The sequence below is a fragment of the Trachypithecus francoisi genome, unplaced genomic scaffold (assembly GCF_009764315.1).
Source record: "Trachypithecus francoisi isolate TF-2019V2 unplaced genomic scaffold, Tfra_2.0 Lachesis_group0, whole genome shotgun sequence".
NCBI lineage: Eukaryota > Metazoa > Chordata > Mammalia > Primates > Cercopithecidae > Trachypithecus > Trachypithecus francoisi.
This window is the reverse complement of record NW_022681453.1, coordinates 66,561,032-66,630,415: the sequence shown is the minus strand read 5'-3', so window position 1 is coordinate 66,630,415 and position 69,384 is coordinate 66,561,032. Positions and strand designations below refer to the sequence as shown.

Sequence of the window (69,384 nt, the reverse complement as noted above, 5' to 3'; positions counted from 1 at the left end):
AACGTGCTCAGGTTGGACCGGGCACAGTGGCTCACCCTTGTAATCCCAGGACTTTGGGAGGCTTAGGTGGGTGGATCATGAGATCAAGAAATAGAGACCATCATGACCAACATGGCGAAACTCTGTCTCTATTAAAAATACAAAAGTTAACTGGGCATCGTAGCATGTGCCTGTAGTCCCAGCTACTGGGGAGGCTGAGGCAGGAGAATCGCTTGAACCCGGGAGGCGGAGATTGCAGTGAGCCAAGATCGTGCCACTGCACTCCAGCCTGGCTACAGAGCGAGAATCCATCTTCAAAAAAAAAAATTGCTCAAGTCGGGTGTGGTGGCATGCACCTGTAGCTACTTGGGAGGCTGAGGCAGGAGGATTGCTTGAGCACAGGAGTTCGAGGTTGCAGTGAGCTATGATTGCACTACTGCACTCCAGCCTGAGTGAGAGAGCAAGATCCTGTCTCTTAAGAGAAAAAAAAAAAAAAAAGATGTTCTAAAGTGAGCTTGTCCAACCCACGTCATGACCCACTGGCACCCAGGATGGCTTTGAATGCAGCCCAACACAAATTCGTAAACTTTCTTAAAACATGAGTTGTTTTTTTTTTTCCTCATCAGCCATCATTAGAATTAGTGCATTTTATGTGCGGCCCAAGACAATTCTTCTACCAATGTGGCCAGGGAAGCCAAAAGATTGGACACCCCTGCTCTAAAGTCTCCCTCTGGGCTCTGCACTCTGTCTATCACCCCATTAGTGCCACTTGACAATCCTCTGTCCCAAATAATAATAACAGTTAACATATATTAAATGCTTACCATAGTCTAGATAGTGTTCCAAAGACTTTATAAATAAAACTTATTTAACATTTTTAACAATCTCATGAGGTAAATATTATTGCTATCCCCTCTTTACAGAAGACTGAGTGTAGAAAGATGAAGTTACTTGCGCAAGGCCACATGACCAGTTAGTAGAGAAGTGAGGATGTGATCCAGGCTGTTTGCTTCCAGGGCCAATGCTCTTTCTTAACCCCTACACTTTACTAACATATGCTCAGAATTCCTTCCCTCAGCTATTCTGACCCCTTGAAGCAGATACGTAAGGGAGAGTTGAAACACTGGTTGTTTTTAAATAGCCATTACTAACTCTTACTGCCTCAGAATGGAGAAGCTATCCTATCCATCTGCCTTCAGCCCCTAGCACATAAACAGTCAATAAGTGAACTAAAAGATCTCCACTGGCTGACTAGTATTAGTACTCTGGAGCTCTTAGGTAACAAGAACAACTAGAGACAACTCTACTGGCTCAGTAATAAGAATTCTTTTCTGAGCAATGCAAAAACATAGACACACACACATCGGTAGCTCTTTACACATAGCAGTTGATCAAAGATACTTGAAACTCCATAATTAGGGTGATTAGATTTACTTTAACCTGATTTTGGGGTGGAAAGTCTAAATACATCACACATTTAAAAATTAATCTAATAAGCGACATACAAAACCTATGCAAAGAGAATGACACTCATGCACTGCCATAATGATGTTTTTGTCAATGACAGATCACATATACAACGAGGTCCCATAAAATTATAATGCAGCTGAAAAATTCCTATCACCTAGTGACATCGTAGCCATAGTAAAAATTTAATGCAATGCATTACTCACATGCTTTTGGTGATGCTGGTGTAAACAAACCTACCTTGCCACCAGTCATATAAAAATATAGTGCATACAATTATGTGTAGTACATAACACTTGATAATGATAATAAACAACTGTTATTGGCTTATGTATTTACTGTACTACACTTTTTATCATTATTTTAGAATGTACTCCTTGCACTTTTTTTTTTAACTTAACTATAAAACAGACTCTGGCAAATCCTTCAGGGGGTATTCTAGAAGAAGGCATTGTTATCGTAGGAGATAACTCTACGTGTGTTATTGTTTCTGAAGACCTCCCAGTGAGATAAGATGTGGAGGTTGAAAATAGTAATATTCAGCCAGGCGTGGTGGCTCACGCCTGTAATCCTAGCATTTTGGGAGGTCAAAGAGGGTGGATCAGCTGAGATCGGGAGTTCGAGGCCAGCCTGACCAACATGGAGAAACCCTGTCTCTATTAAAAATATAAAAACTAGCTCGGCATGGTGGACCTTGCCTGTAATCCCAGCCACTCAGGAGGCTGAGGCAGGAGAATCGCTTGAACCCGGGAGGCCGAGGTTGTGGTGAGCCAAGATCGTGCCATTGCACTCCAGCCTGGGCAACAAGAGCAAAACTCCGCCTCAAAAAAAAAAAAAAAAAAGAAAGAAAAGAGTAATATTGATCATCCTGACCCTGTGTAGGCCTAGGCTAATCTCTGTGTTTGTATCTTCATTTTTAATAAAAATCTTAAAAAGTAAAAAAATTAAAAATTAAAAATAGAAAAAAGCTTCTAGAATAAGGATATAAAGGAAAAATATTTTTGTACAGCTGTGCAATGTTTCTGTTTTAAGCTAAATGTTATTATAAGAGTCAAAAAAATTTTAAAATTTAAAAGTTTATAAAGTAAAATATTACAGTAAGCTGAGGCTAATTTATTGTTGAAGAAAGAAAAATTTTTAAATAAATGTAGTATAGCCTAAGTGTACAGTGTTTATAAAGTCTACAGGAGAGCACAGTGAGTCTCAGGACTTCACATTCACTCACCACTCACTCACTGACTCACCCAGAGCAGCTTGTAGTACTGCAAGCTCCATTTATCACACCATTTAAAAATCTTTCATACTGATTACCTTTCTATATGATTTTTATTTTCTTTTTTTATTTTTTTAGGAGACACAGTTTCACTCTATTACTCAGGCTGGAGTGCAGTGGCATGATTGTGGCTCACTGCAACCTCAAGTTCCTGGGTAAAAGAGATCCTTCTGCTTCAGCCTTCTGAGTACCTTGGACCATAGGCACATGCCACCATGCCTGGCAGATTTTCGTCTTTCTTTCTTTTTCTTTTCTTTTCTTTTTTTTTTGCAGAGATAGGGTCTTGCTATATTGCCCAGGTTGGTCTTGAACTCCTGGGCTCAAGTGATCCTCCTGCCTTGGTATCCCAGAGTGCCTGTTCTATGTTTACACAGATACACAAATACTCACCATTGTGTTATGATTGCCTACTGTCCTGTATTCACTATGGTAACATGCTATACAGGTTAGCAGCCTAGGAGCAACAGGCTATACCATACAGACTAGGTGTGTAGTAGGCTGTACAATCTAGGTTTGTGTAAGTATAGTCTATGATGTTTGCACACTGACAACATTGTCTAATGGCATATTTCTCAGAAGGTGTCCCCATTGTTCAGTAACATGTGACTCTACAATAATTCACTGTCCAAAATAAAAGACTTGAATAGATAAACATATCCTGTTGCTGGTTAGGTATACTTCATGTTAAAGAGAACATAACAATAAATAAAAATAAATAGGAAAAAATATCAAGTAATGTGTGCAGTGATTCTTGATCTTGCCTGCATATTAGAGTCTCTTAATTTATAAATTAACACCAAAATATCCAAGGTGGGGTACTACTGCAGATCAATTAAAAAATAATCTCTGGAAAATAGTCCAGGTGATTCTGATGTCAGCCAGGGTTGAGTGCTAGTGTGATATAAAGAGAAAAGGTTTAATGGAAATATTAGCTCTAATTGAATTAAAAATATATCTTAAAGTATAAAATGTATTACAAAATATTCCACTGAGCCAGGCCAGGCGTGATGGCTCAGACCTGTAATCCCAGCACTTTGGGAGGCCAAGGTGGGCAGATCACTTGAGGTCAGGAGTTAGAGACCAGCCTGGACAATATGGTGAAACCCCATCCTACTAAAAGTACAAAAATTAGATGGGTGTGGTGGCACCTGCTTGTAATCCCAGCTACTCAGGAGGCTGAGGCAGGAACCTCCCCTGAACCCAGGAGGCAGAGGTTGGAGTGAGCTAAGATTGTGCCACTGCACTCCAGCCTGGGTGACAGAGCAAGGTTTTTCCCCCCAAGGAAAAAAATAAATGTGAGCCAAATTTGTTTAAGCCAGATAGAATAAAAGCAATGTAAAAAAATATTTTTATTTACTAAATGCTGTTGAAATACTGCATTTTATTTTGGAATACAATCAACAATTTGGATACAAATTTCATATATACCATAATGAATTACAAATTGGTTAAAAAGTGAAAAATTGGAATAATTTAAAATCAACTTTAATGCAGAAGATGATTTAAAAAAAAAAAAAGCTTATTCTAAAGGATTAGGAGGTGGTGTTTGAATTAGCCTTATTCTCCACTTGTTGGGATTCTCAGAGAAACGAGAAAAAGATAGACCTGAAACTTGATAAACTGCTGATGGAAAGAGTGTTTGGAAGTTTCTTGGCCATTAACAGCTGTTAAAGGAACGAGTTTCCCCTCAAAAAAAACGGTCTTCCCTCAGCAGTACTCTTGCAACCAAAGGAAAAAATTACATCTCCGAAATATTTTCCCCACCAAATTTGAAATGGAATCTGGAAGCAAGAATTTGTACTCTATTGCAAATATTATTTTGCCTGACCCCAAAGGGAGAGACAGAGAATGCACTCTTGCCTTGCAGAGTTGAGAGACTCAATCCCTACTCTAGCAGGCACTCCTAGAATTTTCTGCCACAGACTGTGTTTTTGGCACAGTGTGTGGCCACTGGTATTGGGCCAAGTGAAGATTCAGAGGGTATGACCGTGCCCAGGGCTGTGGGCAGGGCTTATTCTGTTCTTTCTGGGAAACAGATTTCCTCCCCTACCTGAGGGAGAGAATCAATCATTATCTGTCTAGTTTCTCATTTGGTGAGTTCCAGAGACTCATCCTGGGCCCTGGAGGCTCAGAGGCTTACCTTGTTGGACTTGAAGTTCAGACGCAGTGACGAGTTTCACCCAAGGAGCTATCCAAGCCCATCCCTGCTGCTCTAAACAATATGAGAAGTATTTCATGAGAAAAATAATGTGCTAACGTCGGTGGATTATTTAACAGGGAGATACTGCTTGGATACTGGCTTACTGGGAATGTTTTAGATAGGCTCTTTTGGTTCAAGAGAATTTATTTTATGTCACAGGGATTCTTTATAAAGAGGCATTTGCTTAGAAATCTAGAAAATGCCAAGCAGCCAGGCTTCCTAGAGGAAAGGGGCTCACACAACTGGGTCTCACAGCCAGAATCAGAATCCAGGCAGCTCTAAGAACCTGAGGAGCTGTGGTAATGGGTTTTTGTTCTAGGGCTCCATCATTAATGGGTCTCAGCTGTTCCCTAAGCAGCTGTCTGTACTTCTCTTTGTGTCTACTTTTCTGCCAGCTTCAACTGGCGTTCTTTCTTCTACTCTATATAACTCCTCTCTACCTCATGGTGTACATCCTTACCGCTTCTGCTTTCTCAGAACATTGAGCTTCCATGGCCCCTGTTGTGCCTCATCACCCCTCTCCTTCAGGCCTCACTTCCTGCTCACTACATAATTCTCTCAGTATTTCTCAGTTCAAAGCTGTGAAAAATTTGATTGCCCAGATCCTCTTTTTGCCCCAAGACATGTCACAGGACACTGGACAACTTAAGGTTTAGCAGTTCTTGGGTGAGCTGCCCAACCTTAGTCTAATCAACCTAGTGTAAAATGGCTCATCTGGGGGTGCTTTTTCAGTAGGAGCTGTGGGTCAGTCTTCCTTAGAAAGAGCTCTGATGTGGCAGGCATCTAATCCACATGACAAATGGATGACTGGATGGATAGGTAGATAAAAAGCTGAAAGGCAGATTAGATAGATAGATAGATAGATAGATAGATAGATAGATAGACAGATAGATAGAGTTAGACAGCCAGATAGAGATACATAGACTGACCAGCATATCTGTCCTTAGAGAAGTAGGGAGAGATTAATTAGGGGAAGAGATTTAGTGTGGGTTGAACAATTGAGCAAGGCGGGAACAGCATTCACATGTTGAAATATTTATTTTATTTTAATTATTGTTTTTGAGATGGGGTCTCACTGTATTGCCCAGGCTAGAGTTCAGTGATGTGATCATTGCCTCACTGCAACCTCTGCCTCCTGGGCTCAAGTGATCCTCCCACCTCAGCCTCCAGAGTAGCTGGGACCACAGGCACACACCACCACGCCTGGCTAATGTTTTTGTATTGTTGGTAGAGATGGGGCTTCACCATGTTGCCCAGGCTGGTCTTAAACTCCCGAGCTCAAGCAACCTGCCTGCCTTGGCCTCCCAAAGTGTTGGGATTATAGGTGTGAGCCACCGCACCTAACCAACATGTTGCAATATGTTAGAGATCTGATCCCCACCCTTAGGAACCAAGTAATGGACAGGTCCTGGTTGGGCTAGCTATTAATGCTAAGTTTCATTTTAGAGAAACAAGAGATTTCTCCCAAATTCTTCCACACGATTCTGGCTATTTCTTCATGTAGGGCTTAGTATTCTCCAGAATTTTCCTATAGAATCTGCCAAGGTTCTTCTCCCAAATGAGGCAGTCATGGAAAGTACTTAGAATGGAGCCTAATTTGTGGTAAGCACTTGGCAAATCAGCAATTATTATTATAATCTTCATTAATTGAACAAATATATGAGCAGTGTATCACTTATGGGCTACATTTGACTGCATGTAATAGAATCCCAAATATAGAGGTTTAACCAAATAGGTTAAACCTCTATATTTGGGTTAACCACCCCTGTTACATCCCCAAATGAACAGATGACAACATCTCACATACTATCTCACCACCTTCATATAATAACAAGTTTGAAGGCAGGTAGCCCAGGGCTGGAATGACAACACACAATTCCTTCTCCTTCTTTCTGTTCAGCCGTCCTTAACATGGTTTTTGTCGTCTTTCATCTTTGTCACCACATAGGCAAATAGCCCTAATCCTTGTCACTTCTAGCCACCCTAACCACATTCCAGGTAGAAAGAAGGAGGAAAAGAGGAGGAAGGGACAGTTCTCTTTGCACTGTAAATGTTTCTCAAAAATGCCCTAGCCTATCTCATTGGCCAGGATTGTCTGACTGATACTTGGAGCTGCAGGAGAAGCTGGGCACAATGCTACCCTTAAACAAAACCAGGATTCTCTTGGTAAGGAAGAGAAAAATGGATATAGGGTAGGAAACTAGCAGTGTCTCATCCAGCTCAGACACTGAGAAGCACAGTGCCAGCCCTCAAAAACAGGTGGAGGAAAGAGATAAGCAAGAAATTGTAACAGTGTAATAAAGATCATGATAGAGGTGTTATTGTGGATGTGCATAAAAGGGACACGTAACTTGTACTTGAGAGGTCAGGAAAGCCTTGCTGAAGGAAATGATAGCTGAGACCTGAAGCACGGGTAGGAGTTGGCCAGGGAAGTGTGAGAATGCACAGATGTTCAGAGGTGAGACTGGGTCTTTTCTTGGAGCACAAAGAAGTTTAGTGGGGAACAGAGTGCATCATAGCGAGCAGTGAGGTTGGAGGTGAGCAGGAGACAGAGGATGGACTTCCTAAGCCACTTTAAGGAATCTGTACCTGTCTTCAAGGCACTGAGAAGCCACTGGGGGTGCATTTTTTTTTTTTTTTTTGAGACAGAGTCTCAAATCTGTTAAAAACCTGTCACCCAGGCTAGAGTGCAGTGGGCGCAATCTCGGCTCACTGCAACCTCCGCCTTCTGGGTTTAAGCGATTCTCCTGCCTCAGCCTCCTGAGTAGCTTGGATTACAGGCGCCTCCCACCACGCCCGGCTAATTTTTGTTTTTTAAGTAGAGATGGGGTTTCACCATGTTGGCCAGACTGGTCTTGAACTCCTGACCTCAAGTGATCCACCCATCTCGGCTTCCCAAAGTGCTGGGATTACAGGTGTGAGCCACTGCGCCTGGCCAGCCACTGGGGGCTTTTAAGCAGGAGAAATTTTTCTTGCTGGTTTTAAAAACTGGAGTGGGAAAATCATTCAATCATAGCAATTATCTTTAAGTGCCAGTAGATTACCTATCCCTTCTTAATGCACCAGGAGATATACAAATGCACCTCAGGCAAGTCCTCTCCCCTTGGACAGGGGTGCCCCCAGCTGGCCATTGCCTTCAGAAGCTGGAAGTCATGTTTGTCTAAACCTCTTGTTAACGTTTTGAATTTCCTTCCCAACGTAATTCTATGGGCTAAAATCAGGCTTGTCCTGGAAATGCTACCCCAAGGAGGCATCACTTTCTATCTTCTTTATTCTTCAATGTTTATGCTCAATAATAAAGATTCTTTTTTAAGGGTCAATCAAGTTCATCAAGGGTATTCTACAAGGCTAAATACACACAGAAATCATGAGTAACCTAAATAATCTCTAACATGTTTGATTAGATCACCTAACTCTAGATAGAATGTTCATTTTTCTTGGTTTCAAAAGGGCTCACACATTTGATTAATCTCCCAGTTTACAAGATTACAAGTTTATCACTCCTGGACACTGGCACATTAGCAGTGACTACTATAGCAGCACTGGGTACATTATCACTACATTTCCCAAACTAGTATCTTCAGTGTACAACTTATTATTAAAACAGGATGTTGCTCTGCCACCATGGCTGGAAGGCAGTGGCACAATCATAGTTCACTGGAGCCTCAACTTCCTGGGCTCAAGAGATCTTCCCGTCTCAGCTTCATGAGCAGCTGAGACTACAGACAAGCACCATTTCAAAAAATTTTTTAAGAGACTGGGTCTCACCATATTGCCTGGGCTGGTCTTGAACTCCCGGGCTCTTGATCCTCACGCCTCAGCCTCCCAAAGTACTGGGATTGCAGACATGAGCCACCACACCTAGTCCAGAGTACTACTGATAAAAGAATGACATATTAGAAAACACCCTTTTTATTACTGCACTTCCTTGGTACATTTCAGTCTTAAGTTAAAGCAACTTTTCAAAGACAAGGGCATTATATTTTCCAGGCAGCTGAAAACAGTCATTTGCAACCCACTCTCCACCCCATTCCTGATTTCCTTCTCTATTTTTTTTCCATAGAACTTTATCACATTTTAGCATACCATATAACTTACTGCTGTCTTCCTTCACCAAATATAAGCTCTTTAAAACCAGGTATTTTTGCTTTGCTGAGTGATGTAACAATAGTGGTTAATAGTGCCTAGGAAGGCATTCAAATATTTGTTAAAAGAATTTGCAAATGTATCATCATAGGTGTTTCTTCATATGGCTGTCTGTTCTGCCAAGGAAGGGCCAAACTCACCTGTGAACTTTCGCACCTTCTACTTCTTTTCTGTGTGTGTGAGTTGCTGAATCCTACCTATCTTTCAGGCAACAAAAGCGAATCAACAAATTGTTCTAAGGCAGTAATTACACACAGGACACTTCTTCAGCAGGCAACTCACCTTTCAAAAGCAATGTCATCCATCTTCCTTCATTAGTTGAGATTTTAAATGCCATTCATCACACCAAACCTATTCATTTATACTATCACTCCACACTGCCACCATTGCACATTTTTCAAATGTTACACTGGAATGATTCAGGCACTTTACTAACATAATTGGATTAGCTAGATGGTATTTTGGCCGACCTGAAATTCTGGAAAGACTGTTAATGAATCCTTTCCAAGGATCTGAATTCCCTCCTGAGCAGCAGAATCAGGGAGATCTTCGTCTTTCTATTCTTGTATCCATCTTTCAACTCACTTATCTACCCAAAAATTACTTACTCAACTTTATATAAGCCATTTTTCACTGCAGACCTCTAGGAAATTTTTGTTGAGACTAAACTAAAATCTCCACAAAAAGTGTCTGACCTACAGTAAGTGCTCAAAAAGTTTTGTTCAAAGAATGGTGGGCACTTTATATCTTTATCACTCATTTCTAAATGCATAATCTGATGGTGGTCAATGTACACAGGCCTACCAGAGACCTAGCTGGCTAATCTAACTGGGCCAGAGCCAGGTGGCTTGTTTAAATCACTATGGTGGGCAGAGTCCTAAATTGGCTCAAGATATCCCTCAGACCATGAATACATGACTTGGTGTCTGTCGTTTTAAAAAACCTGGCAAGAGATTTGCAGATGTAATTATGATTCTCATCAGTTGACTTTGAGTTAAGCAAAAAGATGTGGTAGGTCTAATCACACAAGCCCTTTAAAATCATTTTATCTGGTTTGTAGCATAAAGGGAAGTCAGACAGATTCCAAGTATGAGAAGAACTGGATGCATCATTGCCAGCTTAAAGATGGAAGGAATCATGTGTCAAGAAATGTGGGTAGCTTCCTGGAGCTGAGAGTGGCACCTGACAGTCAGCAAAGAAATGGGGACCTCAGGCCCATGATGCAACGATCCGGCAACTCAATGAGCTTAGCAGCAGACTCTTCCCCTAGAGACTCCAGAACAAAGCCCAGCCTGGCACTCAACTTGGTTTCAGCTTTAAGACCCTAAACAAAAAAAAGGTCAGTCAAATCTGCCCATCTGGCCTACAGAACTGTAAAATACTGTTTGTGATAATTTGTAAAGCAGCAATAGAAAACTAATAACATAACCATTCCATACTAGAAAGTGGTTTTTTTTGCAAGGACCAAATCCTGCAATTACAGCAGGTTTGTTACTAACTCATTTGCTCTCATGCAAGCTCTTCCCTGCTTTTCCCTTTCCTGAATTTCTGCTTTCCTTTTCCATGACCATGGAAATACTGTCCAGGAAAGAATTCCACCAAAAATTAGTTTTTACATCTGAAAACAAGATCAGTTAAGGTACTAAAAGAAAACTTCTTCGGACAGTGTCCAGCTTATAACACCGCCCTTTTATAATCAACCCACAAAGATAAATCAAGGAATAAACTTATCAATAACCAAAAAGGTCCACATCCATGCCAATACATTTATAAAAATAAAAAAGTACAATACAAATCAGATATTGAAAGTGCATGCAAATTCTCTTATGAGAACTGTCGTACAACCTGACAGGATACTAAAAAATGAAAACTAAAATTTCAATAAATAAATAAAAAGAGAACTGTCTCAACATAGAAAACAATCAAATAAATATGTACACTGAGTCAGAAAATTATTTTAATAGTTACAAAACTTTTTTTTTTTTTTTTTTACAGAATCAGTATAAAATAGCAGTTGATTTCTCCATAATTATCAGAATTATTTATATTTGAGGTCTTGGCTAAGTGGGGCTGAAATCAACAAAAGGTCTTGGACTGTTGGCTCAGAAATCATCCTAGGAAGCCCGCCCTGTTGATATCTGTCATGCTTAGCTCTTATGAGATGACCCAGTCCTTAAAAAAAAAAGAATCTCTCTTTATTCATTCTTTGGAGGCTTGAAGTGAATTCGGCAGCGTTCATTAAACACCTAAAATATTGAAACAGAAATAAAAGTCATTGAGTTATCCTGTATAAATCAGGCCTGGAACTAAATTCAATTTAGTATGCTTCAAAAGGTTATTACCATTTTTGTCCTAAGTCAACAGATTTAGGAAACAGAAGAGTTTCCTCACTAGTTCAAACTGACTTATGAGGTGCTGAATGCACAGAAGGCCTTGACATGTATTTACAAGACAATTCTAATATTTTAATAAAATTTAAGTTACTTAGGGAAAAAATCATCAAGAGCCAGGTAATTTAGTTACTAGCAAACATTTCAACTTCACATTCTGGACATTTTTTAAACTACACAAAAATATCTAAAATAAGTTTAAATAAAGAATGCTCAATAACTAAATGTCCACATGGCACTATGTTAAATAAAAATTTGGTATGGTTATTCAATGGAATACAAGCAAGGTTAAAAATAATTTATGTTCTGATTTAAAAAGATCTCCAAGATTATTAAGGGAAAAAAACAAAGTGTGAATAGTACACTTTCACTTCTGTAACAAAGGTAGAAAAATATACACACACACAAAATCAGAAAAGGTGTATCTGAAAGCATATACCATTTTTCAGAGAGAGGGGAAAGAAGGAGGTGGCTGAAGGAAAGGGACAGAAGGTAGAATTTTTGCTGTATATTACTATTTAAAAAATTTTTTTAAATATTTTTAATATTAAAAAAATTTAAATCACATGTCAAAACTTTTAAGTGTCCAATGAAATTGAAAAGAATTTCTTCTCAGAATGTACCCCTATACATCATTAATGTAAAGAACAAATCACTTTTCAGGTTAAAAAAAAAACAAACTACCTATGTTGGCTGCCATTGACTATTATAAAAATAAAAGAAAAATCAAAACACAGAGGTTGTGAGGTATTGTTATTATTTTATTTCTTTTTATTTATTTATTTTTGAGATGGAGTTTCACTCTTGTTGCCCAGGCTGGAGTGCAATGGCATGATCTCGGCTCAATGCAACCTCCACCTCCTGGGTTCAAGCAATTCTCCCACCTCAGCCTCCCGAGTAGCTGGGACTACAGGTACCTGCCACCACACCCGGCTAATTTTCTGTATTTTTAGTAGAGACAGGGTTTCACCCTGTTGGTTAGGCTGGTCTCGAACTCCTGACCTCAAGAGATCCACTCGCCTCGGCCTCCCAAAGTGCTTGGATTGCAGGCGTGAGCTACTGCGTCTGGCCTACTATTCAATTTCTTAAGCTGAGTGGTAGATACATGAATGTTCATTTCATTAATATTCATTAAATTCTACGTGTCACATATCTTTGGCATATGCATCTCACAATTAAAACAAAACATGCAGAAATTATATAGACTCTTTCTAGCCTTTTTACGATTCATCTCACTCATTTCCAGCCCTGACATTTCCCTGAAATTCCCAATCAGACAAGAGGGAGGCTTCAATTTAGTGGCCTGGACACACTGGTTGGGGTGATATATACAACTTGGCTGAGCCTCTCCAAATCCTTTTCCCAAATGATTTCCTGTCCACTTCTGCTGGCCCACTGCACCAGAGCACGATGGCTACATTTTCCTCTTTTTAAAACAAGTATGGGCCTCATCTTCTGTGGAGTTGTCAGACCATATTTTCTTTAAAACTAATATTAAATCCAAAGTAGTTCACTCTTCCCACCACATTTTACATACATCATAAACTTCTGCACTTGTTGTTTCAAGCCAGATGTTTCACTGTACCCCTTCCCCATCCAATCCCAAGAGTAAATATGATTTCTCCAGAGAGTAAAAATGGGAAAATATTGCCAAATCCTCTCAAGTGACAGACACCTTATCATGTTGGTGGAAAGGGCAGGAATAGGAAACCTTGGCAAAGAGGATAAGATAGAGAAATGTGATAAAGCAAAGAAAGTCAATTTGTATTTTGCAATTTGTTCATGTCTCAGCAAGCTGGTACATTCTGGTTTTGGTTCAGCTAACCTCTCTTATAAGCATACAGTTTAACAACAACATTCCAGTAGTTAAATTCAAATGATAAAACAGAATTTTCAGTACATTTTCTCAGATTTAATAGATTTTTGCCCTTTGTAAATCTTTTAGAGTTTTAGAGAGGGGTAAATGGATACACTTTTTCAGAAAACTAAAGTCAGAGTTTTATGAATTTTTACTATATGTAAGTTTCTGGGATCTGGTCCCCTAATCTTGTTCCTAACAAGAACTATGCAATGATAATAAGGAGCTTGTAAATCTATGAGCAATCAAAAGCCTTATTATCAGATACCAGTAAAACTACATATAATAACAAGTTTTATGATCAGATAAGTTAGAAGAGAAGCAACTGTATAGGTTACCTAATGATAGGAAAACTTACGGAAAGTAACTGAGCTCAAAAAGGCTAATTTTAACAAATAGCCTCCTTGAAGGTTCTGAGTAGTAACTCTAAATGTTAACTATGCCTGTAATTAGTGTTAGGAGACATAGAGAATGCCTCTAATGCTGTTATGATGGCAGCTCATTTAGTTCTATCATATGCTTATAAAGCTAATTTTGTTTTGTTTTGGTTTTTTTTTGGAGATGGAGTCTCACTCTGTTGCCCAGGCTGGAGTGCAATGGCTTGATCTAAACTCACTCCAACCTCTGCCTCCCGGGTTTGAGCAATTCTCCTGCCTCAGCCCCCCAAGTAGCTGGGATTATAGGTGTGAGCCACCACGCCTGGCTAATTTTCATATTTTTAGTAGACACAGGGTTTCACCATGTTGGCCAGGCTGGTCTTGAACTCCTGATTTCAGGTCATCCACCCGCCTTGGCCTCCCAAAGTGTTGGGATTACAGGCATGAGCCGCCTCGCCTGGCCCAGTAAAGCTAATTGTTATAAAATGGCTCTAATTAGATGCTAACTGAATCCTGCTCTCCCTCCCCCACCCCCCAAAAGGTTACAACCCTCAACTGTAAATGTAAACCAGTGATCTCTACTCTCCTTACAGCCTCAAGGCACTCTTTACTCCCCTCCCTTGGTTTCCCTTTGTTAGTTCAGTTTCCCTGCTACTTCTTTCCAAACACCAATGTTATTTTGTACCTTCCAGCTCCTGTCATTTACCACTTCTTCAACATTCAGTTCTGACTGCATCCATTTCAACTGCAAGAAAAAAAAAATTGAAGTTATAAAATTTAAAGAGCAAGAAAAAAATTGAAGTTATAAAATTTAAAGAGCTAAAACCACACTCATGTTTACCCAACAAAACCTGCTGCTGCTCTAGTATTTTTGTCTGTTAATGGCAGAGTTTGGAAGCTTCTTTGACACAATCAACTTTCCCCATATCTAATCAATTGCTAATCTCAAACTTTGCTGCATATTCTAATCACCTTGAGAGCTTTAAAAAAAAATCCCAAGGCCAGTCAGTTCACAGAAGACATACAAAATGCCAGTCTTACTAATGTATAAAGAAATGCAAATTAAGCCATAATATGACAAAATGAGTAAGTCTGATAAAACCTAACATTAGTGAAGGTATGAGAAAAGATATACTCCTATATATTCTTAGTAAGAGTATAAATTGTTACAACTTCTATGGAGGGCAATTTGTCAAGACTCACAGGAAATGTACATTCTCATGTCCTTGAACCCAATGATTCCAGTTCTAGAGACTGATCATACAACTACAGATTTGCAAAGATAGCACAGAGGAAAAAAAGGACAAGGAAGTGTAAACCTGATTTGAATAGAGAATTAAGAAAAAAAGAACCTCAGGGAGGAAAGAGAATATAGGTGGACGTGATCTAGAAAGGCATGCGCTTCCTCACACCTTAACCATACAGTCAGAGGTCTCAGGCTAAAAATGCCAAGTCTTTAGCTTTCTTTATAATTGCCAACCTAATTACTCTGAGAGAAAAGTAGCCAATTCCATTGCCAGGCCCTGAGAGCAGGGCTCACAATACTCCCAGTAACATTTTGTTAGAGGACTTGAAGGGGAAAAAGCTGGCTAGTTCCAGGCAGAAGGCTTGAAAATATTCAGGAAAATGAGAAGAAAAAAGCATGAACTATAGGTTGATGCCACCTAAGAGTTTAACACCAGGATGACTTCCTCAGGCCAAAGTGAAGAACCCAGACCAGATTTGGGAATAAAATGCCAGAGAGCTCAACAAGATCTGGGCAAGCATGAATCTGACACCCAGGCCAAAGACCCTGGCCAACTAGGAGCGCAGTTCAGGCAGGAGGTTTGAGACATTCGTGGCAACACTGATAAGAACGCAACTTGGTACAGGTCCAATGGCTCCTTGTAAACTCCCGTCTTAGATTCAGAACTGGTGTCAAAGCGTAGGGCTGTACACATGGCAAGAACTGTGGAACAAGGAGAAGGACTGCATTCTGACAACTAGTCCTGTGCTGTGCAGTAGTAACAAGCCTGAAGAAGCCCACCAATGCAACCTAAGTTCCCCTTTTAATCAGCCATACAGACCAAAATCATTAAAGCTCCACTTCTCTGACAAAGCCTGGACTGACTGCCAAAGAAATAATTTCAGTTGAAGAACAGTGTGAAAGTCACTAAGATAGTCTTCAAAACTGCTCTCAAATATTTAAAGGGATACTATGTAGAAAAGGGTTCAGAATTATCCTGGGTAACTCCAGAGAGAATAAGAAGAAGCAGTACTTATATATTATGGGAGCAGAATTTCACAATATAAATGAAAATCTTGGAACAATTAGAATTGTCCAAAAGAGAATACACTGACGCTGAGACAGGGGATCCTCCCCTGCCACAACACCCTGCCCTTAAGCAGTAGTGAAACAAAAGCTAGAAACCACTGGTTGGTGATATGACAAAGAGGATTAATGCAACAAATATGGAGTCCCAGAGACTCTAAAGGAAAGAAACTGCTACTTTGTAGCAGCCAATATGCAAGGTCTTTCTTACATCCTTGAATCCTCCCCACACCACCCCCCTCCTCAAAAAAATAAGAAGTTATTAGGTATCAGCTCTATTTTACAGACTCAAAATCAGAATTTTCAGAACAAGATTACAAAGCCACCAAGGTAGGTGGGATTTATTTCCTTAGAGCTGTCTGCCTTTGGATTATTTTTTAAAATTCTACAACATTGCAGATATTACAGCCAACTTCTAATATAATTTTATCAGTGCTACCAACAAACTGTCACCTTTGAGACAGTTGTCTCTAGGTCTTCAACAGGTAAACTTAAGGCCACTAACATGTGACAGCATTTACAGAGGTCCAGCAAGAAAGGTGCTTTTTTTGAGTTAGAAAGGTTCAGGTAAAGTAGTGGGGAGTTTCTGACTGGCATCTGTCTATAAATAGAATATACTCACTAAAGTATTTGACTATTAGTCACAACTTAAAGAAATTGACTGAATCCAGGGTCAGAAGAGATGGGTTAAAGTCCCAGTTCTACCACTTACTAGCTTGTGGCTTTGGGGGTGTCAGTTAGTATCTCTGAGTCTTTTTCCTCAGACAGAAAATGAAGAGGTAGAGTTGTACTATCTCCAAGAGCTCTCTCTGATTCCATAATCTTCATAGCAAACTTGAAAATTAAAAAAAAAATTCACGTTTCCTTATTTGCTTATGTACTAACCCATGGTTACCTCCAGCCCTATATGTTATCAAGCTAGAAAGCAAACCTCATGCAACTCACTGATTGGTTTCTCAACCCCTCCTTGCAGTGGTCATCCTGGTGATTCTATCTGGGCCCTAAAGACACAAGGGCAGATCTGGAGGCTGAGTAAATTGTGTGTCACAATCACTCCCAAACACTCAGTAGTTTAGAGTTTTGAACTTTGCTCTCCACTAACTAGTCACTCTATTCTGTTTGACTTGATCTGTAAACATTGACTTTTCAGTTTCTGATTTAACAGCCTTTGCCCTGCAGTTTCCTTTGTCAACACCTTCAAGAGCATTGAAATACAAACTCCAATATTACTAGACTTTCACCAGTTTTATATAAATTATCTATATGCCAACTGGGCACGGTGGCTCAGGCCTGTAATCCCAGCACTTTGGGAAGCCAAGACGGGGGGATCACAAGGTCAGGAGTTCGAGAGCAGCCTGGCCAACATGGTGAAAACCCGTCCCTACTAAAAATACAAAAAACAAAAAAATTTAGCTGGGCATGGTGGCAGGCACCTGTAATCCCAGCTACTAGGGAGGCTGAGGCAGGAGAATCTCTTGAACCTGGGAGGTAGAGGTTGTAGTGAGCCAAGATTGCACCATTCCAGCCTGGGCGAAAAGTGTGAGACTCCATGTCAAAAAAATAAATAAATAAATAAATAAATAAATAAATAATCTATACGCCTTCATGAACAGCAAGGGGAATAAGATCAATATCACTGCATTAGGTCACTGTCCAAGGGATCCACCAGTGCCTGTTGCATGAGCAGGTATGGAATACAGACCTGATGCAGTAGTCATGAACAAAGAGAGCAGCAAAGACAGTGGCTGAGTCCTGGATCCAGTGAGACATCCTGAATTGGCGGAATGATCGAGAAAGTGCAGCAGCCTGGCCTACTCACCTTGTGTGCAGCCAGCTACAAGGAAAGAGGTTTCTTTTCTTTTCTACTAATAGTTTTCAATAGATGATGAGGTCCCCTTTTCACAGTTTAGCTACATCTTCTAAACAAAGGGCAAACTTCATGACTGTGCAGTATGAAAAGCATGACTCAATCCCACAAGGATCCGTAAGTCACCTATTATGCCATCTTAAAATACAAACATGAAGTCAGGTGTGGTGGCTCACACCTATAATCCTAGCACTTTGGGAGGTGGAGGAGGGCGGATCACTTTGAGCTCAGGAGTTTGAGACAAGCTTGGGTGACATGGCGAGACCCCATCTCTACCCAAAATACAAAAAATGAGCTGGGTGTGGTGGTTCACGCCTGTAGTCCCAGCTACTGGGGAGGCTAAGGCAGGATTGCTTGAGCCTCAGAAACAGAGGTTGCAGTAATTGAGATTGCACCACTGCACTCCAGCCTAGGTGACAGAGTGAGACCCCATCTCAAAAACAAACAAAAAAACCATGATTTTGATAATTGTACACTGGTTCTGTAGGAAAAGTCCCTGTTCTTCGAAATAACTAATGAGTTTAAGGGTAAAGTGGCACAATGTGTACAACATACTCTCAAAATGGTTCATGGAAAAAATATATTTATGCACACAGGTGTGTGGGGAGACAGGGAGAGTGAGGAAGGCAGGGAAGGATGAAGAGAAGGAGAGAGGGAGGGTGAAGAGAATAAACTGTAAAGCAGGTGGGGCAACATATAAATAATAAGTGAATATAGGTAAAGGGCACATGGGAGTTCCTTGTACTATTCTCACAACTTTTTTGTAAGTTTGAAATTATACAAGATAAAAAGTTGCCGCTAAGAGACCCCTCAAAAGAAAGACAGCAATAAATCCCACATAATAAAATATGCTGTATTTTTCTATTGTTTCCTTGACTCGTCACACACAAGGTCTGTAAAGAAACAGTTCTGCTGCATTAACTGTATTCTGAAGTCTACACCCTATCTACATTATAGTTGACTTGGGAAAATAAGGCTTCCTCTGACACATCCTAGGTAGGCACTTACTGTTTTCTTAAAAGTAAAAACACTGCAGGAATGGGGGAGGAAATGGGAAAAAGGCATGTCCAAGAAAAGGCCAAAGATCCCTAGCAACTTTTACACAGTAGGGAAATAAATTATAATGAGGTACAAGTGCATCTGGTTATATTTAAATCACACTATATTTTTATGGCTAACAGGGGTAATATCCTGAAGTTAAATAGTCTATATTACATTTCAGCAGATTTCTACAGAATGAAACTGGAGCTATTTTCAAAATATATTAGAGATGTTTTTTTCTCAAGTTATGTCTCAAAAGGGAGATACTATACAGATGTGATTTCCCCAGAATTTCTGATGTGGTACTTCACCTGTAGTGATCCCTTGTCTTTAATAGAAAGAAACAAATAAATGAAAATAAATTATGACTGTGCTCATTTTAGACAAAGCTGCTATGTTGCATTTGTTCAAGACGTGCACATTAATTTACCAATTAATATCTAAACATAATAAAATAAAGCCCACTAAAATTGAAGCATTCGTATGCCAAAATTTTCATATTAAAAATTTTACTTTGAAGGCTACAGTTGGAAAAACTTTGCCTGAGAAATGTTAATTCTGTTCAACTTACCTTTGTCTGCTCTTTTCTAAGTTGCTTTAATAACGTTAAATCATCCAAATTCTTTTCTCTCTCTTCCCGGAGGTTTTTTACTACTGCTGAGGTCTGCGCTATACAATTTTTTATGACTCTGTCTCTACTGGCATGAGCTGCCGTCAACTAAAAGAACAAAGGAATGAAAGGAGAAAAATGCATCAATTTATCACATTTTAGTGCTTTTCAAAAAAACTCTTGAGACTATACAAATTTAATACTTTCTAAAACAATTTCTGATGACTGAAACCATGAAAGAGAAGATTGTGTTGAATCAGCTACTTCATCTAAAAACATAACCAGCAGCATCTCTGAGGGTGGAAAGTATGAAGTCTGGGGCTGTCCTCCTCCTCAATATGCTCCCGGTATTGCCCTCGGCTTCCTGCATTCCCCACACTGGGCCTTTCACTTCAGTTTCGTCTACCTTACACCACTGACTTTTCCTGTGATTCCATTCATGTGTTCCTCTATTCTACAACCATCTGCGCACGCCTGGCCACTGACGGCTATTCTTCCTTTCTTTGTCCTTTCATATTTTTTTCTGTCTCACATTGTTAACAAGTGAAAGAAATGATAAACTAAGTCATGTATAGAAGATTTCACTACAATAAAGAATAACAAAGAATGCTACATTTACCTACCGAAGACAGAGCCCTTTTCAAGATTATAAAGTATAAGTACTGATAAGGAAAACTTATATATGAAGCACAGATTAGTAGTTGCATCAATTGTGTGTGCTGACTGAAATTAAGGATGTCTGACAGAACAACTCTTTGATAACCTCCATCTTAATGCAACGAATTAATAAAAACAGTTCTCATTTATTTCCCATCTTGATTCATAAAGTATCATGGTCGTGTTTCAAACGTACTTCCATAATCACAGCCACATTTTGATAATACCCCAAAATCTGCATTTGTAAAGCACTGTTTCAAGTTCGTAGACTTTATTGTTCAGTACTGATTTTTATGTTTACCATGGGAATAAACAATGTAAAGCTAAAAAAAGTCACAGATTGAAGGGAATATGCTCTAATAAGATCTCATTGACATTTATAAGTTTTATCTTGAGTAACTTTTGAGATTTGAAATTTCTAAAACAAGTGCTTCATAATAACTTTACTGATCATCTCCTAGGAAGAAGTGCGATTTGAAAAGGCAAATATCCCTTCTTCAGCTATAGAAGGAAGCTGGGTCAGGGATTAAAGTCAGGGTGAATATGAGCAACTTGGACATTTCATAGAGTTCTGCTTCTTGACTGACATAATACTTAAGGGAACTCAGTGGTACTTATTGGTATGGGCACTCTGCTGCAGGCTTGATCCCTGGCACAAAGCTACTTGAAAAATTAAGCTTTACTTGATATACATGTTGCTGAATCCTTCCAGGATAAAGATACAGAGAAAAACCCAAACACACACACAGGATTTCCAAAACAGAAGAGTTCTAAATTTAGTATGCAAGCTTATCCTGACTCAACAAGGAGATAAAAAATAACAACTTGTGACTCTCACAGGGCCTGTTAAAAAAAATGATAGCAGTAGCAGCAAACATTTTTTGAGACAGGGTCTTGCTCTGTCCCTCAGGCTAGACTGTGGTGGTGTGATCTTGGCTCACTGCAACCTCTGCCTCCTGGGCTCAAGCAATCCTCCTGCCTTAGCCTCTCAAGTGTCTGGGACTGTAGGCGCACACCACTAAGCCCAGCTAATTTTTGTATTTTTTGTGGAGATGCAGTTTCGCTATGTCACCCAGGCTGGTCTTGAACTCCTGGACTCAAGCAATCCTCCCACCTCAGCCTCCCAAAGTGTTGGGATTACAGGCGTGAGCTGCCGCACCTGACCAGCAATATTTATATACAAAACACTGAGTACTGTAGGCACTGTATAACTCAATGCGCCAACAACTGTATGAACTAGGTACTATTATTATACTAGTTTACAAATATTAAAACTGAGGCAGACAGCCGAGCATGTTGGCTCACACCTGCAATCCTAGCACTTTGGGAGGCCGAGGTGGGTGGATCACTTGAGGTCAGGAGTTCGAGACCAGACTGGCCAACATGGTGAAAACCCCATCTCCACCAAAAAATACAAAAACAATTAGCCAGGTGTGGGAGCATGTGCCTGTAGTCCCAGCTACTTGGGAGGCTGAGGTGCGGGAATCATTTGAACCCAGGAGGTGGAGGTTGCACTGAGCTGAGATCCTGCCACTGTACTCCAGTCTGGGTGACAAAGTGAGACACTGTCTCAAAACAAACAAACAAACAAAAAAAAACCTGAGGCAGAGGTTATGTAACATATTCAAGGTCACCTAGCTAGGTGGTAGCAGATGTGAATAATCTAGATCTAGCATCCATATTGTTAATCACTACACTATAAACATCTAGGTTAATAGGAAGATTGTAAATGGAAACAATTTTATAGATTATGGAAATTATATGAGTAGTGAGGTAAGAGAGGGAGTATCACCAAAGTGACTATAAATTTTAGTTCTTCAGACAGAGGTACCCAAAGAAAGTGAACTGTCAAACAACCTCATAGCCAATTAGGACTAGGTCCCATACTATCAACTCTGGACACTGAATTCCACTCATTAAGTCCACAACCTTATGGTTTTCTCAAGCCACAAGACTTACCTGCTCATTTAAAATAACACAGTTTAACACAGAACAAAAATATCAGTAGTTAATGCTCTGAATTTAACTGACATGGATAAGCTTGTCCAAAACTGATTTGAGAGAGGCACTTCAGGTTTTAAGGATGCCTTCTTTATGACTATGAATCCAAACAATAACCTTGTGGTAGAACTTAAAATAGTAAGTGTCATTTGAACTTTAGCTTCCGCATTAATGAAAGAATATAGGTAAATAAACTATGAAAAAGATTTTGCTGCATCATTATTTCCTTCTGCTTTTGGAGAATAAAAAAGAGAAATAAAGGGGGGCAATAAAAAAATATACTTGAGAAACCAAAGCCTCAGGAAAGGACAATTGATCCATTGGCTTTCCTTCTCTCCCAGTTGCCAAATGCTTCTACTCCCCTTCCTGAGGAGTGAGAAAAAGATTTAAAGGTGTGAAGGGTTTTAATTCTTTTTTATACCAGTTGTCTGGCTTTTTAGGACTGATGTACTCATAGTCCTTGCTCTTGTTACTGTCTTACTTCACTGTTTCACTCTCCTCTTTCATTCCTTTGTACATAAGGTCTCCGTGAGGTGAAGGCTGCAAAACAACTGCTCCCATTCTTTAGAACCATTTCTTCTCAGGTTTGGTAAGATTTCACAAGCATAAGGTCACACATTTTCTTGAATGTGTAGTAACCAGATCAAAACTTATATACACCATCAGGTATAGGCAAAGAAACCTGAAGATGGCATTCCTTTAGTCACAGTTGAGTTACAAGATTAACTGATTTCTTATTCAGTCTGCAAAGAAAGACATGAAAGAAGCAAAAGACTCAAAAAATACACTTACAGACTCATAAAGTTGTTTACAGGTTTGGCTGGCATCAATTTTCCCTGCAAAGGAAGCTGTTGGAACCGTAGTGTTTAATTCATGTACTATTCTGTCATCAATTGTCCTCATCACCTTGAGTAATTCCTATATGTATTTAAAATAAAAGAATATAACCCGAATGGAAAGTTAGTGATAAAAAATAAGTATTTAAGTAAAAAATAAAGCTCTTGGATATTTTACAATCCTTTAAGTCAGGAGTGAGGAAACCAAGCCAAATACAGTGTAACCATAAGAAAATGTTCAAGGATGATAGGTAGGTTAAGTAATGGTAATCTTAACAGTGGGCACCAACTCTGCCTCCTTGGCTCAAATGTGACTGTCTTAAGAGTTAAGACTGTTTTACTCACGTTGAAATCCCGTTTGCTGGCATGGTGTTTAGCAAACAGTGTATGCTCCTTCCATCTCCAGCATACAGTCAATAAAGTATACTACTTGTTTTTACTTTTTCTTAGTAACCCTAGCTCATATGTTCCAAGGATCCCTCTTCCCTCAGAAAGCCTCCAATTCTCAAAAAAAAAAAAAAAACCAACAGAAAAATAATATCAAAAGGGCAGGGAACTTAAAAAGACTGGTAGTAACTACCCACATAGCATAGCCCTCCTACCCACATGTGATCAGTGTACTTCTTTTCACTTGTCACTAGAGAGAGGCTGGACATCAGCTACATCTCGTCTTCAGTTAAACTCTGGGAGAAGTTTCTGGCAGTGTATCCTTCTCTTTCTTTTTTGTTTCTCAGATTTACAAAATATCCAAACAAGAACAACAACAACAACAAAAAACCACAGTCACTTACAAAGCATCAAGAAAATGGCTAGGCACGGTGGCTCACACCTGTAATCCCAACACTTTAGGAGGCTGAGGCAGGAATATAGCTTGAACCCAGAAATTCGAGACCAGCCTGAATGACAGACATAGTGAGACCCTGTCTCTACAAAAAAAAAATTTTTTTAATTAGCCGGGCATGGTGACTCATGCCTACAATCCTAGCTACCTGGGAGGCTAGGGCAGGAAGATCACTGAGCCCAGGAGTTCAAGGCTGCAATGAGGTATGATCACACCACTGTACTCCTGCCTGGGCGATAGTGAGATCCTGTCTCTTAAAAAAAGGAAGAACGAAAGAAAATAAAACAGAATTATATAATACTAGGAATACACTTATCATTGAAAACATCCAAGTTAACATTCAATATTAATATGTATTAAAAGCAAGTTTGATTCTTTCTCCCTCAATATACTATCCTACTTCTTACCTTTCCCAAACTTAAATCCATGACTGAAACCAATTCCTTTCTTTCCTCATCCATTTGTTAAAATAAAAATTCTTATTATGATTTAATTATTACTTTCATTTTAGAAAAGTTAGAAAAACACTTTAAATAAAAATCATCTATAGTTAACCATTATCAACACTTTAATATGTTCCTTTGGTCTTTTTTCTACACATACCTATTAATGTTTTTATAAAACTGAGGTACTATGTGACATTTTAAAATCTGGCTTTATGACATTATATTATGAGCACTCTGCTCTTGTTGCTAGAAACGTCTTGATTTTTTTTTTCTTTTTTTTGGGGGGGACGGGGTCTCACTCTGTTGCTCAGGCTGGAGTGCAGTGGCGTGATATTGGCTCACTGCAACCTTTGCCTCCTGGGTTCAGGTGATCCTCCCACCTCAGCCCCTCAAATAGCTGTGACCATAGGCATGTGCAACTACACCCAGCTAATTTTTTTGTATATTTTTGTAGAGAGAGGGTTTTGCCACATTGCCCAGGCTGGTCTCGAACTCCTGGACTCAAGCAATCAGCCCGCCTCAGTCTCCCAAAGTGCTGGGATTACAGGCAAGAGCCACCACACCCAGCCCTGAAGATATTTTAAATAGTTGCATAAGTATTCTATCCTGTTCAAGCACTACAACTCATTTGGTTACTTTCTCATTAACGAACATTTAGGTAGTTTCCAATTACAAACCACTTAGCCCATTCAATCTAAGTCTGTAGTCTAGATTCTATCATTCCATTAATTTTTAATTAGTGAATTTAATGGCCTTTTCTATACCTCAATCTAGAAGTGAAACAGCTTCCAGAAGGCTCATAATTCAGACTAATAAAACACTGGCAAATATCAGGTCTAAAACCAAGTTCATTATCTTCTCGTCCTGTATCTTTCTATTTTTTTAACAGTATTCTCTGTAAACTGGAATTCTTAAGGGATAATCTCAACATATTCACTGGGCAACCACCATACATAGTGGAGGATATATGTATTGTGCTTAAGTGGCAAATTCCAAACAAATGATGGTAGTGCTATTTGGGGAGTCCAAAAAAAAAAAAAAAAAAGGTAAGTAGAAGACAGGGACCCACCTTGTCACTTTACCTCCTATGACTGGCCTATTAAAAAAAAAAAAGTCTCCTTTAAACTCTCCTTCAAAACCTTCCTTTTCACTTGCTAAACTGAACTGATCTTCTGAGGCCAAGGGTTAAGTTGTGCCTTTTGGATAGAGGTTTTCTTGGTTATGAAAGCCCTCAGCAATATTTGTCTTTAAATAATGCAGGGGTAAGAGAGAGTACCACAGAGTTCATACATTTATTAACTCATTCTTCATTCAAAATATAATTACAGTCATTCCTTAGTATCCATGGGGGTTTGGTTCCAGGTCCTCCTATGGTTACCAAAATCCAAGGATGCTCAAGTCCCTGATATAAAACGGCACAATATTTGTATAAAACCTATCCACATCCTTCCATACACTTCAAATAAACTCTAGATTACTTATATCTAATATAATATAAATGCTATGTAAATAGGTGTTAGTTATACTGTAGTGTGTAATAACAAGAAAAACGTCTGTACATGTTCAGTATGGATGCAACCTTTTTTTCCGACTATTTTCCATCCACGGTTGATTCAATCCATGGATGTAAAACCCATAGATATGGGAGGGCCAATTGTCCTATGTCTAGTATGTGTCAGGCACTATTCAAAACATCAAGGCCACAGTAATGAATAAAAGTGGTCCTTGCTCTTATACAGCAAAATTCCTGAAGGGGGAGATAGAAATTAAACAAGTATCCTATAAACAAGATAATCTCAGGTACTAAAAAGTACTATGAAAGAGAAAACAAACTAAGGTAACGAGATGAAGAGTGACTGAGTGGTGCTTGGGGGCTACTTTAGATAGAGATCAAAAAAGGCTTTTCTGAGGATGTAGCATTTAAGCTGAAACCTAAATGACGTGATTGAACCAACTATAGGAACATTTGGGCTGGGGGTGGTGGCTCATGCCTGTAATCCCAACAATTTGAGAGGCTGAGGCAAGGTAGGAGGATTGCTTGAGCTCAGGAGGTTGAGGCAGTGGTGAGCCATGATTGCACCACTGCACTTCAGCCTGGGCAAACACACAAAAAAACTAAGGAGAGGTAGTTGGATATATTTTGAAGACAGATATATGCAACTGTTGGGTATATTTTGAAGACAGAGCTAACAGAAATTGCTGAATTGGTGGTCAGGGACGAGAAAAGAAAACAGGATGACTTTCAAGCTTGAGGCCTAAGCAACTAAATGTATGGAAATGCCATTAACTTATAGTGGTGGGAGACTGGGGAAGGAAGAGACTTGGAAAGAGTGGGAACATCAAGAATTGTATTCTAACTCAGGCTGCCTGATTATTACTGTTCATTGTTTGTATGTGGTAATGGTATGGTGTTAGAAAGTCATAATCTCTTGGAGATACAGTCAGAAATTTTACAGAAAAAATGGTATGGTATTTGGGATGACCTCAAAATAATCAGATTAGGGTGGGGTAAGTGGTAGTAGCGAACAGATGAAACAAGAGTGGCCATGAATTGGTTGTTGAAGTTGGGGAATGGGTACATGAGTGTTTGTGGTACAGCCTCTCCTTCTGTGTTATGTTTAAAGTTTTGTAGAATAAAACTTTTTTTTTTAAGTTCTGTTGTGGCAACAGATATTGGCGTGCATGCGGAGAAAAGGGAATGCTTATACACTGTTGATGGAAATGTAAATTAGTACAACCTCTATGGAATATGTGGAGATTTCTCAGAGAACCAACAACAGAACTACCATTTGACCTAGCAGTCCCACTACTGGGTACTTACCCAAAGGAAAAGAAATCATTATATAAAAAAAGACACCTAGAGGCTGGGTACAGTGGCTCACGCCTGTAATCCCAGCACTTTGGGGAGGCCGAGGCAGGTGGATCATGAGGTCAGGAGTTCGAGATCAGCCTGACCAACACGGTGAAACTCCGTCTCTACTAAAAATACAAAAATTAGATGGGTATGGTGGTGCGCACCTGTAATCCCAGCTACTCGGGAGGCTGAGGCAGGAGAATCTCTTGAACAAGGGAGGTGGAGTTGCAGTGAGCCGAGATTGTGCCACTGCATTCTAGCCTGGGCAACAGAGTGAGACTCCGTCTCAAACAAAAACAAAAAAAGACACTTGTACTCATATGTTGATTACAGCACTATTCACAGCAGCAAGCTAACTGTCCATCAACAGTTGACTGGATAAAGAAAATGTAGTGTATATATACACACATATATATGGAATACCATGCAGCCACAGAAAAGAATGCAATCATCCAGGTATGGTGGCTCACGCCTGTAATCTAGCACTTTGGGAGGCCGAGGCAAGTGGATCACCTGGGGTCAGGAGTTCGAGACCAGCTTGGAAAACATGGTGAAACTCTGTCTTTACTAAAAATACAAAAAATTAGCTAGGTGTGGTTGTGGGTGCCTGTAATCCCAACTACTTGGGAGGCTGAGGCAGGAGAATAGCTTGAACCCAGGAGGCAGAGGTTGCAGTGAGCCAGATGGTGCAGCCTGGGCAACAGGAACGAAACTCTGTCTCCAAAAAAAAAAAAGAAGAAGAAGAAGAAGAATGAAATCATGTCCTTTGCAGCAACATGGATGGAACTGGAGGCCATTAAGTGAAATAACTCAAAACAGAAAATCAAATACCAAATGTGCTTGCTTATAAGTGGTAGCTAGACATAAAGATGGAAAGAATAGACATTGGGGACTCCAAAGGATAAGGGGAAGGAGGAAGGTGAGGGCTGAAAAACTACCTGTTGGGTACAATGTTCACAATTTGTGTGATGGGTAAATTAGAAGGCTATGAGTGCCAGGTGCAGTGGCTCATGCCTGTAGTCTCAGCTGCTTGGGAGGCTAAGGCAGGAGAATTGCTTGAACCCAGCAGGCAGAGGTTGTAGTGGGCCGAGATTGCGCCACTGTACTCCAGCCTGGGTGACAAAGTGAGACTCCATCTCAAAAAAGAAACCTGTATATGTACCCCTAAATCTAAAATTTTAAAAATTAAAAAAACAAAAAACAAAAAACAAAGTTTTGTTTTGGACTTGTTATGTTTGATGCCTATTAGATATCTGAGTAGAAGAGGGAAATAGAAAGTAGAATATGCCAGTCTGACACTGATCAGGGGTGGAGTTATACCAATAAACTGATGTTCTTTAAAGCCATGAAACTAGAAGAGATCACTGAAGGAGACTGTACAGAGTGAAGGGGGCCAATGAATTAAGGAATTCTAGCATCTACAAGTAGAGGAAAAATTCTGTGATGTCACCAAAGTCAGAAGAAAGGTTTAAAGGAGGGAATGGGCCAGGCGCGGTGGCTCAAGCCTGTAATCCCAGCACTTTGGGAGGCCGAGACGGGCGGATCACGAGGTCAGGAGATCGAGACCATCCTGGCTAACACGGTGAAACCCCGTCTCTACTAAAAATACAAAAAACTAGCCGGGTGAGGTGGCGGGCGCCTGTAGTCCCAGCTACTCGGGAGGCTGAGGCAGGAGAATGGCGTAAACCCGGGAGGCAGAGCTTGCAGTGAGCTGAGATCTGGCCACTGCACTCCAGTCCCGGCGACAGAGCGAGACTCCGCCTCAAAAATAAATAAATAAATAAATAAATAAATAAAGGAGGGAATGGTCATTTGTGTTGAATGTTACTAACTCAAGAATTATATGGGGCCAGGTGCAGTAGCTCACATGTGTAATCCCAGCTCTTTGGGAGGCTGAGGCAGGAGGACTGCTTGTGGCTAGGAGTTCAAGACGAGCCTGGGCAACATAGTAAGACTCTGTCTCAACAAAAGTAAAAAATTTAGCCAAGCATGGTGGCATGTGCCTGCAGTCCTAGCTACCTGGGATGCCAGGGCAGAAGGATCACTTGAGCCCAGGAGTTCAAGGTTACAGTGAGCTATGATGTGCCACTGCCCTCCAGCCTTGGTGACTATGTCTCAAAAAAAAAAAATGTAATGAATAAACAAATGATTCTATGAACAGAAATTAAACTTTTAAACTTGGGAGGATGGAAATCATGGGTGACCTTAAAGAGAGCCATTTAAACAGTGTTTAATGGACTGAAAAGGTAATGTGGCTTAAGTACAGAGAGAAAGATAAAACATGGTGTAACATGAGGTCCATTATTAGAGGTCATATGATAGGATTTTAGTCTTTTTTGAGACCCACAGGGAACCAAACATGTATTTTTTGTTATGATTAAGGTTACACGATCAGATCTGTGTTCTAAAATGACTGCTTAGGTTAAAGTGTGGAACATGGACTGGAGAGGAACTACAGTAGATGTCAAAAGATCAGTTAGACACTGCAGCAATCCAGGTGAGATTACGTTGTTTGACATTTCCTGGGATTTTTATTGACTCTGAACTTTAACCAGTTTTAAGTTTGAACACTGGCTATACCTTAATCACTTTAGCCCGATTCATCTCCAATAAAACAATTTGGACATACTACTAAGTTTCTTACATAGCAATGGGAATCTATCCACATTAACTAGGTAATGAGTCCATCAATTTTATTGTCTTACCGATGGAACCTACAAATGTGGATTATCAAATAGTCATGTATTGCTTAATAACAGGGAAACATTATGAGAAATGTGTCATTGGGTGATTCTGTTGTGTGAACATCATAGCATGTACTTACACAAACCTAGATGGTATTACAGCTTACTACACACTTAGGCTATATAGTATAGATGATTGCTCTTAGGCTACAAGCCTACACACCAGGTTACTGTACTGAATACTGTGGGCAACTGTAACACAGTGATACTTGTATATCTAAATATATCTACACATGGAAAAGGTACAGTAAAAATATGGTGTTATAATCTCATGGGACCACATCTGTATATGCAGTTGGTCACTGACTGAAACGTCATAATGTGGAGCATGACTGTATATCAATTTTTCTGTGTGTACTAGAGAATTAACAATACATGATCTAGAGCTTGGCTTTCAACTTGGCAGACACTAGCCACATGAGATTATGTAAATTAAAATTAAATGCAATTTAAAATTTAGTTCCTTAATTGCAGTAGTCACATTTCAAGTATTCGAGAGCCACCTGTTACTAGTGGCCACCATATGGAGATAGCATAAATGCAGAACATTTCCACCATCACAGAAAGTCCTATTGGACAGTGCTGTATTCTAGAAAATATAATGACAATCCCTAAACTGATAACGTACTTGTTGAGGAATTGCTGAAAACTGTATGCCATTCTTAAACGTCACAGAAGAGATACTAGAAAAGCTAAAGAGAGAGCAAAAAAGGGAGGTAAAACGATTGGGGAAGGGAACATTGTAGCAAAATAAAGTGTGGGTGATGAAGTAGTAGATGCATGCCATTTATTCAATCATTTGAGTTATGAAAAGAGGGAGATTAGAATTTTATTTATAGGAACCTGTTGAGAACAGCGAATGTGTGGTCCAACATAGTGGTCCCTCACTGTTTTTGTGGTGTAACGAGATAGGAAGTGATTTCTTTCAAAATTGAAAAGGCAGAAGGAAAAGAACTGTAAACCATCTCACCAGGCTCACATTTCTTCACAGGGAAAAAAGTGCCAAAGCTCTTAAGGCAACTCCAAGAGGTTCTAGGCAAAAGTTCGGGCTGCCCTCACAGATTATGAGCAAATGAAGGTGAATGCAGGCACAAAAGTGCTGCCATTTAATTATGTGGATCATCCATAAGGAATTACTGACTACCTACCTGAGGCCTAGCCCCAATGGCATACACTCCTGTCCACACAAATTCACCAAGAAAATATACAGAAGACACCCCTGAACAGAACAGACATCATACACAATAAACTGCAACACCTGTCCACAGAAATATACACACAGTTCAAAAGCTCTCTGAAAGCATGAGGGTTCTTGTGTAGAACCCTCATGAGCTTCTCAACGTTAAATCATAGCCAAAGATAACTTTATAAATTCTGTAATACCCCCAGCTTCTTCTTTCATCTTCCTCAAAACAAGAGATCTGATTTATCATGAATCTCTCATTGTAGGCTGACTCTGAAATTATACAGGCATTTTTCTTGGAATGCATTTTATGCCTTCTCTTTAATTGGTAGGGTAAAGATCTCATCCTCTTGGAAGGCAATTTAGGTATTGAAGCAGTGCCTATATTTAGTAGTGGGCAGGAGAAAACTTTCTATTGCCTCTACAATTATACTATAGTCTATTCCTAAGATTCATTCTCAGGTAATTTTATAATTCTACATATTTTTCAGGGTACATAGGGGTGAGGAGTAGGAAAGTGGTCATTGTATAACTAAAATACAGTGTACTCCAAATAATGATATGGAACTCCCTTAATCTTTCCTCTCCTCTCTCTTTGACTGACAGTACCCAGAAGTAACGTCATTGGTACTTGACATCAAGGTCCCTTTTACATGATGCTCTTTTCAGACAGATCTGGTTCCTCAAACTCTATTTTTACAACAAAGCTCCCACAGTGCTTCCCCCAAACCAGAAACACTGCCAGAGTCCTCTAACACCTAACATCCCCAAGGACAGGAATAGAAAGCAGCCCCATAAGTATAAAAGGAACCATCATTGATGCTAGAAAATAATATATTTAGTATGTGCCTAATTACCATGTGATTCAAAATCAATTATGTCAATTAATGTTCCTAATAGAAATACTAATATTTAAACAAGCATGTTGAAGTGTTGGGGGTTGGGTAGGAAGAAAGAGACACGTATGAGGACAATGGTAAGAGATATGACAAGAGGCACTTTGGGATTGGATTTTAAAAGGTCTTATATGCCATGTTAAGATGGCATATAAGATGTTTAGATCTAGTCATATGAACCTAAAACTTAAAAACATAGCTTAGATTATAAAATTCAGAATATAATAGCATATGCCACAGTATTATGGAGATTAGATTGAAGGGGGAATACAGTAGAGAAAAAAGTGCCAGAAGATAGTAAGGCCTGTTGCAAAGCTAGTTCCAAAAATGACAGGGGCCTAAACAAAGCCACAGGCAGTAGTGATGAATCTTCCTAAGGCACCTCTTTGATCATCTCACCCCTTTGTCCAAAAAGGAATCCCTAACTGACACTTGACACACAAGGTCTTCCAAAAATCTGGTTGCAGTCTTGTGTAATCCCAATGTGACCCTGTGTAAATAATGTGTTCTAGCAATACTGATTTTCTATTTCCCTTAAATACATAAAACTCTTTTTGTCTATTATCCTATTGCCTCTGCCTAGAATACCCCTAGTCCCTGCCTGCCTAAGGCCCAACTCAACTATATCTCTTGATTTGTTTCTCTCTAAATTCTTTCAGCATTTTATTCTTTCTTTTCCCAATATTTTCCACATTTTATAGCCCTACAAGGAATATAGATTACATTCCTTGTTTTATACTCCACCTACTGGGTTTTTGCAAGGGCCAGGAGGCTAGTAGGTATCTGTCATGGGTTGAATTGTGTGTCCCCAAAATTCATGAATCCCTAATCCCCAACATGACTGTATCTGGTGATAGGGCCTTGAGGTATGTGATAAAGGTTAAATAGAGGTCATAAGGGTGGGGCCCTAATCCAACAGAACTGATGTTCCTATAAGAAGAGGAAGAGATAGGCTGGGCGCCATGGCTCACGCCTGTAATCCCAGCATTTTGGGAGGCCAAGGGGGATGCGGATCACCTGAGGTCTGGAGTTCGAGACCAGCCTGGTCAACATGGTGAAACCCCGTCTCTACTAAAAATACAAAAATTAACTGGGCGTGGTGAGGGGCATCTGTAATCCCAGCTATGGAGGTGGAGGTTGGAGTGAGCCAAGATCATGCCACTGCACTCCAGCCTGGGGGACAGAGCGAGACTGTCTCAAAAAAAAAAAAAAGAAGAGGAAGAGATACCAGAGATCCTTCTCCTTCCATGTGCAGGCACAGAGAAGAGATAGTGACATAGAGAAGACATGGTGAGAAAGCAGCCATTTACAAGCCAGGAAGAGAGGCCTTACTATAACTAATTATGATGGTACTTTCCCCCCCTTAAATCAAACTGTGTAGCCTAGAAACTGATGGCAGCTTAATCTTGGACTTCTAGTCTCCAGAACTGTGAAAAAATAAATCTCTATTGTTTAAGCCACCTAGTCTGTGGTATTTTGTTATGGCAGCCCTAGCAGACTAATACGGTATCCAATAAATTCTTGAATGCGTGCTAAAATGGGATTCTAGGCACTCGATTTTAAACACTCTTTTCTGGATTTTATTTCAATTTGGAAATAGGATATTTTCCAGATGTACTAAATCTAATTTTTGTAATGAAAAAATAAGAATTGCAAAAATTTTAAACACTTTAGGCCAGGCGTGGTGCCTCATGCCGGTAATCCCAACACTTTGGGAGGATGAGGCAGGAGGATTATTTGGTGAGACACTGTCTTACAAAATTTCTTTTAAAAAATTACCCGGGCGTGGTGACAGGTGCCTGTAGTCCTTGCTACAGGGAGGCTGAGGCAGTATTCAAGAATACCACTACCTTCAAACCGTTCAAAGTACAAAGTTTACTACAGATAGGTCAATTTTTCAGTATCTTGGGTTAGTTAATGCAATACATACTTAAGATCATGATTTTGGAATTCAACTTTGTAACTAAACAGAAGCACACTTATGACTGAATTGGAACAGATAACTTTAATGGTAACTTGGTCAAAACCAGATCCCTATTCTTGAATTCACGGGTTAATAATTAGCCCTAGATCTCTGATATTTGAACATAAAAAGGCAGAACCTTTAAATATAACATCTTCTCTAATGGGCAATGACACTAGAGCAGTTACTAGAATTAATCCTCCCTCCAAGCTTCCATACGTTTTGTCCCACAAAAATAGTAAATTGTACCAAGTGTTTGTTTTATCAACTAAATAACTCTACTTCACCTTTTTCTCTCCCACAAAAACTCTACTTAAAAAAGTACGAGACGAATGGCAGAAGCTGGAAACTGAGTTCAGGGAACTGCTACAAGATTGTTACAATCCTTATCCACGGATCCCGAGCTTTACCACCGCGGATTACCCAGAGTTTCCCACTCAAGGCCTGCGAGCCGCGGGGAGAACTATGACCCCCCCTCCTCCCTCCTCCTACAGAGCAGCCTTGCTCCCTAAGGCCAAACCCGCGCCCCTCATGACCTCCAATGGCTCTAGAAAACAGCTTTGAATTGCCCGCTTTTTCCAAAGCTGGTTCATACTCCCTCGCAAAGCAGGGAATAGGGTCTGGGGACAAAAGGAGGGACATGCCTGCCACAAGAGGAAAACCCCATCACCTGGAACTCGGCGAACTCCTCACAGTTCACACCGCCACTGGGCGCCGCCATATTGGACAAACACGAGGACCCCACTGCAGGCCAATCACCGCGGAGCAAAGGTGACCGCGGAGCCGCCTGACAAAAAATATAGCACGAGGAGAATCCTTAGGAAAGCTGAGTGGAAGACTTGACTTCTACGTGGTCCGCATCCACCTCGAAACCTGTCACCCTGCTGTCCTAACCCCTTTAACATGCCCTCCTGGAACTGGGCCAGATGCATGGATCAAAGATTGTCAGAACTTGAAGGGACTGTTTACTCCAATCCCATCTTCACAAAAGGGAAACAATTTCCTTGTCGTTCCCCTACCAGGTCGTTGAAGGAAATCTAGGCAAGTGAGACCTAATACCTCTCACTCCAGTGCCTGTCTTCCTCCCTTGACCCTGGAGCAGAGGGGTCTTTGTTAAGCATTTGGGACCACTAAGAAACGTCAAGAAAAACGGCATTTCTGGCAGAGTGGGTGGGTATGAGTAAGGTGTTTAGGATGGAGATTATCAAATGTTTTTAGAAAATAGGTAAATTGAAAACATACACGTTAATTTCTCAGATTTGCCTGAGGGATGCTCCAAAGCCAAAAGGTCACTGAGCACTGAGTCTAATTACGTGTTTTCTGATAAAAGCGTATGTTCATTGAAAACACTGGAAGAGCGGCATACTGGAATACTGGTTTATCTGGTGTATTTCGGGCGTTTACAGCTCACGAAAGTTGCACTTTTCCCTTCTATTTCACACAGGTCCTTCCATGGATGCATATCCGCTAGGGCAAGAACCCACGGAGCCACACTCCACAAGACCATTTCCAAAACTGGCTCGGAACGCGGCGCCAGGGGCACTACGCTGGCGCCGCCGGTCTCCAGCGCGTCGCGCACGTCCTGCACGCCCCGCACCGGCGCATGCCGGTCCACAGCGCGCGTACGCCCCACCCCCGGCGCCGCCTGCGTCCTTCTCTCTCCAGCACTGGGTGACATTGAGCTCACCAGCGCCGCCGTCCCCGGCGAAGTTCTGCGCTGGTCGGCGGAGTAGTAGGTGGCCATGGGGAGCCTCCGCGGTCTGCTCCTGGCAGCGGGTGAGACGCCGGTCGGGCTATGGGAGGTAGGGCAGCTGGCCCGGCCGCTGCGGGTGGGGGAATCCTGAAGCCTTCCTAGGCCCCGGAGTGGCTCCATTCCATGACGCACTTTCTCGGTTGCTCGGAATCCTGCCTCCTTATTGTCAGTGTGGGAGAGAACTAGGTGAGCAGCTACTGATAGATATTGGAGACTGCCCGTGAGTTACCCTCATCTCCATCCACTCAGCTCCCACCAATTTAACTGCCCACGTGCCTACCCTTCTCCTCACCCCAGTCCTCAGACTCCCCTGAGCTCAGTCTGTAAAACACCTACTATCCCTAGACTTCCCTTTTACCCATTCATTCAGCTTTCCACCCTAACCACCCCTATCTGTTGCTCTACTTGAGTCTTCCCTCTTCCCTGCCCCTTCCTCTCTGGAGTTTATCCCAGAAAACCTCCAGTCGGAAGTTTCCCCACTCATTAAATGTCTGATTAGGCCAACGATTTAGGTCTTACAGATTAATAATAATTATTTTCTTAAAATGGAGGATACATTACTTTTAAACACTTCTACAATTAATTGATTCGAATTTCTTGGAGGAAAGTGTGTAATTGAAGGATCTGCAGTTTGTTTTGGTGGTAGACATTTGTGTGATGATTGTTTTCGACTTAGGTAATGAAAACTTAATTCTTTTTCTTGGGAGAACCAGCAGAGCCTTGGCATAGTAGGGGTTGAGAAATCAGAGGGCTTGCATTTTGCCTCTTTTCTAGGTACCAGAGATCTTTTGTTCAATGGCGCTACATTATTAAAAAGTTGTTAATTCAATTTTTAAAGGAAAAATAGCCCCAAACTTGGCTATTCAAATAATATAAATGTATATTGTAAATGTAAATGAAATAATGCAAAAAAAAAGTGAATGTTGCATAGTTTCACAAGTTTGGTATATAACCCTCCCCACCCCAAGGTTATCCTTTACACAGCTTATCTGATGCTCCAGTGGAGAGTGGACTGGAAAACATGTCTCAAACTAAGGAGTATTACTATATTTGCTTCCTTTAAAAGCAAACACTTTCTCCACTAAAATTCTCAGTACTATGATTTCATTGATTTTGTCAGTTTTGTTGAACTAATTCACCTAAAATATCTTCTGTACATCATGTTAACCATTATAAAGCTTTTCAACAAGGCAAGTGAAAGGATCATTGCTCTGTAAAAAAGTTAAAATGGACTGCAGGAAAAGAACTTTGACATCTTGGAACTAATACTGAGTGTATTGTAAGTAGTTCACCTTCTTGTTTTGATAATATATTTATGCATCTTGAAAATTCCAAAGCCTCTCTGCAAACTTCTGATGTGTGAAAACTTCACTATTGACCACTTAACCAAAGCAGAATTCCTTGAGTGATTTAAGAACAATTTATTTTACTTCAGATATAAAATGTTTAATAGCACACTAAGGATGTTATATGAGCAGCTCTCCATATGATCTTCCACGAATATCTGATGCTTTGTGAGCAACTCCAGAACACCCTACTGCCTTTCACCCACTTCCTAGCTAAACACTTTCATATACATTATTTTGTTGGTTGGATTTCTCATAGCAGCCCTCTCAGGTGAGTCTTACTCCTCCCACACTTTATAAGTGAAGAAACATAGGTTAGAGATGACTTGTCCAGGATCACTTTGCCAGCAAATGTTAGAGCCAGGATAGGAGTTGGTACCCTCTAATTCTGGAATTTTTGTGCTTTTGGCTGTTGTTCAAACTGTACATTCAGGGGCTGTGCGTGTTGAATTTGTCATGACTAATTGGGTCTCATTAATCTGAAATGAAAGAGTCATGAAATGCAGATTTAGTTCTGAAATGCAAGTACATCTTCATGTCCAAATGGCTTTTCAAGAAAGAAGACTGATTTAATAAGCAGCCTTAGCCAAAGGAATGATAGATCAAATAGAAATGTAGGCCTAGTGTGGTGGCTCACGCCTGCTATCCCAGCACTTTGGGAGGCTGATACCGGAGGATTGCTTGAGACCAGGAGTTTGAGACCAACCTCGCTAACTTAGCAAGAGTCTGTCTCTCCAAAAAGCTTTTAAAAATTAGCTGGGCATGGTGGCTCAAACCCGTGGTCTCAGCTACTCAGGAAGCTGAGGCAAGAAGATCATTTGAGCCCAGAAGTTTGAGGCTGCGTTGAGCTATAATACAGTCATGCTACCACACTCCAGTCTGGGCAACAGAGTGAGACCCTGTCTCTGGGAAAAAAAAAAAAAAAAAAAAGCATAATCTAGGCATCCCTTATTTATCCAGAATATTTGGAATAAGATTCTCTAGGTAAGTGAAATTTCAGATGATCAAAGCTTAATCTTATAAATGACGGACCTTTACTTTTGTTTCTGTTGGCAATCTTTGGTATACTCCCTTAGCAAACAATATAGCAAACATAATATAGGCTTTTATGAGCTCGAATTTGTTATTTTGTAGATGTAGTTGTAGATGTAGATCAGGGTTGTTAAGTTGTGGTACTGGACACTTCCATGTTTGAGAGGTCCTGTGAACTTCTCAAATTTTTATGATTGTGTACCATTTTCGAGAGAGAGGGTCCATAGCTTGTATCTGCTACTCAGAGCAGTTCATGCTCTTTAAGTTAAAAAGCACTGATACAGATGATTAGGAACTAAATGGCCATTTACCCACACTATGCTGGGTTTCATGAGGGTAAACACTAGATCTGTTTTGTTTTTACTCAATCCTTACCACTTATTGGTGTTCAGCTCATAGTAGACAGGCAATGCATATTTTTTGGACGAAGGACGCTAGGACATATCTTGGAACATGCTGCAAATATAAGGTGAGTTTTCACACCTCTTTTCTCCTGAAAGAATAAAATAGATACAACTTTTAGGATATTGTATCTTTCTACAGAATGATTATTAGTTCAAAGGAATAGAATGACCTTACAAGAATGTTTCTTCTTGAAAGAATGTTTTGCTGCCCTAAACTCTGTTGACTGGTCAGATTTGAAAATGAATTTATTATCGTCATTATTGTTACCAATGTAATGGACTATGGGCTGCCTTCCTTTTAGTTTAACTGACATTTCAGAGCATTAGAGTAGAGAGGTATCTTAGAAGTCAGGTAGTCTAGTCCTCTAATTTTTACAGATAAGGAAACTTAAGGGCCAAGAAGGGAATCGGCTTGCTAAGGATCACACAGGTACAGACCTGGGACATAGCCAGTATCCCCTGGCTCCCATTCTGATTTTATTTCTATCACATTCTGCTACCTTATTGTTCTGTTTGTTCTTGCTAACCAACCCTAAATGAGAACATACCCATTTTAACTACCCCCACCTTTGGCTTTGCTCATTGCACCTCTCCAGGTCTTACCAAGTATTTATTGAGTACACAATGAATGCCCTGTATGTATACTGTGAAGGCTCTAAAATGAATGGACTGCACCACTCCTATGGCTGATTTATTGCAGTGAAAAAACAAACATATAATACACCAGAATAACCTATACAAAACAGTATATATATAAAGCTTTAGATTACAGACCAGATTGTAAGTGCTGCTGTGGTGTCCTGGAGCCACTGACTTTGTTCAAGTCTCTTCCCAATTTCATATTCGGTGATGTTACATTAGTAGCTTAAGATCTGCTATGGTAAGGGTTATTGGCAAACACTACAAATCAGGACTTGTCTCCACTGGCCCCCTCCAGTATACCACTGGCTTCAAGAATTCTGAGATTCTTGAAACAAAGGGGTGTGAGAGTGATGTGAGCACATGTAGGGGCGATAATGAGTCTGAAAAAGGCTACGAGAGGAAAGATTACCTTGGATTTTGATCAGGAGGTAATAGGAGATAAAGTGTGGTGTTTGGAGAAGTTTGAACCAAATGAATTTGAACCAAAAAAACCTTTTAGCAGGAGAATTTAAAATCAGTCTGGAATATCTTGTCAGAAAGAAAGCTATCAATTACCACTAAGGATGTGTTCAAAGGACTCCAGAGCCAATTTAGAAGGGTTCTCAATAACTAAAGATGGGATTAAAAGGAACAACTGAAATAGTCTAGAGCACATCACAGGTGTAAAAATGCAACATAAGGCAGTTGCAAGAAAACCAATTTGTTCATTTGAAAACTGGCAAAGGGCAATAATCCAGCATTTATTCCACATTTTCTGCATGATTTATGCCTTAAGATAACCAAATAGTTAACGTGAAAGGGGAGAATACCACCATTTTGCAATCCTTAATGAAATAAATGGATCTAGCAGGAGAAGTAATACAAGAAACATTTCTGGAAAATTAACACAGTAACTACATACCAGTTGAACTGCTGCTACCTATGAAGATGTTACAGTAACTGATGTGTGAGGTGATGATGGAAATAACAAAGGAATATATTCAGGAAGTGTCTTGAAGAAAGGATGAGTTTGGAGATACTGAGTAAGGAAGGACTTAAAGACAAGTTTTTTAATGTTGAGGACTACGGAAGTATTGCCTCATTGTCAGAAATAAGAAAGTTGGAAAAATAATCAGAAACGCCATCAAAGATTTGTGTTAGTTTGGCAGAAAAGATGGCGCATTATTGAGTAGGTTTAGGTGGCATTGAGTTATAGGTGGTGAGAGGTGGAAGACCTGAGGGCAAAGGAAGAGTAAAGTTATGGAGATAACTGAGTACCTAACATATATATATATATATATATATATATATAAACTTTCTCCCCAGTAGAATGCAAGTTCTATTGGCACAGATTTTTATCTTTTTTGTATATTTCCTAAAACAATGCCTGGCACATAGGAAGTACTTTGTTGAATGAATATCTCCAACATACATCGATGTCACTGATAGTAAGTATACATGTTAGCATTTTTTGCTGTATTATTTCTCAAACTGAGCTAGCTGACAGGCGGTTTGTCTTCTGTTCTCCTAAACTGCCTTTGTTCTAATTAGGAGGGATGGGGAGGGACAGCTGTCTTACGAAATAATTATTGATTCTTTTTCTGTTTAAAGAGCAGAGTCCTCCTAGCTTGCTGCCAGTTAACCTTGTTCCTTTTGTAAGTGCCTGCCAAAGGAGGAATGGGACAGCATTGTGTGAGATGGGGCCTTATAGGTCACATTAAACCAGTGGTTCTCTGGGGAGATGAAAAAGTCCTGGATATGGATAGTAGTAATGAGTTGCACAGCAGTGTAAATGTACTTAACGCCACTGAATTGAACACTTAAAAATAATTAAAATGGTAAATATTATGTTACGTATGTTTAACCACATCTTAGGGGAGAGAAACTCCTAGGTTCTCAAAGTATAGTCCAGAACCAGCAGTAGCAGCATCACCTAGGAACTTGTTAGAAATGCGAATTCACAGCCTCCATTACAGAACTGTGGATGCAGAAACTGGAGGTAGGCAGCCTCATGATTTGTGTTTTAACAAGGCATTCCTCTGATTCACACTAAAACACTAAAGTTTGAGGATCACAAGATTTAATAATTGTGTCTTAATCCTCAGTGCTATTAAAAGCTATTGAAAAGTTTCATAGACTTTTCCCATGGCCTCATAACTGCATAATTACCTTTATCAGAAATCCTAACTATATTTGGGTAAAATTGAAAAATGTTCTAGAAGCATTTTATCAAAGTTAATGTTTTACATAATATTTTTTAAAAAATAAACTTAACAGAGAGCCTGTTGTGTTTCAAATGTCTTACCAGATGCTCCCATATTTGCTTTTCCATTTAACCCTCAAATCAGCTTTGGTACAAGAAACACTGCATTATCCACGTTTTAAATGAGGAAACAAGCTAAAAGCAATTAATTTATCTCCTTTCCACTAGGTGTTACAGATGTTGTGCTTACCAGACCCAGCCAGGCAAAGCGTTCTGGGATTTATAGCCCTGAAAAAGGATATAAATGAGGCCTTTTATGAAAAAGACCATGTGGCAGGTAACCACAAATAGAGATTCCAACTTCAGATGTGTCAAGAGTAAGGACCTCTGAAAATCCATTTTTACCTAAGAGCAATGATAACACTGCCAGAAGTTGGCAGAAGCAACTTTTCCAGAACTCTGGAAAATTACCAGGCATTTGTAACAATCTGAGGAGCATTTATCCAAAAAAAAAAAAAAAAAAAAGACTGAAATCATGGTAGGATAGCAAGTCTTGTGGAGTTTTAACTTGCTTTATTCCTGTCTTCTCTCAGCTTCACAATAGCCTTGAAAACCAGCAGCCTCACAAATCACAGTTGCTTTGAAAACCAGCAGTCTTACAGGCACTGAAGAAGGCGGAATGGATTTAGAGTTCTCCAAAACTTCCAGCTTGAGAATTGTTACTATTTGACTTGTCTGACAGTTCGCTGGAAACCCCATTCATAGGGCTTGTCTTTTTTCACCTGACTTGGAGTTTATTCACTGCAGTGTTCTCCCTGGTGCATTTGTTGAAAATAATCAGCAGCACTTGTTTGACATAACATGGAGTGGGTAACAGCTGTATGCCAAAAATGACATAAACCAGATGAAATGGACATACTTATAGAAAGACAAAAATTACCAAAACTAAGTCAAGAAAAAATAAAAAATCTGAAAAGTCCTATAACAGGAGATTGAACTAGTGATTTTATTACTTCCTGTAAAGAAAAAGTCCAGGCCCAGATGGCTTCAATTGTGCATTCTACCAAACATTTAAAGAAAAAGATAGAATTAATCTTTGACAAACTCTTCCAAAATACAAAAGAGGAGGGATCACTTCCCAATACATTGGATGAGGCCACATTATCCTCATACCAAACCCCCCCCCCAAAAAAACTCAAGAAAACTACAGACCCATATATATCCCTTATGAATATTGATGCAGAAATCCTCAAGAAAATCCTACAAAATGAATCCAGTGACATGAAAAATTATAAATTGTGATCAAGTGGGATTTATGCTAAAAAATGTAAGGTTAGGACTCCTGACTCAACATCATTCACCATGTTAATAGAATAAAGGTAAAAAACACACAACCACATCAGTAAACACAGAAAGCATTTGACAAAATGCAACTTCTCTTCACTATAAACACTCAGAAACTATGAATAGAAAGGAACTTCCTCAACCTGATAAAGGACATTAAATGAAAAACCTGCAACTAACATCTGACTTAATGGTGAGAGGCTGAATGCTTTTCTGCCATGACATGACAAGGATGTCCATTCTCAACATTTCTATTCAACACTGTACTGGAGGTTCTCGTAAGGGAATTTAGGTAGGAAAAAGAGTAAGTGGCAAAAGAAGTAAAATTATATTCCCAGATAACATGATCATGTATATAGAAAATCCTAAGGAATACATACACACACATACCCTATTAGACTAAATGTTGAACAGTTTTGCAGTATGCAAGATAAATGGGCAATAAATGATGCAAACATGAAGAAAAACAATTCCATTTATAATAGCATCAAAAAGAATAATGAAGTTTAAAACGTACTCTGGAAATTGCAAAAGCACTACTGAAAGAAATTAAAGAAGACCCAAATAAATGGAAAGACATCCCATGTTCATGGTTTGAGAGACTTAATATTTTTAAGATGAAAGTATTCCTCAAATTGATCTACAGATTGAACACAATCCCCAACAGAATCCCAGCTGGGGCCTTTGCAGAGATTGGCAAGCTTGTCCTCAAATTCATACAGAAATTTAAGGGACCCTGAGTAGGCAAACTAATCTTTTAAAAGAAAAGCCAAGTTGGATGACTTATACCTCCTGATTAAAAATTACAAAGCTGTAATAATCAAGACTGTGTGGTGCTGGCATAAGGACAGACATCTAGATCAGTGGAATAGAACTGATAGTCCAGAAATACACTCTCATCTTTACGGTCAGTTGATTTTCTATATTGCACTAAAACAACTCAGTGAGGAAAAGAATAGTCTTTTAAACAAGTGGTGCTGGGAGAACTGGATATTTACATGCCAAAATATGAATTTGGATCCTTTCCACATAAAGTATACTACTGTAACTCAAAGTACATCACAGACCTAAATATTAGAGCTAAAACTATAAAATTCTAGAATATAGGAGTAAATCTTTGTGACCTCGTATATGGCACCAAAAGCTCAAGCATTAAAAGAAAAGATGGATAAACTGGACCTCACCTAAATTAAATTTTCTTATACTTCAAAAGACATCATCAAGATAGTGAAAAGATACTCAATGGAATGGGAGACTATATTTGTGAATTATATATCAGATAAGGAAAGAACTCTTACAACTCAAAAATAAAAAGACATAACCCTACTTAAAAAAAATGGGCAGAGGAACTAAATAGATATTTCTCTGGAGAAGATATGCAAATGGCCAATTAGTACATGAAAAGATCCTCATTATTACTCATTACATAAATGTAACTGAAGACTACAATGAGATACCACTTCATTCCTGCTGGGACAGTTATAATCAAAAAGAACAACAGATGTGGATATGGATGTGAAGACATTGGAACCCTCATGATATGAAAATGTGAAATGTTACAGCCACTTGGAAAATGGTCTTGTAATTCCTTAAATGATTAAATGGAGAGTTGTATCACCCAGTTATTTCACCCCTTAGTATATACCCCACAAACGAAAATACATGTTCCTTAAAAACTTGTACACAAATGTTTATAATGGCATTATTCATAATAGCCAAAAAGTGGAAACCACCCAAATGTCCATTAGTTGACTAATGTGTAAACAAACTCTGGTATAGTGGAATAAAATTAGTCAATAAAAAGGAATCAAGTACTGACAAATGCTACAGCATGGATGAACCTTGAAAATATAAGTAAAAGAAGACAGTCATAAAAGACCACATGTTATATGATTCTGAAGGGGTGGCCTGCCCCTCCACACCTGTGGGCGTTTCTCGTTAGGTGGAACGAGAGACTTGAGAAAAGAAATGAGACACAGAGACAAAGAATAGAGAAAGAAAAAGTGGGCCCAGGGGACCGGCACTCAGCATACAGAGGACCCATGCCAGCACCAGTCTCTGAGTTCCCTTAGTATTTATTGATAATTATCTTTACCATCTTAAAGATAAGGGAGTGGCAGGATAATAGGATCATTGTAGGGAGAAAATCAGCAGTAAGACATGAATAAAGAGCTCTGTGACATGAATAAGTTTAAAGGAAAATGCTGTGCCTTGATATGCATATGCAGACATCTCCATAAACCTTTTAGCAGCATTGCTCCAGCAAGTCCCACCTTTTGCCGTAAGGCGGTTTTCTCCTATCTCAGTAAACAGAGCATACAATCGGGTTTTACACCGAGATGTTCCATTGCCCAGGGACGGGCAGGAGACAGATGCTTTTCTCTATCTCAACTGCCAACAACCGCCAAAAGGCCTTCTTTCCTCCTGTACTAGTCCTCCTCAGCACAGACCCTTCATGGGTGTCGGGCTGGGGGACGATCAGGTCTTTCTCTTCCCACGAGGCCATATTTCAGACTATCACATGGGGAGAAACCTTGGACAATACCTAGCTTTCCCAGGCAGAGGTCCTTGCAACCTTTGGCAGTGTATGTGTCCCTGGGTACTTGAGATTAAGAGAATGGTGATGACTTTTAACCAGTAAGCTGCCTTCAGGCACTTGTTTAACAAAGGCACATCCTGCACAGCCCAAAATCCATTAAACCTTGAGTCACCACAGCACATGTCTCTTGCAAGGACAAGGTTGGGGGTAGGGTCACAGATTAACAGCATCTCAAATACAGAACAAAATGGAGTCTCCTATGTCTACTTCTTTCTACATAGACACAGTAAGAGGCTGATCTCTCTTTCTTTTCCCCCCATGATTCCATTTATATAAAATGTCCAGAATATGCAAATCCATAGAGACTGAAATCAAATTAGGGTTGGGGGAAAGAGGAAACGGAATGACTGCTAACGTATTCCGGATTTCTTTCTGGGTTGATGAATGTCTTCTGGAATTAGATAGTAGTGATCAATACACAACTTTGTGAATATATGAAAACTGAATTTCACACTTTAAAAGTGAGTTTTATGATAGGGAATTATCCATCAATGAAAGTATTTTAAAATTTTAAACATGAACATATTTCCATGAGAAGTCCACAGTAGTATCTTTTAACTTGTTATGTTCAAAAGATATATATATATTTTTAACAGCAAGGGGGAAAAGTGAGGAAATGATGCTTTTCACTATCATTGGGAAAACCGCCTCTGTCACCATGTTTTACTCCTACTGCCTCTCTTACCTCCCCTTATTGCTCCAAACTCTGAGACTGCAAGACACCCAAGTGGGAGTTTGGAACTTCCAAGGCACAGTCTTTTTATCCACTAGCAAATTCATTTTTAACCACAAAGGTCTGAGGGCACACACTCTTACTGCATTCAATACAAGTCTTGGGCATTCAATTTCTATCATCTAGAGCATCATATAGTGGCAAGGCCCTAGTCAGATTTATCTCTGGTGCCTTTCCAGCTTTCATTTCTGTTCCACTCTTCCACATCCTAGAGATTCAGGGGCTCTTAGATGTCTTGTGATCTCAGGAGCTTATACCAGACCTGGCCTCATCTGCACCACAATCCCAAGATCAGAATTACTCGCCTTTTCTCCCACCTGATCAAAACTATTTCTGGTTGTCTCTGCTTCTGATTTTAATTAATTAAAATTATTCATGCTAAAGCTGAAGGTAAGAATTCCTAATTAAAACTAATTTCTTAAATGTATTTATTTTATGAAGGTATGTCCTAGCTTTATTCACTGAAGAGGCAAAAACAGTGACAAACTGAAAAAAAATGAGCCCCCCATAAGGAGTCTCTAAAAACATTTCTTTAAAAGAACCAGAGCCCATTGGGAGGAATGTGTGATTCCAACTCAGGGGCAGAAAACATTTAAAATCAGTCTGGAATATCTTGTCAGAAAGAAAGCTATCAATTACCACTAAGGATGTGTTCAAAGGACTCCAGAGCCAATTTAGAAGGGTTCTCAATAACTAAAGATGGGATTAAAAGGAACAACTGAAATAGTCTAGAGCACATCACAGGTGTAAAAATGCAACATAAGGCAGTTGCAAGAAAACCAATTTGTTCATTTGAAAACTGGCAAAGGGCAATAATCCAGCATTTATTCCACATTTTCTGCATGATTTATGCCTTAAGATAACCAAATAGTTAATGTGAAAGGGGAGAATACCACCATTTTGCAATCCCTAATGAAATAAGTGGATCTAGGTAATAATCACCATTGTCTGCTAAAAAAAAAAAAAAATAGATGAAAGGTTGATGGGGAACCTAATAAAAGGTGAATCAGATTAATAGCATCTACTGATCAATCTTAATATGAAAAGAGACAAAATTGGCATATGCCTATTGATGTAGCATAATAAGACATACACAGTACCTACCACCTATGACATTCTTGCGAAAAGATCTAATCTGAATCTTTCAGGCCTCAAAAATCTGTTTACAAGGAATAGAGGAGTTTGGAGAGTATGTTGGACAACACCATGGGGGTGTGATAAGCAAAATCTAAAATTGAGGGACACTCTATAGGACTAATGACTGGTTTCTTTAACAAATAAATGATTTTAAAAAATGTAAGAGGAGAGACCTATAGATTTAAAGAAACTCAGGAAGCATCAGCCATATTCAGTTTGTGCACCTATTTTGAATAAGCCAACTAAAAAAAAAAATGAGCCTATCAGAAATTTCATCTTAATAGGATTTGATCATAATATACTGATATTAAGGAACATTGTAAAATTATATTAATATTTCAGATATGATTTTGAAATACATACTGAAGTATTTATGGATGAACTAATACAATATTTGGGATTTGCTTTAAAACAATCCAGTAAGGGGTAGATAATAGCTAGAGTTTAGGTGAAATGATATTTAAAAAATTTTTTAAGTTCAGGGGTACATGTGCAGGTTTGTTACATAGGTAAACTCATGTCACAGAGGTTTGCTGTACAGTTTATTTTGTCACCCAGGTACTAACCATTCGTTACTTTTTCTGATCCTCTCCTCCCTACCACCCACAACCCTCAGATAGGCCCCAGTGTTTGTTGTTCCCTTCTGTCTGTCTATGTGTTCTCATTATTTAGCTCCCACTTATAAATGAGAACATGCAGTATTTGGTTTTCTGTTCCTGTGTTAGTTTGCTAAGGATAATGAATGACCTCCAGCTCCATCTGTGTTCCTGCAGAGGACATGCTCTCATTCTTTTTTTATGGCTGCGTAGTATTCTGTGGTGTATATGTACCACATTTTCTTATTTTTTTAATTTATTTTTTGAGACAGGCTCACTCTTGCCCAGGTTGGAGTGCACTGTCATGATCTAGGCTCACTGCAGCCTTCAACTCCCAGGTTCAAGTGAGCAATTCTCATGCCTCAGCCACCCAAGTAGCTGGGATTACAGGCATGTGCCACTGTGCCCGGCCTAAAGAAAAGACCACATTTTCTTTTTTTTTTTTTTTTTTTTTGAGGCGGAGTCTCACTCTGTCGCCCGGACTGGAGTGCAGTGGCCGGATCTCAGCTCACTGCAAGCTCCGCCTCCCGGGTTTACGCCATTCTCCTGCCTCAGCCTCCCGAGTAGCTGGGACTACAGGCGCCCACCACCTCGCCCGGCTAGTTTTTTTTGTATTTTTAGTAGAGACGGGGTTTCACCGTGTTAGCCAGGATGGTCTCGATCTCCTGACCTCGTGATCCGCTCGTCTCGGCCTCCCAAAGTGCTGGGATTACAGGCTTGAGCCACTGCGCCCGGCCAAGACCACATTTTCTTTATCCAGTCTACCATTGATGGACATTTAGGTTGATTCATGTCTTTACTGTTGTGAATAGTGCTGCAATGAACAAACACATTCATGTGTCTTTATGATAGAACATTTATATTCCTTTGGAGATATACCCAGTAATAGCATTGCTGGGTCCAGTGGTAGTTCTGTTTTTAGGTCTTTGAGGAATCGCCATACTTCTTTCCACAATGGTTGAACTAATTTATACTCCCATCAACAGCATATAAGTGTTCCTTTTTCTCTGAAACCTCTCCACAGCATCCCTTATTTTTTGACTTTTTAATAGTAGCCATTCTGGCCAGGCGCGGTGGCTCACGCCTGTAATCCCAGCGCTTTGGGAGGCTGAGGTGGGAGGATCATCTGAAGTCAGGAGTTCAAGACCAGCCTGGCCAACATGGTAAAACCCCGTCTCTACTAAAAATACAAAAATTAGCTGGGCATGGTGGAAGGTGCCTGTAATCCCAGCTACTTGGGAGGCTGAAGCAGGAGAATTGTTTGAACCTGGGAGGTGGAGGTTGCAGTGAGCTGAGACCACACCATTGTTCTCCAACCTGGGCAACAAGAGCAAAACTCCATTAAAAAAAAAAAATAGCAAAGGCTTGGAGCCAATCCAAATGCCCATCAGTGATAGAGTGGATAAAGAAAATGTGGCACATATACACCATGGAATACTATGCAGCCATAAAAAAGGATGAGTTTGTGTCCTTTGCAGGGACATGGATGAAGCTGGAAACCATCATTCTCAGCAACCTAACACAGGCACAGAAAACCACACACCACGTGTTCTCACTCATAAATGGGAGTTGAACAATGAGAACACATGGACACAGGGAGGGGAACATCACACACCAGGGCCTGTCAGGGAGTGGGGGGTTGGGGAGGGATAGCATTGAGAGAAATAACTAATGTAAATTACGAGTTGGTGGGCGCAGCAAACCACCATGGCATGTGTATACCTATGTAACAAACCTGCACGTTCAGGACATGTATCCCAGAACTTAGTAAATAAATAAAGACTGAGAATGGCCAGGCACGGTGGCTCACGCCTGTAATCCCAGTACTTTGGGAGGCTGAGGTGGCCGGATCACCTGAGGTCAGGAGTTTGTGACTAGCCTGACCAACATGGAGAAACCCCATCTCTACTAAAAATACGAAAAAATTAGCCGGGCATGGTGGCGGGTGCCTGTAATCCCAGCTACTTGGGAGGCTGAGGCAGGAGAATCGCTTGAACCTGGGAGACAGGTTGCGGTGAGCCAAGATTGTGCCACTAGACTCCAGCCTGGACAACAAGAGCGAAACTCCTTCTCAAAAAAAAAGCAAGACTGAGAATATAGTTACTATATACAGATGTTCATTGTTTGGGAAGAAATTCAATAGAGTCTTGAATATTCTCATGATGTGCACAGATTATTTTAAATCATAAATACATCTTTATGTTTTGCTTTCCATATATACTTGATATTTATATGAAAATGTTTTATCCTAATATTTGCCAACAAGTCTTATATTTATGTTACCTTTTGAAAGTTGAGTAATAACTGTAATACTACTTTGCTTATTTTTCATAAAACAGTGATTTTGTTTAATATATCTGAAAATGCATTTTTCATTTATTTTTTTCTTATTCTTATATGTATACATCAAGTGTGGCATTTGAGAATCTGTTGATAAAATTTACAAAAGTAGAATTACAATTTTATGTTCATGATGAAAGAGTGACTTAATAATATTCGCCTGATTGTATCTCTTATTTTGTGTGCTTTTGTTAAACATATGACAGAGAACTCCTTTTCTTTCAGGTTAGCGATCCTGGTTCATGGAACATAAAGTGAGATTTTATGGGTGACAGGGAGAGAGATCAGGCTTGACTTGAGGGCACATGGGAAAAGAAGGGGGCTATCTTTTCACAAAGATTTAAATATCTCATAAGAACTGTTTGCCAGTGCAATTATGAATATGTGTATTTGTGCCTAATTTTTATTTTTTAAAAGCTCAGGTGATTATAATTTTATCTGTAAAATGTTGAAAGTGTAGTCTGATTAAAATAGTATATATCTAAAAATTAAATAATAGGCATTGTGGCTGGTTATGAGATGGCATTGCATTGTGGTTTTGATTTGCATTTCTCTAGTGATCGGTGATGTTACTTGTTATTCCATATGCCTGTTGGCTGCATGTGTGTCTTCTTTTGAAAAGTATTTGCTCATGTCCTTTGCCCACTTTTTAATGGGCTGGTGTTTTTTTTCTTGTAAATTTGTTTAAGTTCCTCATAGAGCTGGATATTAGACCTTTGTCAGATGCATAGTTTGCAAAAATTTTGTCTCATTCTGTAAGTTGTCTGTTTACTCTGTTGATAGTTTCTTTTGCTCTGCAGAATCTGTTTAGTTTCTGCACAGTAAAAGTTAAATGTATTAGATCCCATTTGTCCATTTTTGCTTTTGCTGCAGTTGCTTTTGGCATCTTCATCATGAAATCTTTGCCCATTCCTATGTCCAGAATGGTATTGCCTAGGTTGTCTTCCAGGGTTTTTATAGAGGGTAAATGATACTTATTAGTCATATAGCAATCATTGGTGATGAGTATATAGGGGTTCGTAATACTACTCTCTATCTGTGCTTTGAGTTTAAAATTTTAAAATAAACTACATATATTCTTATATATATAGTTTTAAAGTTATATTTAGTTCAAAACTACATCTAAAATTGATTTCTAATTAGGGATTTGTGGCTTACAAGGAGCAAGGCTTTCTAGAGTTACTTCTTGCTAACCACTGCAGCCCCCTAACCAGTTTATCAGCATAGTATTGGCAACTTGGTGACCTAGTTTATCACTTTTGGGAGGTTACTAATCTTCACCTCAACAGCCCTGATGCCACAATACATAATATTGCCACCAGAGCCATTGTTATGATAAGACACATGTGGGAAGTACTTATTTAAAATTTGCAGCTGGTAACATTTTTATGTTGTAAATTCCTAATTTCCTAATCAATAAAACATTTATATTTTAAAAGAGCATCAGGCATAGCACTTTAAATATAGTATGTGTATCTTACATATAGTAAATTCATTTCCTAAATGAACTAATTTTTATAAATGAAACGTAACTTGCAGGTATTTCTTATTTTGAGAAAACATCACATTTTCTTTCTTTGAAACATTTTTCTCTCTTTTTTAGGAAGCTGTTTTAGGTTATGTCAAAGAGATGTTTCCTCATCTCTAAGGCTTACCAGAAGCTCTCATTTGAAGATAATAAATGGATTTTGCATAAAACCACAGGAAAGTCCCAGAGCTCCATCCCGTAAGTTTTTATTTTTTCTATTTATGGAGTAGATAGCTCCCAAGGAGTAGGAAAACTTGGAATCAAAAGAACCCAAAAGAGAGAGGTTCCTATATCATACCCTCCCATGTAGAGAGAATACATTGTGTTTACATTGTGCGTGTGCACATGACCAATATGAGCACAGTGTGGGAGGCCTGAGGGAGGTCCATGTTCCTACATCATACCTCCCATGTTTTACTCATATGCAGGCTCATGTCCTACATCATACTTCTCATGTTTTACTCACACGTAGGCCCATGTTCCTACAGCAGACCTCCAGTGTTGTACTCCTACTGGTTATGGGCACATGCACAGTGGTTTCTTCATTTTCACCATTTGTCATTTTCATCTTGCCTCTACGGTTGGACTGGAGCTTTCTCCTTTTTTTTTTGAGGCGGAGTCTCGCTCTGTCGCCCAGGCTGGAGTGCAGTGGTCGGATCTCAGCTCACTACAAGCTCCGCCTCCCGGGTTCACGCCATTCTCCTGCCTCAGCCTCCCGAGTAGCTGGGACTACAGGCGCCCGCCACCTCGCCCAGCTAGTTTTTTTTTTTGTATTTTTTAGTAGAGACAGGGTTTCACCGTGTTAGCCAGGATGGTCTCGATCTCCTGACCTCGTGATCCGCCCGTCTCGGCCTCCCAAAGTGCTGGGATTACAGGCTCGAGCTACCGCACCCGGCCCAGACTGGAGCTTTCTCTAGGAGAATGGATGCACCAAAGTAAATAGTAGTCCAGAAATTATGTTTTAAAGAACTCCAAAGATGAACCAAATTAAGATACTATGTGTTACGTAAAATATAAGTAGGACCTTCTGCTTATTACCCTCACTGGCTCTCCCTTTGCACTGATTTTTATCTCTAGTCCCTACTTATTAATGAAATGACTCAGATGGCATATATTCCCTTCAGACTCAACAAATCTTTTAAGTAGTATTCATGCTCTTTCCTTCCTCATCTGGGTCTTTTCCCGTCTTCTTTTAGTTACAATACTGCTGTTGTCTTAGTAATCCAAGTTTGATGTTCTCGTGACTCCTTCCTCTTTGTCTTAAGCAGTCTCCACATGCTTTCAGTCATCCTCAGACTGACTTCATCTCTCTTCCCACTGCTGTAACTCTGGTTCAGACTATATCCCCTCACCCTTGTATTACAGTCTCCCATTTAGACTTTTTGCCCACTCTACCCTGTCCCCCTTTTCTCTCTCCATCCATTGTACAGATAGTAAGCCTTCCTAAAACATTAGTTTCTTCCGTGTTTCAAAATGTACAGTAGTTCCCAATCAACTCTAAACCCCTTAGCCTGACATTCAAGCTCTGGTAAAATCTGATTGTACCTTACAAACTTTTTCTTAGTTTACTGAAGTCAGACAAGCTCCTCACTGTTCCCTCCTTGTTCATCCTTACTTCATATTTTTGTTCTTGATGTTCTTTCAGTTTTCAATGGATGAGGCTTATATTGGGAAATAATGCTTTTATTTTACCTCATGGGATTTTATAATCTTATTTGGAAAATGAAGCATCCTAAGAAATTCCATGCAAATAAAGCTCCAATTAACTTGAAGTTTCTCACTGTTTCTGTTTAGTGACTAGTTAAAAAGCACTAATACCATTTTTGTTATTAAATTTGAGAGTTATAATCTCAAACACGTAAGATTCCTTGTTTGGTTTTTCTCGTAGGCACTTACAGCCACAGAGTGCCTTTACACAAACCTACGGATTGGCAGAAAAAGATGCTGATATGGTCAGGTCGCTTCAAAAAGGAAGATGAAATCCCAGAGACTGTCTCGTGAGTGCTGAATTTAGTATTACAAGCAGCTTTCATTTCTCACTAATGTAAGGGAAAAACAATGCCTCTGAGTTCCAGCTGTTTAAAACTTTTCAACCAAATTTGAAAACAGTTTTCACTTTTCCAAATGTTTTATTTTTGGTAAGTACTTGGAATATAAACAATGCTAGAAAACCTGTGTCTTATCATTGGTATGTTACATAGTGACTGGTGAAGAACTGTCAGGTACTCTGAACTCAATTGATTATTTGATTTCATCCCCCGGCTACAGAAGTGTGACTTTTTCTAAAGTTTGTTTTTAATCTAGGTATATAAATTAAGTACCACTGACAATGACTATATTCCCCCAAATCCATTTAAGTACTCAACCTTAGACATAAAAGTATTTAATTGCAACACTCTGGAATTCAGGAAAGAGTGCTTCCTGTCACCAATTTCCTTAAACCTAAGGGAAGGGATCTTGGCTGGGATCTTGGAAATTTTTCAGAGTTTGTAGATAATGAGTGCAGGTTCCTCCAACTCAGTTTCTCAACTCTGTACTATTGATATTTGGGGCTTGATGATGCTTTGTGGCGGGGGGTGCCCTATTTGTTGGAAGATGTTTGGCAGCATCCCTGGCTTCTGCCCTCTCGATGCCCATAGCATTGCCTCAGCGCTGACAACCAGAAATTTCTCCAGACACTGCCAAATGTCCAAGGGGCACCAGGGGGGTGGGAATCTCCCCTGGTTGAGAACCAGTGCCCTAGCCTCATGTTAAAGACCCTGACTGGCTGGCACCTTGGCTAAAAAGAGATTCTGAGAAATAGATGTCATCTCCTGTGAAGCATCATCCTATTCAGGGACAGGGACTTTGGACAAAGCTCCTGGAAGTTCCCTGTCAGCAAGAAACTATTCCTGGATCTTCTGGTCTCTGGTTTCAAGTCATGACTGAAAAAGATCTGAGCTCATTCAGGATTTCTTTCCCAGGGAAATATGTAGTATTTAGTTTCTGTTTACAACAACTTTAATAGAGCTTTTCTGCTTCTGCCAGTCAAATTGATAGCACATTACTTTAACTAGAATTATTTCAGCAGGAAAGCCCTGGTTTTTCTTAGCTCAAGTCATGTATTCTTCTGGGTAATAAGAGAATACTGGAAATAACCATGACATCAGGTTCTTGCCTACGCCCTCATTCTTCCTATACCAACAGAAAATAAGCTGGTATTCACCCATGGCCGTAACAGATGCTGTATAGGCTTTGTTGTAGAACACCTTCTTCAGTCTGCCTAATAGTTGGTTCCAAGATCCCCTCAGGCCCAAAATACTGCCTCATGAATCACTCTGGAAGGGTCTTTTCTGGGCCTGGGCAGCCATTTATCCTTGCACTGGTAGTTCTGAACAGGCACTGCTTAACTTGCCCGTTCCTGTTACTCCCTATGGGATGGATTATTTTTCATGAGGATCATGGCACTTCAAATCCCATAAAATACCATCAACATGGGAAGTCAGTTTGTAGTTAGTGGAATCTCAGGTGCTCCTAACTGACCAATTTGACAGTCCTTAGCAGTTGTATTGGGTTCCTGCCAGCCTGCAGGCCCAGCTTAAATGCCTGGAGAACCCCGTCCACGTGCTGCTTCACAGGTCCCAGCTCCTACATCACATTGTACATGCTTTCATCTTCCTCCTTCCACCTGCAACATCCCAGATCCTTTGCCTCCTTCCAAGCATTTTTAAAGTAATCCTCTCCCATTTTAAAAGTAATACATGTTAAATATCTCAGGGGAAAGAAAGCACTTCAATCCCATCTAGAGATAATCACTTCCTATTTACACATCTACTGAGAGGGCCAGAAGTTAATCTTGGGCGCCATAAGGGCTCCACATCCCCTGCCTTGAGGTTCTGCCAGACATCGAGGTAACAGAATCGTGACCACCAGGTGTGGCAATGCATGCCTATAGCCCTGGCTGCTCAGGAGGCTGAGGGAGGAGGATCGCTTGAGTCTAAGATTGTGAGTCCAGCCTGGGCAACATGGTGAGACCCTATCTCTTTAAATAAAGTAAATTAAAAATAGAACCATGACTCACTGCCTGCTTGCAAAATCACCAAGGTAGATTGGCCTTCTCTTTAGGCTCTTCTATGTTAAGCCTCTTAGGTTTCACACAAGACTGATGAACCAACCATCAACTTTTTTTTAAGGCACATGGGTCTGTATTCAGTGGATAGGTTAGAAAAGCTGCACTTTGGCACCTGCCAAAGACCACAATATCAAGTTCACTGTCACTCAATTTTAGCAAGACATTAGTTTAAAAACATAAATATTAAGGAGCATTGCTTAAAGGACCTTCCTACTATTTTAGATATTCTCAAATCTATTCAGGGTTCAAGACAGAAAAAAGCTGGGTATATGGAGCACATTGGTTAACTTTCTCCAATTTTTTTTTTTGTTTTTTTTTTTTGAGACGGAGTCTTGCTCTGCCACCCAGGCTGGAGTGCAGTGGCCGGATCTCAGCTCACTGCAAGCTCCGCCTCCCGGGTTTACGCCATTCTCCTGTCTCAGCCTCCGGAGTAGCTGGGACTACAGGCGCCCGCCACCTCGCCCGGCTAGTTTTTTGTATTTTTAGTAGAGACGGGGTTTCACCGTGTTAGCCAGGATGGTCTCGATCTCCTGACCTCGTGATCCGCCCGTCTCGGCCTCCCAAAGTGCTGGGATTACAGGCTTGAGCCACCGCGCCCGGCCACCTTTCTCCAATGTTTGATCTTTCTGAATTGTGCTTTGTGTTGAAACATATGAAGCTTATTGTAGTATCTGTTAAGATGTTTTCAGACGATGACTAGATCACATAATATCTTCTTAAGAACCTCAGGGAGAAATGGCTACCTGTTTCACTTTCAGCATTTATAGGCTGGCTGGAAACCTGAGAGCTGAAATTGGGGTCCACCATAGCAAGTATAGATTAATATGCCTTGCCCATGTTTTTTTTTTTTTTTTTTTTTTTTTGGCTTTGTTCATGACTTCACTTTTTATTACTTTTGTACTTAATTGTGTGCTATCTTGTATTTTATATATAAATGGGTTATTAAAAATGCTTTATCCTCCCCAAAGTCCTATGAGATCTCTAGGCCCTTTTTAAAGAGATTTCTAGGTCTCCCTATATATATTTATAGACACTACAATATTTTGAATTTATACACAACTTTTTTCCTGCACAACTTCTGAAAGGGAAAAGTTAATAACTTTCTCTCATGATCTCATTGTATTACTAGGTTGGAGATGCTTGATGCTGCAAAGAACAAGATCCGCGTGAAGATCAGCTATCTCATGATTGCCCTGACAGTGATAGGATGCATCGTCATGATTATCCAGGGCAAGAGGGTGAGAAGGGGTTTTTCTCTATCCAGTGTGTATGTTCTCCACCAAAAACCTAGAATAAATAAAGGATTGACCCTTGTATTTACCCTCTGAGAAGAGGAGGCTACTTTCTACATTACATGAGAAAAGATAAGCAAAAAAATAAGACATGTTGGGAACCAGCCTGGAATGTCATCCTTGGGGATAAATAGCAAATCCTAACTTTGGCGTGGTGAAGAAGGACTAAATTCATTTTGTGTAATGTAAATTTAAAAAGTGTTTCTGATGACAGATGTCATAATGTAAATTAAGAAATATGACACTGGCATATTTAATAACCCATTGCATATTTCCAGATTGCTCTTGGTACCCAAGTGTATTTACCCTCACCATAACTGCCTTCATCATGGTGAGCTTTCCTAGCAGGGTTCTTTATTTGAAGCTCAGCCAGACAGGGCCATATGTCTAAGGACCATAGCTCCTAAGCAGTACATAGGAATGCAAGTCCAGAAATCTTTAGCACAGATTATGATAATTAATAGCTATCATTAATTGGACACTCACTGCATTCCAGGTACTTTTCTAGCTGATATCTTGTCTGAACCTCACAAAAACACTGTAAGATAAGTATTATTAGGGCCTCATTTGTAGATGAGGAAAACTATAGCTTAGAAAGCCTTAGTAACTTGCCCAAGGCCACACATGTCCCTAATGACGAGCCACAATGTGAACCTAGACCCAATTCAGGTAATAGGAAAATTGCTCCCATTTATTGAGTGCTTTATTATGTAACAGGCACTGTTAAGCTCACTTAATCACCCCCATAACCCTAAGAGGTAAATAGTTTTCCCAAATTCACATAGCTAACAAGTGGCAAGATAAAAATTTAGACCTAAGTTTGCAGGATACCAAACCTCATATTATACTATCTTGCTATTAAGCTATAGTTATTTTTATATTCACAGCTTTGGTCAAATTCTTCTTTTAATACCATGTATGATTCTGTATATCACAGCTTCCATGTGGAAAGAGATGTCTTACAACTACTTTAAGATACTAAAAATGTTCTTCTACATACCCACTCTTAACTTTCTTATCCTCAGTAATTCCAAAGTAAAAGGAAATGTACTTTTGGCTGTCTTCAGTCTTGTAGTTAAATGGAAATACTGACCATTTTAGGCTGACCTCATGGGAGTACAAAGGGGCAGATGTGCTGAGCTGGGTGAAGTTCTCTTGAAAACTCTGTTCTACCCCACTTCATTTTTTCTTGTCTCCCTCTTTGACCTCTCATGCATAGTTCTCAGGTTAAAACCAGCAGAAACATGTGGACAGGACTGTAAACTTCTAGGATTCTGAGAAATTTGCATTGCTTTTGTATACTCAATTGTACTAGCTGAGTTTAAATATTCCAGAAGCAAATTATTCACCTGGAATCACTTCTAGCATCATCCAGGGCTACATGCTGTGTACTGCAGAGAGTTCTTCTCCTGTTCTTTACCATGAAATTGTAACATTTTAGTTTTATGGAATTTGCATTTCCATAAATGCGACTGGAATGGAGAACTTTTTAACTTAATGTGATTTGGAAGAGAAAAATTAGCCATTGTGTATTTTGCTCTCACCGTCAACTTTCCTTTCTCCTCCCCCTCCATATACCCAATTCTTTTACATATGAAATTACGCAAATAGGAGGAAATATCAGCTTAGGGTACTAGTTTCACTTATTTGGTATAAAAGTTTTGAAACTGACCTGTATGTAAGCTTCATAGAAATCTGACCATTTACATGGAGGGAAACGAGGGAAGAGGACGGTTGCCTCCCCCACTCAAAGGATGGAATTGTAGTACAGATACTCGTGGAAATCGTCAATGGTAGTATTTTGGTAAAGTCTGGAATTTGCAAAGCTGAATGTTTTTGGTAAAAGAGAAGTGAGGAACTAGAAGGGTCTGAGTATGCAGATAAATTGGGGAAGGAGAAATGGTAGCAACAAAGAAAAGTGAAAGAAGAAAAATGGGATAGAAATGGCAATGAGAAGGTATTTAGTATAAAAGAGAAGTGGGGTGGAATGAGAAGAAAGTATGAGAAAAGGAGAGGATAAAGATTGAAAGAAAGGGGCCAGAAGGGAAGAAAAAGGAGAGGTGTGGCACTTCTTACTTATGCTTGAATGGATAAGTACGAGGAAGTTGAAGCATATGAGGAAGTTGAAGCACATGGAGGAGACTGCCACGCCCAGTGTCCAAACAGCAGAGGACTCCATGCCTCTATTGCCCTGTTAACCTGCTGTCGTCAATGCAAGGTAAAGATACCCTCCCCTGACCAGCATACAAATCACCTGTTCAAATCTCTTTTGCTTTAGGCTGCCCAAAGAAACGAGACTTTAACACGCTTGAACTTAGAAAAGAAAGCTCGTCTGAGAGAGGAAGCAGCTATGAAGGCCAAAACAGAGTAGCAGAGGTATCCGTGTTGGCTGCAGGAATTATGTTGCAACGAGCCTGTATTAAAAAGGATGTGGTATGAGGATCCATTTCATAAAGCATGGTTTGCCCAAACCTGTACCGTTTCCGTATTTCTGCTGTAGAAGTATAAATAAATTTTCTTAAATAATGACTGTCTGTGTTTTATTGTTTTGATCCAAGTAAAGTGTAGCCTCTCAGCCTTTTGGACAAAAATGAAACAATTTATTTCAACTTGAATACCAACTCTTTAGAGAAGTAGGTACCATATCTTACTTCTCTTCCCATTACCAAAGTAACCTCTCCACAGGCGAACTCATTTTGTAGAGATAAGGAAGGCCAGTTGAGTATATGGCCCAGGTGCAGCTTGGAGGGCCAGCCTTCTCAAATGTCTTGGTGTATTTGGTGGGGAGGCTGCTCCCTAATAGAGCAAGCCCTGAGAAGCAGCCAGACCACATTCTATAATCTTTGAACATGCTGCCAAATAGAGGCTTTTAGGAGAACAGTTTTTTAAACATCCTGACAAGGTCCAGCCAGGAATTTCTAAGGACTTAGAAATCCCAGCATCATGGAGTTGCTTGGGGTCAACACAAGTCACCCTCTTAGCTTCATGCCTTAGAATTCTCAACTGGCTGTTTTCCTACCACCTGAGAAGCTAAATTTCTCAATTACAAAAATCTCATGTATTATTATTGTTAAAAGAGAAGTATTTGCACCTCACGTATATCTCATTTACAGTTTGACCTTGGGATACTGAGTTGTTTCATATTTAGGTATGAATACAGGTTTCTATTTTAAACATAGATTCTCACATGCTTCTTAATTATTCATGGATGACAAGTCATTACAGTAGTCCCCTCTTATTCACGGCTTTGCTTTATGTGGTTTCAGTTACCTGAGGTCTGAAAATATTAAATGGAAAATTTCTATAACAATGCATAAGTTTTAGCTTGCATACCATTCAGTGTAGCATGATGAAATCTCTTGCCAATCCATTCCATCCACCTGGGATGTGAATCATCCCTCTGTCTGGTGTATTCACACCATATGTGCTAGCCGTCTCTGTTATCAGATCAGCTGTTGTGGAATCAGTGCTAGTGTTCAGGTAACTCTTATTTAATAATTGCCTCAAAGTGCATTGTGCTGTGCCTAATTTATAAAATAAACGGTATCATAGGTATGTATGTATACGAAAAACAGTATATGCAGGATTGGGTACTATCCACAGTTTCAGGCATCTGGGGATATATTCCAAGACTTTAACAAGCTTGAACTTAGAAAAGAAAGCTCGTCTGAGAGAGGAAGCAGCTATGAAGGCCAAAACAGAGAAGCAGAGGTATCCGTGTTTGCTGGATTTTGAAAATCCAGGAATTATGTTGCAACGAGCCTGTATTAAAAAGGATGTGGTATGAGGATCCATTTCATAAAGCATGGAATATATCCCCAGAGGGTAAGGGATGACTACTACATACAGCCACGCCAACATGCTGATTCTCAGTTATGAGAGATTAAAAATACATGCAGCTGTTTGGGCACTTTTTTCCCAAATAAAAATACCCAGTAAAATGTAACATACTACCTATAGCTTGATAATCTATCTGAGGATGTTTATGATGTCTGTCCATATACTTTTATTTTAATTTGGCCTTAGCTTCTTTGTAGGTATCAAGTTATCACTTGCAAATTTATTATCAAAAAGCATAGTTTCTTGTACATTTTAGAAAATTAGTTTCTCTTACTTTGAGACACCTACACCAATGTTTTAAATATGGATAAATTTTAATGCGGAACTTCTTTTAAAAATAAGTAATCCACTTCATAGAGCAATACAACAAAAATGTGTTGTATCTTGGAGATTTACATGATAAACGTGGTAACATTGATGAGCTTTAATTTAATGAAACCTTTTTTTTTTTTTTTTTGAGACAGTCTTGCTCTGGCACCCAGGCTAGAGTGCAGGGCATGATCTCAGCTCACTGCAACCTCCGTCTCTTGGGTTCAAGCGATTCTTGTGCCTCAGCCTCTTCCGTAGCTGGCATTAGAGGTGTGCACCACCACATCCGGCTAATTTTTGTATTTTTCATAGAGACGGGGGTCTCACCATGTTGGCCAGGCTGGTCTCAAACTCTGACCTCAAGTGATCAGCCTCCCAAAGTGCTGGGATTACAGGCATGAGCCGTGGTGCCTGGCCAAACGTTCTTATTACAAATATTTCATTAAACTGAAGCTCACAACTGTTACTATGCATCAGGAATTTACACAGTCATTTCTCCTTTGTGTCATTCTCCTATTTGATAACATATAGTGACTATCTCTTTATGGGTTATATAGCAGTTTCTTGGCCAGAATTCAAGATCTGCCCCTAATTAACCCTACTTCTCCCAATACCCTCACATACCAGCCTTATAGCACTCATCCCCTACTAGTAACTCTGATATCTCATATTCCTCAGAATGTATCAAGCAAACAAAATTTAATGAGCACTACTCTAAGGTACCATAAACTACAAAAGAGGACAGTTTTGCCCTTGTTGCTTTCAGTTAAATGTACTATTTTTTGCTTAATTTCTAGATTTTTTTTTGCATGTTTATCATGTCTCCATAGGTAAAGTGGGCAGAAATATTTTTCTACTTTATATTTCCTGTAGGTGCTATTTGAATAAAGTTAATATATGAGGTTACGGTTACTTTTTAATCATCATGATAGTTTTGGGAATTTATTACTAAAATTTATCAAAGCAGGCAAGGAATGAAGTTGTATCCTTCACTGTCATTCAAACATTACTTGAGTCCCTTTACTATACAAAAATGCCAAAGAATACAATACAGAGACATACTTCCTGATTCCACAGAACTCATAATCTGGAAACACAGCCCATGAAAGCATTTCAATACAAACTGGTAAATAATAGGGACAAGAAAACCTAACTCAGCTGTCAGCTGTAATTACAGGCAGGCAGGCAGTGGATGGTTCCATCAGTGATTTCTTTCTTTTTTTGAGTCTCCCTCTGTCGCCCAGGTTGAAGTGCAATGGCGCTATCTCGGCTCACTGCAACTTCCGCCTCCCTGCAAGCTCCGCTTCGCGGGTTCAGGCCATTCTCCTGCCTCAGCCTCCCGAGTAGCTGGGACTACAGGCACCTGCAACCATGCCCGGCTAATTTTTTGTATTTTTTAGTAGAGACGGGGTGTCACCCTGTTAGCCAGGATGGTCTTGATCTCCTGACCTCGTGATCCGGCCGCCTCGGCCTCACAAAGTGCTGGGATTACAGGCATGAGCCACCACGCCCGGCCCCATCAGTGATTTCTGAACTGAGTTTGAAGCATGGGCAGGAATTAGTAGGTCGGACACATAACCAAGAAGAGCAGTCTTCATCAGATATTTAGCTTGCCTGAAAATCACAAGCACAATCTAAAAAGGTAGTGAAAGGTCCTTCAGAAACACCATTTATAATGTTGTTCTGGTTTTTTTCTTGAAAAAAACTAAAAATTTTTAGACTCTTAGAATGAAGCTAACCTTGGCGTGTTTTTCCGATTTTTATTCTATGGACCATTTCATATCTCATCACACAGCATATTACCAAAAGTGTGCAGGTAGCATCTGGCATGTCTTTCCAATCCTCCACCACCATCCCAGGATTATGCACTTGTTCATCTGATCTCCCAAACCAGAAACCCTGGAATTATTCTAAATTCCCTTGCTCCCCTCTTTTAATCAATCATCCTGTCCTGTCAATTTCCAAATATTTCTCAAATACACTGATCCTCTAGGATAGTCACTGAGAGGAATGGGAAACTGTCCAGTGATAGACAAATGAAATTAATAATAGGTCTCAAGATTAGAAGTCAGTTTTTAAAGAAGACATACAAGTGGCCAACAAACACACACAAAATATGCTCAACATCACTAATCATCAGAGGAATGCAAAATATAACCACAATAAGATACTCTCTTCAACCAGTTAGAATGGCTATTATTAAAAAGTCAAAAAATGGCTGGGTACAGTGGCTCGTGCCTGTATCCCAGCACTTTGGGAGGCCGAGGCAGGTGGATCAAATGAGGCCAGGAGTTCGAGACCAGCCTCAAACATGGTGAAACCCTGTCTCTATTAAAAATACAAATATTAGCCAGGCATGGTGGCACACCTGTAATCCTAGCTACTTGGGAAGTTAAGACATGAGAATTGCTTGAACCCAGGAGGCAGAGGTTGCAGTGAGCCCAGATTATGCCACTGCAATCCAGCCTGGGCAACAGAGTGAGACTCTGTCTCAAAAAGTCACGGCAAGGATGCAGAGTAAAGGCAGAGCTTATACACTTGGGAGGAATGTACATTTGTACAACCTCTATAGAAAACAGTATGGAGATTTTCAACTAAAATAAAACTACCATTCGATCCAGCAATCCCATTAGTAGGTATCTACCCAAAGGAAATTATATTTAAAAATCACTGGCACTCATAGGTTTATCGCAGCACTATTCGTAATAGCAAAGTTATGGAACGACCCTAAGTGTCCATCAAGAGATGACTGGATAAAGAAAATGTGGTGTGTATACTTATATACATACACACACGCACATACACACCACGGAATACTACTCAACCATAAAAAAAGAATGAAATCTTGTCTTTTGCAACAACATAGATGCACCTGGAGGCCATTAAGTGAAATAATAATAAAGTCAAAAACATGTTCTCATAAGTGGGAGATAAATATGTACACATGGACATGGAGAGCAGAATCATAGACACTAGAGACTTCAAAGGTGGGAGGGGGTGAGAGATGGGAAAGTATTTACTGTGTACAATGTATACTATTTGGGTGAGGGTATACTAAGCCCAGATTTTACCACTACGCAATATATCCCTGTAAAAAAAGTTTCATGGGTATAAATCTATAAAGATTACAAAAAGTTTCTCAAAAAAGATTGGTAGTCAGAAGCTCTGAGTTCTAGATGTGCTTTTTCAACTATCTCATTTTGTAAATGTAGTATATGAATCTCAAAATTTAACAATCGATAATTTAAAAAATACAAAACTGCCAAAATTAAAAGAAACCATCTTTTTAAATATCTAAGTTTTTTGGCCAACTTGGCTCTACTACTTGATTTCCAAAAGGATTAGTGGTTACTTATCCAAAGTTTAATTGTTTTGTCATTTTCTAACGCTGCTGATGCGATGAGGTTTTCTGTAGGATGACAAGCTGCTGAGATCACGACATCTGTATGGCCTTGTAATTTCTGTACAATCTCTTTAGTCTGAAGGTTCCAAATGTAAACCAGGTTATCCTCGGAACCAGACACAATCCACTTTCCACCAGTAACTGAAAAATTGGCAAATATGCAATATTTCTCATTCTTATGACCGGTGTATGTTTTCAGGCACCTGCCTCTGCTATAATCCCATAGTTTAAGAGTGTTGTCCAAAGTTGCAGTGAGAATATATTTACCATTTGGAGAAAATCTTACAAAAGAGACAGGAGGGTTATCATCATCAACGAGCGTTTTTAAACACTGGCCTGATGCAGCATCCCAGATTCTACAGAGGCCATCATAGCTACCTGACACTATCAAGGACCCACTACAATTAAAATGAACAGCAGAAACTGGATCAGAATGAGCAGACAAAGTCTTGAGACACTTTCCTGTTTTCACCTCCCATATTTTCACAGTCTCATCAAAAGATCCTGAGATTATAAGGTTGGATGGCGGATTGAAGTTACAACAAAAGACATAATTACTGTGCCCCTTCAGTGTTTTCAAACATTTTCCAGATCTCACATCCCATAATTTTAGAGTTTTATCATCTGAGGCAGAAACAAGACGACTGGAATCTGATGACCAGGCAACATCCGATATTTCCAAATTATGACCATAGAGTGTTTTCTCATATTTTCCATCATATGCTCCCCAAATTATGATTAGCCTATCAGCAGAAGAACTTGCTAGCCATTCTCCATTAGGACTAAACTTAACTGATGACACTGCTTCCGTGTGTCCCACGAGAGTACATCTGAGAGCATAGTTTGGGTTTTCAGGCACTTCCTTGCTCTGACTGGCCGATGAGGAGAGGGCCAACTGTGCTCTGGCGTCTCCTGACTCCTTTGTTGCCATGGCTCTGAAGCTCCAAGTTAGCAGGTGTGCTAGGCGTCCAGCCCTGAACAAGGCAGTCCAGTACTTTGGCTTTCTTTCCAGCAAAATGAAGATAAACGCACTGGATTTAAAAAGTACGGTTCTGAAAGCTTAAAGTTTCTGGACAGTCTTTAAACTGTGAGATATACGGAATCAGCAGCACGGGTTGGACTTCAGTTTTTCATCGTTTTGTTAAGTACTTGAGAAATACTGTTACAAGGATCCTGTGCGCTGTCAGCAAGTAGGACACAAATGTTCGGCATTCTATTAATATGTAAATCCTTCAAAGCAGGGGTGACGCGAGGGGCTCTCTCTACAGAAAGCATTCTTTCACCACCGTCCCCCTCCCCAGGTCGAAATGTTTCAGAATGCTGAGCAACCCTACCAGTCAGACTAGGTAATTGAAGATGAATGAACCGCCACTTTTAGCGGATTTCAGAAGCTAAAAGCCCACGAAGCCACCGAAACTGGAAATTCTGGCCAGCCGGCTACTTTTTTCAGCACGTAACAGCAGGTGCGCAGTGCCGCGTCAATCGCCAACAAAGCCGGAAAATCAGCCTGGCGCATGTGCAAAGGAAGTCCCTCCTACCACTACCGAGCGAAGATGACCAATGGGAGACGGCCACCTGCCCCTGCGCAAAAAAGTTGCAGAAGCTCATTTCCGGTCCTTTTCGCCCCGCCCTTCAAATGCGAAAGCCACTGCCCTGTTGGGTGAGCGCAGTAGCTGGATAGGGTTTGTGCCAGACCTGACTGGCTACTGTGGGAAGCAGTGGATCGTCACTTCAAAGACCGTTTCTTTTTGGAAATTGTCACAGAGAAGGACTACATTTGCTTATGCCTACCTTAGCTGCAGGCGTAGGCCCACACTTGACGCATAAGATGCCTAAATGGCAGCTAACGTAGATCCACACGAACGCCGGAAACGGGGGAAGCTCCTGCTTTGCGTGGGTTCCGCTCCCTCCTGTTTGTTGTGGTGTGGAGCCTGGTGGCGTGTGTGGCGATAGAGTCACAGGGGGCGGGTGACAGAGTTTATACCAGATTGTAAAATTCCTGGTTTACGTTTCCCCTGTAAAAGTTTCGTAAAGGTTAAGAAACATGTCTTCTGGGGGCCTTTAAAAGCCGGTGTTCTGCTGGGAGTAACGAGCAGACGTTTTACCACCTACGGTTTAAGCTTCCACAGAGAAGTCGGGATCTCAAAGTTGCTTGAAACAGAAAAGGACAAAGAGGTTGGTGCAATAAGGTAATAGATGGGTAAGGTTACTCTTAAGGAGGCTTTAGAGAGTTTTCCCCAGTTTTAGGAGATGATTAATGGTAATGAAAGTGTATAAAATATACATGCTATTGAAGTTACAACAGAAGACATAATTACTGTACCCCTTCAGTGTTTTGAAACATTTTCCAGATCTCATATCCCATAATTTTAGAGTTTTATCATCTGAGGCGGAAACGACGACTGGAATCTGATAACCAGACACTTTTAAACAATAGGTTTACCAAAAACCTGGAAGCCCTACTAGTTTCTCCAACCTGTAGTTGCTCAATAAAGAGTGCCCAAGGCCGAGCACTCACGCCTGTAATCCCAGCACTTTGGGAGGCCTAGTCGGGCGGGACACTTAAGGTCAGGTGTTCCAGACCAGCCTGGCCAACATGGCGCAACCGTCTCTACTAAAAATACAAAAATTAGCTGGTCGTGATGGCGCACGCCTGTAGTCCCAGCTACTCAGGAGGCTGAGGTGGGAGAATCGCATGAACCAGGAGGTGTAGGCTGCAGTGAGCTGAGATCCCACTAATGCACTCCAGCCCCGGCGACAGAGTGAGACTCCGTCTGGGGGAAAAAAAAAAGTGCCCAAGAGAAGCAGAAAAAGCGTGGCTTAAAAGATTTTACCGCTGGCCGGTCGCGATGCAAATGTCTCATCAGCGTCAAGAATTTAAAAGCACTTGGAAACAAAGGGTCTCCTATTGTATACTTATTAGGGATAATTGAAAGTCTTTGCCTTTATAAGGCACAACAGGCACCCTTAGGTCACCTGTAATAAACCGACTGTAGTTAAAACATCATTACTTTAAGACCCTACCAGTCTAGGGAGAAATTTAAACAAGAATGGACAAATACTTTAGTCTTAGCTAGTGCATATTAACTGTATAAACACAGTGAGGTAGTCCTCAGAATAAGAAGGGACTCTAAAATGGTTTATTTCTATACATTAAATTACAACTGTTTTTTAGCTATTAAGGTCTCCATGGACCTTCCCTTGTTAACACTTTTAGAACTTTTTTTTTCCTTCAGCATTATCTTAAAGTTCAGTTCTAACTAAACCCTGCTGCTGCTTTTCTCTTCCCATTAGCCTGGATTAGTGATTTTGCTGAGAAGTTTAGAAACTGCACCAATTGAAAACATGGTGGCAGGCACCTGTAATCCCAGCTACTCGGGGGGCTGGGGCACAAGAATCGCTTGAACCCAGGAGGCAGAGGTTGCAGTGGGCCTAGATTAAGCCATCACACTCCAGCCTGAGGAACAAGAGCGAGACTTAATCTCAAAAACACAACAAACAAACAAACAACTTTGTAGAGACGGAGTTTCACTACATTGCCCGGGTTGGCCAAGCAGAATTTCTTACATGGTCTCATTAACAGTTTCTATTTCTGCTGCCCTTAATCTTTACCATCTACGTGATTTGGAAGTTTCCTCACTATAGAAATCAACTAGGTTTCTTTAAATTTCCCATAGACATCTTAGAAATAAAGTCTCTTAATATAGTTTAAAGGTGTTTCCCTTGCCCCTCAGTACTGTAAATATCTCAACAGATGTGTTGCCACAAATGGGGCAATTTTTTAATTTAAAAACAATTTTTTTTTTTATGTGTGTTGGACCAAACTGTGGCGTGGGAGTGATTCCCACATTAAGGAATGTCTCAAACTTCCTTCATAGCAATTCTTGACTACCAAATCCAGTCTCAATATCAAGCATTAATAGAACTATGTATACACCTAGTTGCTTAAGACCATTAGCCAGTGTATGAAAATCTAGTTGGGCTAAATATGGAGTGGCCACATAACATTATCTAAACTGGGACATTTTTAAAAGTGAAAGGGGGCAGTAAAATAATTCACAGGTGTTAGTTGATCTCCAAATGTAAACTCTGGGGCTGTGCCCAGCAAACTACTACTTTTGACTTCCCAAGAGGACACTCTTCATAATCATAACTTAATCTTGCAACATTGCACACTCTGGTAGTTTACACCTCAGCCTGAGCAGGTCTCTCTCAAACCTGGTCCCCTTCTCTCACCACCCACTATGGTCTTTTGGGTTTCTGTTTTCTCCTTATCCATCACTGTGTCTTAATAATGCCAGGCCCAAGTGGTGGGTAAAGCAGTGATCCTTATTGAGGACTCCCAGTGAACTCTATTGGCCTTCTGCAGGTTAAGTGGATATGAATGAAGAATTAAATGAGTAATTTTACTTTCTGCAAAAAGCAATCATAGAAATGACTCTATTAATTTAAAATGAGAGAAAACAACTCCTTCAAAATGCAAGTGAAATGGGGCAACAATCATTCAAGCTATCTTTAATAAACTTGTAAACCCAGTGTTTCTTTTTGGAGGCTGGAGTGCACTGGCACAATCTCGGCTCACTGCAACCTCTACCTCCCAGATTCAAGCGATTCTCCTGCCTCAACCTCTTGAGTAGCTGGGATTGTGTGTGGCACGATGGCTAATTTTTATTTCTAGTACAGACGGGGTGTCGCCATGTTGGCCAGGCTGGCGTCGAACTCCTGACCTCAAGTGATTTGCCTGCCTTGGCTTCCCAAAGTGCTGGGATTACAGGCATGAGCCACCACGTCCGGCCATAAACCCAGTAACTTTGTACAATAGATACAACAATATAGTCTGCAGGAACTAAGGA

At 40.0% G+C, this 69,384-nt stretch overlaps 3 protein-coding genes and 1 long non-coding RNA gene across 10 annotated transcripts; 2 read left to right on the top strand and 2 right to left on the bottom strand.

Annotated features, from left to right (window-relative positions):
- Positions 1 to 11,000: 11,000 nt before the first annotated feature.
- Positions 11,001 to 66,077, bottom strand: CCDC58 (coiled-coil domain containing 58). Of its 5 annotated transcripts, none has more exons than XM_033211034.1 (5): positions 38,447 to 41,528; positions 22,970 to 23,095; positions 19,481 to 19,627; positions 14,376 to 14,435; positions 11,001 to 11,311 (listed from the first exon to the last, which is right to left on the bottom strand). In XM_033211034.1, exons 2-5 carry the CDS (start codon positions 23,078 to 23,080, stop codon positions 11,261 to 11,263), a joined length of 369 nt encoding a protein of 122 aa, XP_033066925.1. In that variant the 5' UTR covers positions 23,081 to 23,095; positions 38,447 to 41,528; the 3' UTR covers positions 11,001 to 11,260. The 5 variants fall into 5 exon arrangements, 4 of the variants coding, with proteins under 4 accessions (XP_033066925.1, XP_033066924.1, XP_033066922.1 ...); XM_033211033.1 differs by lacking the exon at positions 38,447 to 41,528 and adding an exon at positions 35,183 to 35,546; XM_033211031.1 differs by lacking the exon at positions 38,447 to 41,528 and adding an exon at positions 34,611 to 34,712.
- Positions 35,579 to 62,034, top strand: FAM162A (family with sequence similarity 162 member A). 3 transcript variants are annotated; one of them, XM_033211036.1, is made up of 6 exons: positions 35,579 to 35,716; positions 51,652 to 51,774; positions 53,465 to 53,573; positions 56,817 to 56,925; positions 59,258 to 59,355; positions 60,691 to 62,034. In XM_033211036.1, exons 1-5 carry the CDS (start codon positions 35,683 to 35,685, stop codon positions 59,348 to 59,350), a joined length of 468 nt encoding a protein of 155 aa, XP_033066927.1. In that variant the 5' UTR covers positions 35,579 to 35,682; the 3' UTR covers positions 59,351 to 59,355; positions 60,691 to 62,034. The 3 variants fall into 3 exon arrangements, with proteins under 3 accessions (XP_033066927.1, XP_033066926.1, XP_033066928.1); XM_033211035.1 differs by lacking the exon at positions 60,691 to 62,034 and having other exon boundaries at positions 59,258 to 59,508; XM_033211037.1 differs by lacking the exon at positions 60,691 to 62,034 and having other exon boundaries at positions 35,604 to 35,742; positions 59,258 to 59,508.
- LOC117083419 lies at positions 35,744 to 44,260 on the top strand. The gene is made up of 2 exons (XR_004437078.1): positions 35,744 to 35,879; positions 41,528 to 44,260. It is a non-coding gene; the product is annotated as an uncharacterized LOC117083419 (long non-coding RNA).
- On the bottom strand, positions 63,962 to 65,980 carry WDR5B (WD repeat domain 5B). The gene has a single exon (XM_033211030.1). The coding sequence runs from the start codon at positions 65,460 to 65,462 to the stop codon at positions 64,470 to 64,472; it is 993 nt and encodes a 330-aa protein (XP_033066921.1). The 5' UTR covers positions 65,463 to 65,980; the 3' UTR covers positions 63,962 to 64,469.
- Positions 66,078 to 69,384: the final 3,307 nt, after the last annotated feature.

Bases quoted from the DNA above. Each gene is read 5' to 3' on its own strand.
- CCDC58 (XM_033211031.1), bottom strand. From the start codon at position 34,661: ATGGCGGCGCCCAGTGGCGGTGTGAACTGTGAGGAGTTCGCCGAGTTC. The intron at 23,096-34,610 runs GTGATGGGGTTT...AAATACATATAG, and splicing joins AGGAGTTCGCCGAGTTCCAG to GAATTACTCAAGGTGATGAG. The intron at 19,628-22,969 runs GTAAGTGTATTT...TTGTTCTTTTAG, and splicing joins GTAAACAACTTTATGAGTCT to TTGACGGCAGCTCATGCCAG.
- FAM162A (XM_033211036.1), top strand. From the start codon at position 35,683: ATGGGGAGCCTCCGCGGTCTGCTCCTGGCAGCGG. The intron at 35,717-51,651 runs GTGAGACGCCGG...TCTCTTTTTTAG, and splicing joins CGGTCTGCTCCTGGCAGCGG to GAAGCTGTTTTAGGTTATGT. The intron at 51,775-53,464 runs GTAAGTTTTTAT...TTTTTCTCGTAG, and splicing joins AAGTCCCAGAGCTCCATCCC to GCACTTACAGCCACAGAGTG.
- WDR5B (XM_033211030.1), bottom strand. From the start codon at position 65,462: ATGGCAACAAAGGAGTCAGGAGACGCCAGAGCACAGTTGGCCCTCTCC.